At 37.8% G+C, this 72,089-nt stretch overlaps 2 protein-coding genes and 2 long non-coding RNA genes across 4 annotated transcripts; all 4 read right to left on the reverse strand.

The window, feature by feature from the left end:
• Positions 1-5,269: 5,269 nt before the first annotated feature.
• Positions 5,270-7,542, reverse strand: LOC107818797 (nicotine N-demethylase CYP82E4-like). Its single transcript, XM_016644847.2, has 2 exons — positions 6,568-7,542; positions 5,270-6,033 (listed from the first exon to the last, which is right to left on the reverse strand). Exons 1-2 carry the CDS (start codon positions 7,504-7,506, stop codon positions 5,419-5,421), a joined length of 1,554 nt encoding a protein of 517 aa, XP_016500333.2. The 5' UTR covers positions 7,507-7,542; the 3' UTR covers positions 5,270-5,418.
• Positions 7,543-31,146: 23,604 nt separating this feature from the next.
• On the reverse strand, positions 31,147-32,628 carry LOC107780999 (uncharacterized). Its single transcript, XR_001646938.2, has 3 exons — positions 32,446-32,628; positions 31,861-32,327; positions 31,147-31,695 (listed from the first exon to the last, which is right to left on the reverse strand). It is a non-coding gene; the product is annotated as an uncharacterized LOC107780999 (long non-coding RNA).
• Positions 32,629-47,744: 15,116 nt separating this feature from the next.
• On the reverse strand, positions 47,745-48,113 carry LOC142164121 (uncharacterized). Its single transcript, XM_075221302.1, has one exon. The coding sequence runs from the start codon at positions 48,111-48,113 to the stop codon at positions 47,745-47,747; it is 369 nt and encodes a 122-aa protein (XP_075077403.1).
• Positions 48,114-55,934: 7,821 nt separating this feature from the next.
• LOC142164394 (uncharacterized) lies at positions 55,935-57,505 on the reverse strand. The gene is made up of 3 exons (XR_012695168.1): positions 57,345-57,505; positions 56,350-56,444; positions 55,935-56,141 (listed from the first exon to the last, which is right to left on the reverse strand). It is a non-coding gene; the product is annotated as an uncharacterized LOC142164394 (long non-coding RNA).
• Positions 57,506-72,089: the final 14,584 nt, after the last annotated feature.

Below are 72,089 nucleotides of genomic sequence, written 5' to 3' on the forward strand. Positions count from 1 at the left end.
TATCTCTCATTTTTATTAAACTATTACTTCTTATTTATGCATAAATTAAAAAAAATCAACTATTTCAAATCTTTAAAAGAGAAGATCGTTAGTTCACGGTTGGCTTTCCTAGGGGTAACGCTGGGCGCCATCACGGCCAATAGGAGAAAATTGGGTTTTGTTGGTTCACGTAGGTCTCACAAGTTATGATCAAGCTTAATAGAGTCTTTTGAATCGGTGCGGAGATGTCTGTACTTATCTTCGAGAGGCTATAGGGTGTTAGGAAGCTACTCTATCTTCATCTCCTATCGTGCAGTTGATGGTATACTAAGTGCCTTTCTCTTATTCTCTCTCATGTCATGAGGTATTAAAAGTGAAGCCATACACTGTTGTCTATACTAAAGAACGTGATGAAGACGAATAAAGTGTGGGTTCTTCGTATCATGTCACTGCACAAGGCGAGCACGGTGTTTCATCTCTAATGGAGGATGACGAGAAATTAGAGGATATTTCACTGTGTTATCACATATCCTATAATGATGGGGACCCTCAAGAAGATGAAGATGAGAAAGATGCTCTCCCGAAACTTGAAGAAGGGGTGAAGGCAACGAACGATGCCTTAAAAGAAGTTAACCTTGGGACAGATGAAAAGTCAAGGCCCACATACCTAAGTGCTTTACTAGCAATCGATGAGAATGGTGTTTGAGTTGCTCCGGAGGTACCAACTTAGGATGAATCCATTGAAATGTGCCTTTGGAGTTACTTCTGGAAAGTTCCTTGGTTACATTGTCCGACATCAAGGGATCGAAATTGATCAAGACAAAGTAGATGCCATTTTGAAGATGCATGAGCCTCGCGATATTCATGAATTAAAAAGTCTGCAAAGAAAGCTAGCATATCTTAGGAGATTCATCTCAAACCTAGCTGGGAGGTGCCAATCATTCAGTCGCCTCATGAAGAAAGGCGTTCCTTTTAAGTGGGACCAAACTTGTAGCAATGCCTTTGAAAGCATCAAAACTTACTTGATGAAGCCTCCGATTTTGGGCCCCTATACCTGGAAAGTCGTTGATACTATATTTCAGCACAAGATAGGTTTGTTGGAGCACTGTTGGCCCAAGAAAATAGTGAGGGGAAAGAAAACTCTCTTTACTACTTGAGCAAGATGATGACACCAAACGAGCTGAATTATTCGCCAATTGAAAAGTTGTGTTTGGCGCTAGTCTTCTCAATTCAAAAGTTGAAGCACTACTTTCAAGATCAGGTTGTTCGTCTTGTTTCTAAATCAAATCCCATCAAATTCGTGATGTTAAAACCTGTTCTTAGTGATCGACTAGCGAGATAGTATGTCACAACCCAAAATCCTAACCTATCGTGATGGCACCTATCTCAATACTAGCTAGGCAAGCCGATAACCTCACTAAATCACAATAATCTCTTAAGTTTGAAAATATAATATTTGAATTCCATGGAAAACCTCACAATTTCAGATACAAAACACTCCCAAAACTCGGTGTCACTGAGTATATGAGCATCTAAATAATAACAAAGTCTAACAGATAAGAACACTATATGAAATATAGAACAATACAATAACTGAAAGAAAAGAGAGTGAAGGTCTGCGGACGCCAAGCAACTACCTTGATAGTCTCCAACAGATAAATTCTCAAATATGGAAACCGACGTATTCGGAAATACTTGGATCTGCACACGAGGAGCAAAGTGCAGTATGAGTACAACCAACTCAATAAGTAACAAGACTAGCCTCTTGGCTGAAAGTAGTGACGAGCTCAACAGGTACAGTTTGGTACAAATATATTAGTACAGAAATATAAGCATGCTTTCCAGTTCAACAGTTAAACTAAGTACAGGAAAAATAGATAAAATCTGCATGATATGAGGAATATGACATCACTATATCTACATGCCAAGATATATGTTGTATGTGATGTACCACAATGGAAACCTCGTGTACTCACACTCCCAGAATACTCAATCACTCAGTACTATATATGGACAATCAATCCCAAGGAAGATCAATCCCAAATATATATGTATATCCATCAACTGATAATTAATCATTCAGTACTGTATAAGGCTAATCCAGACTAGAGGAAGATTCATCCCCAAATATCAAGGATTCAGACAAGATCCATGTCTAGAAAAAATCCATCCCTCAATATAAATGCTTCCGGCAATATCCATGCCCAGGAAAAATCCATACCTCTATATAAATGCTTCGGGCAAGATCCATGCCTAGAGAAAATCCATCCCTCAATATAAATTCTTCGGGCTATATCCATGCCCAGGGAAGATCCATCTCTCAATATATATATATATATGGTAAGATCCATGCTCAGGGAAGATCCATCCCAGATATATATATATCAACTGCGCTCATTGTGGGGGGTGCAGACTCCAGAGGGGCTCCTTCAGCCCAAGTGCTATAATAGCCAGATCCAAGCATAAATAAATAAACATGTTGTGGCGCGCAACCCGATCCCATAAATATCACTCACAATCTCCAGTCGCTCGGGCACTCAATAACAAGAAAAAAATCAACCCGGCATGATGATATGATGTATCAATGAATGACAACAGAGACTGAGATATGATATGCAAGACATATGTGACTTAGTACAAAATTATAAATTTAAACAAATAATTCAACAACAATACGACCCATGTAGGTCCATTTAAAGTAGATTTAGGTATTGAATCGTATATTGGATTGTTATAATTCAAAGAACAACTTTCTGTTTCTGGGCAATTTGCAGTTCAGGCCTATTTGGCCTTAAGTGCATAAAAACGTTGGTTGCAGTTCAGACCTGTTGGCCTTAAGTGCAGTTGAAGTGCAATTTTACACTTCAGACTTATTGGCCTTAGCAAAACGTTTGTTGCACTTCAGACCTTTTAGCCTTAAGTGCATCTGAAGTCACTTCTAGAAATCCGCTAAACACCGACCAAAACAACTGACCAAAGTTAGTCGGTTATAGTTAATTACCGACCAAAACGCGACCATTTATGTGTGGACGGTATTTTGACGGTTGGAAAGGCATACCGACCAAAGTTGGTCAAAAATTACCAACCAACGTTGGTCGGTCAATTAAATTCAAAAAAACAAATATTGCAAAAAATAACCGACCAAAGTTGGTCGGTTTTTAATTGTGTAATCAAAAGATTTACCATCTGGGAATTGAACCGGGGTTTGTACTGTGGCAGAATACTATTCTACCACTAGACTATTGGTACATTTTATTTTCAGGCTGTCTTTTATTTGATTTATACTCTTTAATTATATTTTTGCACGAAAAAAATAGATCAAAATTGGTCGATTTTTTAAAATGACTAGCCGAATTACCCGACCAATTTTGGTCGATTTTTTAAATATTTATTTTTATTTATTTTAATTGAAAAACTAACCAAAGTTGGTCGGTTTCTTGAAAAATAAATTTTGCGGGACTCAAAAATAGTTTCCCGCATTTTTGCTCCAAAGAAAAACGATCAAAGTTGGCCGGTTTCGTAAAATATAATTAAAAAATAAAATATTTTGAAAAACCGACCAACTTTGGTCGTTTTTTGGCCGGTTTTTTGACCGACCAAAGTTGGCCGGTCGACCTTGGTCGGTTTTTGCCGAATTTCTTGTAGTGAGCGCAATTTTTCACTTCAAGATTTATTGGTCTTAAGTGTAGCAAAACGTTTGTTGCACTTCAGACCTTTTGGCCTTAAGTGCATCTAAAGTGCAATTTTTCACTTGAGACTTATTGGCCTTAAGTGCATGAAATCATTGGTTACACTTCAGACCTATTTGGCCTTAGGTGCATCTGAAGTGCAAATTTTCACTTCATACTTATTGGCCTTAAGTGAATGAAAATGTTTGTTGCACTTCAGATCGTTTAGTCTTAAGTGCATGAAACCATTGGTTACACTTCACACATATTTAGCCTTAAGTGCATCTGAAGTGTAAATTTTCACTTTAGACTTATTGGCCTTAAGTGAATGAAAACGTTTGTTGCACTTCAGACTTTTTGACCTTAAGTGCATCTGAAGTGCAAATTTTCACTTCAGACTTATTGGTCTTAAGTGCATCTGAAGTGTAATTTTTTTACTTCAGACTATTTTTTTTAACTTCAGGCCCGATAAGTTTGAAGTTGATCGTAAAGTGGGTTCGCTTGCAAACGTTTTTGCAAAGTGGGTATAGGTTCAATTGTGACCCCAAAATCGGGTATAGATACAAAAGCCTCAAGTTCATTGGGCTTCAAGTGATGAACTCACTTCTTTAGGCCCAATATGTCATCTTCCTAGACGTCCAGTTTGGTGCCATGCGATAAATGACGTGTCACGCCAAGTTAAACGGAAGAGCCTATAGGATCATGGCACATGTCAAAATGATGTGGAAACTTTTTCTTAAAATTAATATTTAAAAAATAACAAGATACCCATAAAAGCCAATATTTTGGTCCACCTTTTATGTACGGTAGACAAGCCAATTTAGTCACATAGTGCTAGCTCTCTGATATTATTTGTGGTCCATTTTATGTACAGTAGACATACTAATTTAGTTGCAGAGTGTTATCTGGTACGGTATTTTTTGTGGTACATTTTTATGTACAGTAGGCACGTCAATAGCACTTTTCATGCACATGCATGGTGTTATCTGTTTCTTATTACAAATGAAAAGCCCTTTACTATACAGTATAGTCTATACTAGGCCTGATAGCATATGGGTTGTAGACAACTTTTGGCGTTTGTTTTCAAAAAGTGTAGAAAATTACTTTGAAAATCTTATTCAAATTTTCCGAAAGACTATTTTGTATCAAACGTTATTAGCAAAAAGTTTAATTTAAATAGGGGCGGAACTCCTCGTAGAGTTAGAAAGCGTTAGTACTCTAAGCAAGGTTTAGTCAGATTGATCGGGCTCCCTCCAAATCTCAACCCTGACCGATGCCAGTAGTTCTTTTCTGAAAGGTTTTGTTAGGTTCTTATAGCAATCAACGACAAATTTCTTTTACTTTACATAGCATTTCGTCTAGTTGATAGATGTGTTCCCCTATCCCAACGTACGCAATTTCCATCACATTTCATTCTCTTATTGGTAAAATGACCAGCATTTTAATTCCAACTTTGCAAAAGTTCCTATATCATTGAAGGAACGTCCAGAATTGGTGATTATTTATGGAATAATACAATGATATTAGGCAAATTTCAAACACATAATAAGTTGTGGATCAAGTAGATAATTAACACTTAAATTAATGATTGTGGTACAATCAGTCAATTATCTTCTGCAAATCTTTATATATTAGCACAATCATTCTTTACTTATTGTTACAAACGTACCAAATTAGAAAAACGTGTACCGACAATTAATTGAAAAAAGGTAAATGAATACCCATCTAGGAGTATTAAACAATGATCAATCAAGATGAAACATCCTAGGTTTTAATAAAGCTCAGGTGCCAGGCGAGGCATAATTATCACTTCCACGGGATTTACCTTACGTATAGTTATACCTGCACCTTCCTTCATATCCAAGGGCTCGTCATTTGGAGTGCTGTAATTGAAACCCTGGATCAAATGTGCCATTGTTAAGTGTTCCACTTGCAATGCATAAGTCATCCCCGGACAAGATCGTCTTCCAGAACCAAACGGGATATACTCATAATGCTGACCACGAAAGTCAATACCTGCAGCGACAAATCTCTCTGGATCGAAATTATCAGGATTTGGCCAGAGTTTAGGATCGCGCTGCAGTTTCATAACATTTGCGAATAGTCTAGTCCCTTTAGAAATGTAATATCCACTAACAACACAATCCTCTATATTTTCATGTGGTACTAACAAAGGTCCCGGTGGATATAATCGTAACACTTCTTTAACAATAGCTTGGAGGTACACCAAATCCTTAATATCACTCTCTTCTACCCATCTATCCTTGCCAACTATTGTGTCTATCTCTTCTTGTGCTTTCTTCAAGGCATTTTGATTGTTGATCAGTAATGCCATACCCCAATTTATGTGAAGAGCAACTGTGTCCGCAGCATCCAAGACCAAACTCTGTGGACAAAATAGAATACAGTTAAATACAAATGATAATTCAATATAAAAGTAGGTTAGCGTCATTATCTGCCGAACCTTGTTCTAGTTAGTATAGTAGTTGTCAAGTATGCACACCTCATTATACTAATGAATTTGTTTTTTTTTCTCAAAAGTCACGAGGCACGCAACCTGATTCAAGCACCATTATTATTAGAAATAGAAAAAGAAAAACATGAATGTATATTCAACAAGCAATCAAAGATTTTTTTCCTAAAAAAGAGAAGAAGTCCCTTTGCTTTCATTTTCGTTATGCTCAATGGGAGTAAAAAGGTTTTGTTCTATATATCAACGTGGTTGGGCAATTATAAGAGGTTAGATCTCATCTTTTACCATCAAAAGTTATATAATGATGAATATTCTTCTATCCCAAAGCCCGAGAAATCCTACTATATTTTTGCTATATATAATCATCCTTAATATTTAGATAGTCTAATAAAAAGGCAACTCGGTGTCTGCATTCAAGCAGAATTCGGGAGTGACAGATGAACTTACAAAAACTGTTGCTTTTATGACAGTATCACGAGAGTAACCTTCACCAAGATATTCATTACTCATTTTTGAAAGCACCACATCAATGAAATCTTGTTCATTCCCTTCTGCATTAACCTCCATTTTTTCTCTTTTGTTAATATGTTCCTCTAACCAATTCTGAAAAACAGAATCTATATCCTTAAATGTCCTTTTCATAGCCTTAACATGCCCTTGAAAATCCACCCATTTAAATAATGGAATTGGAAATGCATCCCATAACACAAACTCCATTGATATAATCATAAAATCCTTAAACGCTTTCTTAAATCTCTCCACTTGTTCATCTCCTTTACCGGATTCATAATTTTTCCCAGCTATCATCTTCACGATGAGACCAAAATTCAATTCTTCTAACCAATCAGTTAAATTTATCGTACTCGAATTTCTATCAATTCGAGTGTATAAATTCTTAATGCTCGTTTGAATTCTGGCGAATCTCACGTGTTTGAATTTTTTGAGACGACTAGCTGAGAGAACTTCCTGAATAACTAATTTACGATTTTTTCGCCAGTAAGGTCCGTAATTTGCCAAAAATAGCATGGCATTATTGTAGCCAAGGTATTCGCCGTAAAGAAAAGCTGGACGATTAGAGAAAATGGCATCATTTGTAGAGAAACAGTCTTTTATAGCTTCGTAACTGCTTACAACTAACACAAGGGGAAGGCCTAGCCGAAAAGTGAAAACGGGGCCGTATTTGTCAGCTAAGTCTCCGAGTTTTCGAGCTAATGGACGGTCGTTGCCGTCGTCATTGAAGTGGAAAAGATGGCCAATTACCGGCCATCCTCCGGGGATTTTCGGTGGTAAGGGTTTTGAAGGTTTTTGAGATTTTTTTGTCCATAGGAAGTAGAAGAGAAATGTGAAGGTTACTAGTCCTACAATGGCTTCTATGGGAAAAACCATTATGGATTTTTAGAAAAGAACTTGGGAATCAAGCTATCACCAACTTCCTTTTTATATATAATTGTAAGGTGGTTAATACAATTATCGTACCCGAAATAAAAAATATTGATATTTTATATTCAGTTTTTTGGTTTTGACAGGGTAACTGGTTTAAGTTTTTAAAAGGCCAAATAAATAGACAAACCCTTAAAGTTGATATCAAAATTTATTTAGACACCTTAACTTTAACCTCAACTCCTTAAAGTTGATACCAAAATTCATTTAGATACCTCAGCTCACCTTGCACCCATCAGACACTTCAACATCACTCAAGTATACCTATTAAACACTTGAGTCACAATTTTTGTCAAAAAGGAGAGCGTGTTTTTATTATATGCTGATGTGAAAAGGGACCAATTAATGGGTGACACATGTAAAATACAAAAGAATAAAATAAAACTTAAAAGGAAAAGCAAAAGACTTTAAGCCAAAAAAAGAAAAAACTTCCTTTCTGATTATCCCCTTTCCTTCCTTCATGTCCGACGTCGTTCCTTTCTGATTATCCCCTTTTCTTCTCCATTGTTTCTCTCTTTTTTTTGTTGCTTTTCTGTTGTTTTTTCTTCTTCTTCATCTAAACTCTAAAGAAAGACGAACATATTCAAGTTAGCAAGGGATATGAGCCATTTGGCTAGTGTTCTTGTTTTGCTTTTCAGACCAAATTATGCTAGAATTCATCATTTTCAGACCAAATTATGCTAGAATTCATATTATACAACCAAGTTCTTATTTTGCCACGCCTAAACAAATGACAACTATAATAGTGCCTCGACAAAATGAAGGAAACCAGCGATAAAAATCGATACCGATGACTCCTTGGATTCCTCCCGTAACAAAGCTTATCGTCTCAACTTGCTTTCCAATAAATTTATTGTTCCAAATCAAACACCAAACTCCTTGAAGACAAGAAAATTAAAGAAAATAACGCTTGATTTGAAGTGGGTTGTGTTGAATTTTAAAACTTAATTGGGTCAATTGACATTTTTTAAATATGTTGCACTTAGTTTTGGACTTAATTAGAAATAGTCCAACATTTTCGCTTCTGAGTTCTTGCCATATGAGTTCTTGCCGGATGGAGCAAACATTGATGAAATTTTTGGTGAGGGTGGAGTGAGGAAGAAGCAAGGGTGGTTGGTGGTGGCGGAGAGAGTGATGTTGTTATCAATTTCAAGATATTATTTTTGATTGTGTGTAATTTTGAGTTGTGTAAATTTTATAATTTTTGTGAAGAACAATGTTATCAAGAAGATTTAAGAAGAAAAATGGTGAGAAGCTTGAAAATATGAAGATGACTGATTCAGGCGACCAAGGAGAGTGAAGAAAAACAAAGATAATAAATAAAATTATATTTTAGTTATTCATTCACGCGCGGGACCTGAAGTGAAACTCACTCTTTGTGCCACATGTGCATGAAGGGTTCAATAGGTACACTTCAGTGAGTGTTTGAGTGTCTAATAGGTACAAGAGTTAGTTGAGGTATTTAAATGGATTTTGCTGCCAACATTAAGTGATTTTCTATGTATTTGGCTAATTAAAATCCTTCGTGCTAAGTGTGTTAGTTCATTAGTTTTTATAATAATATCGAAATATATATTAGCTCACTTGATAAGTTCCCTGTCTTCCATTTCAGAAATAGCAGCGCCACAATCCCTTTTCAACCACAGCGGTAACTGTTTTTTTCTGTTTAAAGTCATCTTTTTTTCAATCATTTTCATTTTGATGGTCATGTTAGAACTGTTTTTATCATGAATTTGCTGGGCGTTAAAACAGTAAATCTGTTTTTTTGTGACTTAGGTTACGGATTCAAATCGTGGAACCACCCAAGACTCAATTATAATTGTTATTATGGTAGATTCCCATAAATTCATAGGTTACATTGTAAACCCGTCACTGATCTAAGATGTACAAACTCTTTATGTGTGGTGCCGCACCTATATCGACACAATACGTGCACTAGCATAAGTGTGAGATAAGTACCGGATCCGGTCAATCACAGACAGGATAGAAAGTAGAGATAAGATTTTGCATTTTGAATTATCAAGACAAAAGCGACAGAAAATTTATGTCTACATACAACTTGAGAATAAAATATTGAGTTACTCTTTAAGCTACGTGTAAATCTTGATTCTTAGGAAATGTCATTCTAAAATTAACACCATAGCAAAAAAAAAAAAAAAAAAAAAAAAAATTAATGGAAGTAAAGTCTAATTAATAGATTTATCAGATAACAGAGCCTTCACATGGCCGGCCATTTTTAAGGGCACAGGACACGAGATGGAGATAATGTTCTAAACAGAGAGGAGATTTTTTACCGTTTAAAGATAATAGGGACATATTGAAGGTTGAAGTTATAACTTGTTTGGCTTGTTTCACTAATTAATTTGAAAATCACTTATGGGCAATAATTAGTATTTGATCAAATTTTTAAAAATTGGTTCTAAGTATATTTTTCTCAAAAGTACTTTTGGAGAGAAACTATTTTTTTCTTCTTCTCCAAAACTGCTTCTGCTTCTCTTCAAAACACTTTTTTTACTCCAAAAGTTTGGCCAAACAATTCAACTTTAAATTTTTATTTTTTTTTTGAAAAACACTTCTACGATTGGAGAAACTTGGCAAACAGGCTATTAGTGTCCATAAATTGCACTTGAATTCAGTTATAGTATGATTGAATTGTGACTTGTTTGGATATAATATGTTTTCTCACGCATTAAAAGGTCGTAAAAACTATTAAAAGCCTGTTTGGATGAGCTGATTGTAAATAGTTGATAAGCTTGAAGTGCGAAAAAATATTTTTAAGTGCTGAAACTGATTTTTTAAATAAGTATTTACGTATTTGGATATGTGTGCTGAAACTGATAATAAGTAGTTGATGTATTTGGTAGAAAAATACTTATAAGCTGTTCTTTTGTTAAAATGACAAAAATATCCTTAAAGATATAGAAAAGATTATAAATTAAAAGATTCTTTGTAAAGAAAAGGATGAACATCGAATATGGAATGAAAAGAAAGTTAGAAAATTTATTTTGGGAAAAATATTTTGTGAATTAAAATATATTATTAAGGATAAACTAGTAAAAACTTTGGTCAAACTAAAAGTATTTATAAGCTAAAAAATCATAAGTTGGGGGTGACCAACTTATTACTTATGATTGATTTTAACTTATAAGCACTTGACTTATAAGCATTTTGGGTATTTACCAAACGTGCAGATAAGCCAATTTGACTAGCTTATAAGCTTAGCCAAACACCCTCTAACTAATGTTTGGATATAATATGTTTTATGAGGCCATATGCAAATGGGTTGAGATAAGTTGGGTTAAGATGGACTGAGTTCAATAAATGGGCGGATCAATAACTAGCCCAACCTTGGGCGGGTCATTTGGGCTTACGCCAAATTTAACAGCCCTAATATTGGAGTATTGGCAATATCAGACAAATGGGTAAAAATTGCATGGGGTGCCCAATTTGTTCACCCCTTTTTAACTTATACCCATTTTGTTTCACCGTTTGTATCCGTACCCATTTTTTTGTTAAAAGAGTTTTAAAAAGACGAATTTGCCTTTCTTTAATAAAAGACTATTGACAAACTACAGGACATACACTTAAGCATGTTTAGGCTGAAATTTTAGCAATTAAACTAAAAAAAACTATATCTTGTTTAGATTGAAGTTTCGGATAAAACTCAGAATAAAACTGTAGACTGTGTTACAAAACTTCAGCATGTTTTGGTATGAAATTTTAGCAAATGAACTAAATAACTTCAGCATGCATGTAACGACCCGGCCGATCGTTTTGAATATTATAACCCTATTTTCCCATTTACTGCTCAATTTATGCCTTGCTATTGATTTATGACTTATCGGGTTAGTTGGTTCGGGTCCGGAAGGAATTCAGAGTGAAATGAGACACTTAGTCTCATAATTGAAAATTGAAGTTAGAAAAGTGGATCGGATATGGACCTATGTGTAAACAACCTCCGATTTAAATTTTGATGATTCCAATAGCTCCGTATGGTGATTTTGGACTTAGGAGCGTGTCCGAAAAATTAATTGGAGGTCCGTAGTGGAATTAGACTTGAAATGCCGAAAGTTAAATTTTTGGGAAGTTTGACCGGGGGTACTTTTTGATATCAGGGCCGGAATCTGATTCTGAAAATTTGAATACCTCTGTTATGCCATTTATGACTTGTGTGCAATATTTGAGGTCAATCAGATGTGATTTAATAGGTTCCGAAGTCGTTTGTAGAAATTAAAAATGTCAAAGTTCATTAGGCTTGAATTGTAGTATAATTCATGATTTTAGCATTGTTTTAGGTGATTTGAGGGTTCGACTAAGTTCGTATGATATTTTAGGACTTGTTGGTATATTTAGTTGAGGTCCCGAGGGGCTCGGGTGAGTTTCAGATGGTTAACGGGTTGGATTATGGACTTGGAACTCTGCTGGAATTTTTTTGATGCACCATTTGGTTTCCTTCATCGCGTTCGTGAGTGGAGCCTCGCGTTCGCGAAGAGGAACTGATACGCTGGCAATATTTGCTCTTCGCTTTCGCGAAGAGAAGAACGCGTTCGCAAAGGGTGGACTGGGTGTGCATCGCGAACGCGAGAATTGTTACATGTTCGTGACGAATAAAGGAAGCAGCTGAGGACCCAGGCAATTGGTCTACGCGTTCGCGTAGTGAGAGGGAACGAAGCATCGCGTTCGCGATAGGTTGAACGCGTCTGCGTAGAAGGCAATGAGGCAGAGGCATTTTGTGCTTCGCGAATGCGAGGGTGATGTCGCGTTCGCGAAGGAGGAATTTGGACGGGAATTATTTTGTGCTTTGCGAACGCGAGACACTGACAGCGTTCGCGAAAAAGAAAAGCCTGGGCAGTGAGTTTAAGTTCTGAAAATAGGACTTCGTCCAATTTTTAGTTTTTGACGGATTTGAGCTCGGGAAGAGGCGATTTTCTCGAGTTTTTTAAAGAAAATAACGGGGTAAGTGTTTCTAACTCAATATTGGTTAAATTACCCAAATCCATGGTTGTTCTTATCATTTAATTGGTGAATTAAGTTGGAAACGTTTGAAAACCCTCTTAGTTTAAATTGAAGATTTGAGGGTCGAGTTGGGGTCGGATTTTGATAAAATTGGTATGGTTAGACTCATGGTTGAATGGTCTTTCGTATTTTGTAACTTTTGTCGAGTTCCGAGATGTGCGATCTTTGAGCTAATTTTTGGATTTTTATGGAAAATTATTATTTTCTTATGGAATTAATTCCAATGAATTTTATTGACCGAAATGAATTATTTATGGCCAGATTCGACGTGTTTGGAGACCAATTCACATGGAAAGGACATTCCAGAATAAGAATTTCACGGCTTGAAGTAAGTAACCGTTATAAATCTAGTCGTGAGGGTGTGAAACCCCGGATTTTGGTATCATGTGATTATTTTAGAGGTGACACACATGCTAGGTGACGGGCGTGTGGGCGTGCACCGAGGGGATTGTGACTTGGTCCATCCCGGAAAACTGTAAAGTTGAATAATTTGTTGTTAGCTATAAAATTTGACTGTAAATCATGTTAGAAATCATGCTTAGGCTATGTGATAGTACTGTTGGAACCCACAGAGGTCGCGTACTTGTTGAATTGCCTGCTAAATGCTATATGTACTCAATCTCAGCTTTTACTTGCACATTTTATCTCAGTCTCTGTTATTATTATTGATACATTGTATCATTATTATTTGAGCTGATTTCATGATTATTAAGAGCCCGAGAGACTGCTGAGATTTATGACTGAGTGAGGCTGAGGGCCTGATTGTGAGATATTGATACTATAGCATGTGAGTTGTCCGTGCAGCACGTGAATTGGCCGTGCAGATCCTTATATTATACTATAGCACGTGAGTTGGCCGTGCGGATCCTTATATTATACTATAGCGCGTGAGTTGGCCGTGCAGATCCAGATATTTATATTATGGCACGTGAGTTGTCCGTGCAGCACGTGAGTTGTCCGTGCAACATATGAGTTATCCGTGTAGATTATAGAGCTTGGGTTGTAGGAGCCCCTCCGGAGTCTATACACTTCCAGTGAGCGCGGGTGCCCATTGAGAGTGAGTGATGAGGGCTGGGAGCCCAGGGACTGATGAGGGCTGAGAGCCCAGTAAGTGATTGTTGTCCTAAGAGGTTGTACTTGATTTTCATTTGTTGTTGCACTTAGTTGTTATTGTCATTGTTGTGAAATCTCTGAAAGATTTTGATATACGGATTACATGAACCGGAACTGTATAAAAATTGATTTGACATTAAACTGCCAGATTTAATAGCATGTCTATTATTTGCTGGAATTACTGAAAATGAACCATAACTGTGTAGCTCGTTACTATCTTCAGTTCCTTATTTATTATTGTTACTTGCTGAGTTGGTTGTACTCATGCTACTCCCTGCACTTCGTGTGCAGATCTAGGTATTCCCGGACATAGCGGGTGTTGATTCTTTCGTACAGCTGATTTTTCGGAGATTCAGAGGTAGCTGTCGTGTTTCGCAGACCTTGTCTCTCCTTCCCTATCTCTTTATTACTGTATTTTGGTCTTAGACTATTGTAGACCATACTTTTCCAGATTTGTATTAATATTAGATGCTCATGTACCCAGTGACACCAGATTTTGGGGAGTGTTTGTATTTGTATTTGGGAGATTTCGTATTGTATTTAAATATTATATTTTCAAACTTAAAATAAATTGTGGTTTAGTGACATTAACGGCTTGCCTAGTATCGAGATAGGCGCCACCACGACGGGTAAGATTTTGGGTCGTGACAAGTTGGTATTAGATCCTAGGTTACATAGGTCTCACGAGTCATGAGCAGGTTTAGTAGAGTCTTGCGGATCGGTACGAAGACGTCTGTACTTATCTTCGAGAGGTTGCAGAACCCTTAGGAAAATTTTACTTTCTTGTATTCTGTCGTGCGAATTTGTTGATTCTGGAAACTAAATTTCTACTATTCTATTCTCTCACAAATGGTGAGGACACGTACTATTGGATCGGACGGTCAGCCACCAGTGCCACCAGTTAGGGCCGCGATAGGCTGGGGCCGTGGTAGAGGCCGAGGCCGAGGTAGAGGTCAAGGTGTAGCTCGTACCACAGTTGGAACAACACCTGTAGTACCACCAATTGTTCCAGCTCAGGAGCAGATTCCATATATAGTTGAGCCGACAAGATCAGCTCAGGCACCAGCTGTGCCCATTGAGATTGCAGGCATTCAGGAGACTTTGGCCCAGATATTGGCAGCTTGCACTGGTCTTGCTCAGGTGGTTTTGGCTCAGGAAGCACCTGCCACTTCTCAGACTGGGGAAGGTACTCATATCCCCATTTCCCGTACTCCAAACCAGGTAGTACAGGGACTTCAGATACTGAGGGCACTACCAGCCCAGCCGGTTACAGCTGCTCAGGCCCCGGTAGTTCCTGTTATGGCAGATGATGAGTAGAGGAGACTTGAGAGATTTGAGAGGCTTCGACCTCCACCATTTAGCGGTACTGAGTCAGAGGATGCTCAGGATTTTCTGGATAAGTGTCAACGGATGCTTCGGACAACGGGTATTCTAGAAACCAGTGGGGTCTCATTCACTACTTTTTAGTTTTCTGGGTCTGCACTCAGATGGTGGGAGACTTACGAGAGACGTAGGCCTATTGGCGCAACACCCCTTACTTGGCATCAGTTCTCCATGGTCTCTTTGGAGAAGTTCATACCTCAATCCCGCAGAGTAGAGCTGCGCAGACAGTTTGAGAAGCTTCGCTAGGGTGATATGTCCGTGACGCGGTACGAGATGAGATTTTTTGAGTTGGCTTGTCACGCAATCTGGTTAGTTCTCACTGATAGGGAGAGGATTAAGAGGTTTATTGATGGCCTCACATATCAGTTGAGGTTACTTATGACTAGGGAGAGAGTATATGGTGCTACTTTTGATGAGGTAGTGGACATTGCTCGGCAAATAGAGATGGTTCGTAGCCAGGAATGTGGTGAGAGAGAGGCTAAGAGGCCTCGTGGTCTGGGTGATTACAGCGGTGTTCCTTCAGGGGGTCAGTTTCACCGTGGTAGGGGTCGTTCTTCCAGACACGCTCAGACGGGTCGTCCAGCTCATCGTGGTGCATCAGCTAGCCATGGTTCTTACAGTGCTCACTCAAGCCAGTCTTCATTCAGTGCACTGCCAGCGTAGAATTCTCATCATGCCTCATCCGCACAGGCTTTTGTAGGTCATCCCTCGGGTTATCAGGAGCAACAGATCCATCAAAGGAAGGGTTGCTTCGGGTGTAGAGAATTTGGTCATTTCAAGAGAGAGTGCCCTAGGCTGTTGAGTAGGGTTTCATAACACAGTTCTCGACCGACGGCACCAGCACCAGCACCAGGAGTTACACCACCCGCCCTGCCATCTCGAGGTGGGGGTCAGGCAGCTAGGGGTCGCCCAAGAGTGGGAGGCCGATCAGGAGGAGGGCAGGCTCGATTCTATGCTTTTCCTGCCAGGCCAGATGTTGTTGCCTCAGACGCAGTGATCACAGGTATTGTTTCAGTGTGCCATATAGAGGCTTCTATATTATTTGACCCTGGTTCCACTTATTCATATGTATCATCATATTTTACTCATTATCTGGATATGCCCTATGAGTCCTTAGTTTTACCTGTTTATGTATCTATACCGGTGGGCGATATTATTATGGATCGTGTGTATCGGTAGTGTGTGGTAACTATTGGAGAATTGGAGACTAGAGTTGATATCTTATTACTCGGTATGGTTGATTTTGATGTAATCATGGGTATGGATTGGTTGTCTCCATGTCATGCTATTCTGGACTGTCACGCAAAAATTGCGACGTTGACGATGCTGGGGTTGCCAAAGGTTGAATGGAGGGGTTCTCTAGATCTTGTTCCTAGCAGGGTAATTTCTTATTTGAAGGCCTAACGTATGGTTGGAAAGGGATGCTTGTCATATTTGGCCTTAGTCAGAGATGTTGATGCAGATGCTCCTATTATTGATTCAGTACCGATCATGCGAGACTTTCTGGATGTATTTCCTGCAGATCTGCCGGGTATGCCACCCGACAGAGATATTAATTTCGGTATTGACTTGGTGTAGGGCACTCAGCCTATTTCTATTCCTCCGTATCGTATGGCACCAGCTGAGTTAAAAGAATTGAAAGACAAACTTTAGGAACTCCTTGAAAAGGGATTTATTAGGCCTAGTGTGTCACCTTGGGGTGCACCGATTTTGTTTGTGAAAAAGAAAGATGGTACTATGCGGATGTGCATTGACTATAGGCAGTTGAACAAAGTTACAATAAAGAATAAATATCCATTGCCGTGTATTGATGATTTATTTGACCAACTTCAGGGAGCGATGGTGTTCTCCAAAATTGATTTGAGGTCTAGGTATCACCAATTAAAAATTCAGGATTCGGATATTCTAAAGATGGCATTCAGGACTTGTTATGGCCACTATGAATTTCTTGTGATGTCTTTTGGGCTAACCAATGCCCCAACAACATTTATGCATTTGATGAATAGTGTGTTTCAGCCATATCTTGATTTGTTTGTCGTGGTATTCATTGATGATATTCTGGTGTATTCACGTAGCCAGGAGAAGCATGCACAACACTTGGGTATTGTATTATAGAGGCTGAGAGAGGAGAAACTTTATGCCAAATTCTCTAAGTGTGAGTTCTGGCTTAGTTCGGTGGCATTCTTGGGACATATAGTGTCCAGTGAAGGTATTAAGGTTGATCCGAAGAAAATAAAGGCAGTTCAGAATTGGCCTAGGCCATCCTTAGTTACTGATATTCAGAGTTTTCTCGGCTTGGCCGGTTATTATCATCGTTTCGTGGAGGGTTTCCCGTCTATTGCATCGCCTATGACTAAATTGACCCAGAAAGGTGCTCCGTTCAGGTGATCGGATGAATCTGAAGAGAGCTTTCAGAAACTCAAGACAACTTTGACTACAACTCCAATATTGGTGTTGCCTACAGGTTCAGAGTCTTATACTGTGTATTGTGATGTGTTATAGATTGGTCTCGGCGCAGTACTTATGCAAGACGGTAGGGTGATTGCCTATGCATCCAGACAGTTAAAGGTACATGAGAAGAATTATCCAGTCCACGATCTTGAGTTAGCAGCTATTGTTCATGCCTTGAAAATTTGGCTGCATTACTTGTACGGTGTCCAGTGTCAGGTATATACCGATCATTGGAGTCTACAACATTTGTTTAAACAGAAGGATCTTAACTTGCGGCAGCGAAGGTGGTTGGAGTTTCTTAAGGATTATGATATCACCATTCTCTATCATCCCGGTAAGGCCAATGTGGTGGCCGATGCCTTGAGTCGTAAGGCAGAGAGTTTGGGCAGCTTAGCATACTTAGCGGTAGCAGAGAGGCCTTTAGCCTTTGAGGTTCAGGCCTTGGCTAATCAGTTTGTTAGATTGGATGTTTCCGAGCGAATCGAGTTTTGGCCTGTGTGGTTTCTCAGTCTTCTCTATATGATCACATCAGAGAGCGCCAGTATGATGATCCACATCTTCTTGTCCTTAAGGACACGGTTCAGCACGGTGATGCCAAGGAAGTCACTATTAGAGATGACGGTGTATTACAGATGCAGGGCAGGCTATGTGTACCTAATGTAGATGGTTTGCGTGAGCTGATTCTCCAGGAAGCTCACAGTTCGCGGTACTCTATTCATCCAGGCACCGCGAAGATGTATAAGGATTTGAGACAACACTATTGGTGGAGGCGGATGAAGAAAGATATAGTTGGATTTGTATTTCGGTGTTTAAATTATCAACAGGTAAAGTACGAGCACTAGAGATCGGGTGGATTGCTACAGAGACATGAAATTCCGGAGTGGAAATGGGAGCGTATTACCATGGAATTCGTAGTTGGACTCCCACGGACTTTGAGAAAGTTTGATGCTGTTTGGGTGATAGTAGATCGGTTGACCATGTCCGCACATTTTATTCCATTCGATACTAATTATTCTTCGGAGTGGTTGGCTGGGATTTATATTTGCGAGATTGTTCGCCTACACGGTGTGCCGGTGTCCATTATTTTAGATCGGGGTACGCAGTTTACCTCACAATTTTGGAGGGCAGTGCAGCGAGAATTGGGCACATAGGTTCAGTTGAGTACATCATTTCAACCTCAGACGGACGGATAGTCCGAGCGCACTATTCAGATATTGGAGGATATGCTACGCGCTTGTGTCATTGATTTTAGGGGTTCTTGGGATCAATTTCTTCCACTCGCAGAGTTTGCTTACAATAATAGCTACCAGTCAAGCATTCAGATGGCTCCGTATGAAGCTCTATATGGGAGACGGTGCCGGTCTCCGGTGGGTTGGTTTGAGTGTGGTGAGGTTAGACTATTGGGTACTGACTTGGTTCAGGATACTTTAGAGAAGGTCAAAGTAATTCAGGAACGGCTTCGCACGGCACAGTCTAGACAGAAGAGTTATGCCGACAGGAAGGTTCGTGATGTTGTTCACATGGTTGGGGAGAAGGTTCTGCTCAAGATTTCACCCATGAAGTGTATGTTGAGGTTCGGGAAAAAGGGCAAGTTGAGCCCTTGGAATATTGGGCCTTTTGAGATACTTAAGAAAATTAGGGAGGTGGCTTATTAACTTGATTTGCCACCTATTCTATCAGGTGTTCATCCAGTGTTCCATGCACCGAAATAATGTTAGGGATCCATCTCACATTCTGGATTTCAGTACAGTACAACTGGACGGTAATTTGACTTATGATGTGGAGCCAGTGGCTATTTTAGACCGGCAGGTATGAAAGATGAGGTCAAAGAACATAGCATTAGTGAAGGTGCAGTAGAGAGGCCAGCCATTCAGAGAAGCTTCTTGGGAGATGGAGCAGGAGATGCGAAACAAATATCCACACTTATTTGAGACTCCAGGTATTATTCTAAACCCGTTCGAGGAATGTAACGACCCGGCCGGTCGTTTTGAATATTATAACCCTATTTACCCATTTACTGCTCAATATATGCCTTGCTATTGATTTATAACTTATCGGGTTAGTTGGTTCGGGTCCGGAAGGAATTCAGAGTGAAATGAGACCCTTAGTCTCATAATTAAAAATTTAAGTTAGAAAAGTGGACCGGACATGGACCTATGTGTAAACAACATCGGATTTAAATTTTGATGATTCCAATAGCTCCGTATGGTGATTTTGGAGTTACGAGCGTGTCCGAAAAATTAATTGGAGGTCCGTAGTGGAATTAGGCTTGAAATACCGAAAGTTAAATTTTTGGAAAATTTGACCGGGAGAGGGGGGGGGAGGGGGGGTTAACTTTTGATATTGGGGTCGGAATCTGATTCTAAAATTTTGAATACCTCTGTTATGTCATTTATGATTTGTGTGCAAAATTTGAGGTCAATCGGACGTGATTTGATAGGTTCCGGAGTCATTTGTAGAAATAAGAAATTTCAAAGTTCATTAGGCTTGAATTGGGGTGTAATTCATGGTTTTAGTTTTTTTTAGGTGATTTGAGGGTTCGACTAAGTTCGTATAATATTTTAGGACTTGTTGGTATATTTGGTTGAGGTCCCGAGGAGCTCAAGTGAGTTTCGGATGGTTAACGGGTTGGATTATGGACTTGGAACTTTGCTAGAATTTTCTGATGCACCATCTGGTTTCCTTCATCGCGTTCGCGAGTGGAGCCTCGTGTTCGCGAAGAGGAACTGATAGGCTGGCAATATTTTCTCTTCGTGTTCGTGAAGAGAAGAACGCGTTCGCGAAGAAGAAAGGAAGCAGCTGAGGACCCAGGCAATTGGTCTACGCGTTCGCGTAGGTGGTGTCGCGTTCGCGTAGTGAGGGAGAACGAAGCATCGCATTCGCGATGGGTTGAACGCATTCGCGTAGAAGGCATTGAGGCAGAGGCATTTTGTGCTTCACGAATGCGAGGGTGATGTCGCATTCGCGAAGGGGGAATTTGGACGGGAATTATTTTGTGCTTAGGGAACGCGAGGCACTGACACCGTTCGCGAAGAAGAAAAATCTAGGCAGTGAGTTTAGTCCCATTTTCAATTTTTGACGGATTTGAGCTTGGGAAGAGGCGATTTTCGGGAGTTTTTCAAGGTAAATAACGGGGTAAGTGTTCTTAACTAAATATTGATTAAATTACCCGAATCCATGGTTGTTTTTATCATTTAATTGGTGAATTAAGTTGGAAATGTTTGAAAACCCTCTTAGTTTAAATTGAAGATTTGAGGGTCGAGTTGTGGTCGGATTTTGATAAAATTTGTAGGGTTAGACTCATGGTTGGATGGGCTTTCGGATTTTATAACTTTTGTCGAGTTTCGAGACGTGGGCCCCAAAGGCGATTTTTGAGCTAATTTTCGGATTTTTATGGAAAATTATTATTTTCTTATGGAATTAATTCCAATAAATATTATTGACTGAAATGAATTATTTATGGCTAGATTCGAGGCGTTTGGAGACCAATTCAAGAGGAAAAGACATTGCATAATAAGAATATCACGGCTTGAAGTAAGTAACAGTTATAAATCTAGTCTTGAGGGTATGAAACCCCGGATTTTGGTATCATGTGATTATTTTGGAGGTGACACACATGCTAGGTGGCGGGCGTGTGGGCGTGCACCGAGGGGATTGTGACTTGGTCCATCTCGGAAAACTGTAAAGTTGAATAATTTGTTGTTAGCTATATGCTCTCTATGTGTTGATAAAATTTGACTGTAAATCATGTTAGAAATCATGCTTAGGCTATGTGATAGTACTGTTGGGATCCACAGAGGTCGTGTACTTGTTGAATTGCTTGCTAAATGTTATATGTACTCAGTCTCAGCTTTTACTTGTACATTTTATCTCAGTCTCTATTATTATTATTGATACATCATATTATTGTTGTTTGGGCTGGTTTCATGATTATTAAGAGCCCGAGAGACTGGAGAGATTTATGACTGAGTGAGGCCGAGGGCGTGATTGTGAGATATTGATACTATAGCACGTGAGTTGTCCGTGCAGCGCGTGAGTTGGCCCGTGCATATCCTTATATTATACTATAGCACGTGAGTTGGCCGTGCAGATCCTTATATTACACTATAGTACGTGAGTTGGTCATGCAACATGTGAGTTGGCCGTGCAGATCCAGATATTTATTTTATGGCACGTGAGTTGTCCATGCAGATTATAGCGCTAGGGTTGTAGGAGCCCCTCCGGAGTCTGTACACCCCCAGTGAGCGCGGGTACCCATAGAGAGTGAGTGATGAGGGTTGGGAGCCCAGGGACTGATGAGGGCTGGGAGCCCAGTGAGTGATTGTTGTCCTAAGAGGTTGTACTTGATTTCCATTTGTTGTTGCATTTAGTTGCTATCTGTCATTGTTGTGAAATCTCTGAAATATTTTTTATACGGATTACATGAACATGAATTGTATAAAAATTGATTTGACATTAAATTTCCAGATTTGATAGCATGTCTATTCTTTGCTGGAATTACTGGAATGAACCATAACTGTGTAGCTCGATACTATCTTCAGTTCCTTATTTCTTATTGTTACTTGATGAGTTGGTTGTACTCATACTACACCATACACTTCGTGTGCAGATCCAAGTGTTCCCAGACATAGCGGGTGTTGATTATTCCGTACAGCTAATTTTTCAGAGATTCAGAGGTAGCTGCCGTGTTTCGCAGACCTTGTCTCTCCTTCCCTATCTCTGTATTACTGTATTTTGGTCTTAGACTATTGTAGACCATACTTTTCCAGATTTGTATTCATATTAGATGCTCATGTACTCAGTGACACCAGGTTTTGGGGAGTGTTCGTATTTATATTTGGGAGATTTTTTATTGTATTTAAATATTATATTTTCAAACTTAAAAGAAATTGTGGTTTAGTGACATTAACGGCTTGCCTAGTATCGAGATAGGCGCCATTACGACGGGTGAGATTTTGGGTCGTGACAATATATTAACAAAAACTCTTTAGAAAATTACATACTGTAAGACAAAAACTTAAACATGTTTAGTCTGAAGTTTTAGCATTTGAACTTAAAAATTTCAGCATGTTTAGTCTAAAGTTTTAGCAAATGAACTAAAAAACTTCAGCATGTTGAGTCTGAAGTTTTAGCAAATGAACTAAATAACTTCAGCATGTTTTATCCGAAGTTTTAGCAAATAAACTAAATAACTTCAACATGCATTAGCAAAAATTAGTTAGAAAATTACATACTGCAAGACAAAAACTTAAGCATGTTTAGTCCGAAGGTTTATCTAATGAACTAAAAAACTTAAGCATATTTATTCTGAATTTTTAGCAAATGAACTAAGTAACTTAAGCATGTTTAGTCTGAAATTTTAGCAAATGAACTAAATAATTTAAGCATGTTTAGTCTGAAATTTTAGCAAATAAACTAAATAACTTAAGCATGTTTAGTCTGAAGTTTTAGCAAATGAACAAAATAACTTAAGCATGTTTAGTCTGAAGTTTTAGCAAAAGAACTAAATAACTTAAGCATGTTTAGTATGAAATTTTAGCAAATGAACTAAGTAACTTAAGCATGTTTAGTTTGAAGTTTTAGCAAATGACTAAATAACTTAAGCATGTTTAGTCTGAAGTTTTAGAGAATGAACTAAATAACTTAAGCATGTTTAGTCTGAAGTTTCGAATAAAATTCATGGCAAAACTGTAGACTGCGGGATAAATAACTTCATCATGCATTAGCATGAAGTTTTAGCTTCAATGTGAGCATGAAGTTTTAGCTTCAACATGAAACAACTTTATGCTACATTATCATGAGGTTTTAGCTTCAAGGTTAAACATTTTCATGCAAGTGTGATTCTAAAGATGAATCTGGACAAGTTTATGATTTGTTTATAAAGTTGCTGGGAGGAGAGGAGGAGATCATTTTATATCTTTTGTCAGGGGTGTAATTGTCATATTATTACGGATTTTTTGTGAGGTGGCTACTAAATCAATAATTTTTAAAAATAGGGTACAATTTAAAATGTGGCACAAATATAGGGTACGACTGCAAATTCACCAACAGATGGTGTAAGAAAAAAATATCACATATGAACTTTCACAAAATCAACTGCAATACCGTATATCACCACAATAGTTCATTGAATAAGCTGGCCACAGTCACTCGTGCCTCTCGGGCATACCTCACAATCACTCTGGCCACTCGGGCATACCTCACAATCACTCATGCCTCCCAGTCACTCAACACTCGGCACTCGACACTCGCACTCAGTAGGTACCTGTGCTCACTGGGGGTGTGTACAGACTCCAGAGGGGCTCCTACAGCCCAAGCGCTATTGTCACGATCCCAAATTCCCTCCGTAGGATGTCGTGATGGCACCTAGTCTCTAAGACTAGGTAAGCCTATCAATGCGGAATAATAATAAATATATGAAATAAATAAACTACAATTCAAATAATTTCAACTCCCAAAACCCGGTAGAAATAAGTCACAAGCTTCTAAGAATTTATTCTTTATGTCTCTATACATCAGAGTCTAAAGCAAATAAGGAAGACAACATAGTAAGATAGAAGGGGACTCCAGAGTCTGCGGACGATGGCAGATATACCTCGAAGTCTCCTCGTATAGCTAGTTTACTGATGCGTGGTCTGATAAGATATACCTGGATCTGCACAAAAAGATATGCAGAAGCGGAGTATGAGTACACCACAACGGTACCCAGTAAGTGCCAAGCCTAACCTCGGTAGAGTAGTGACGAGGTCAGGTCAGGCCCTGCTGGAGAATAAATAATGGCATGGTAAAATGTTTAAACAATATTATAAGATAAAATGACAATGAAAATGAATCAAGTAGTATGTCACATTTAATTACATCAAATAATGGCAAATAAATACCTCGTTGAAACAAAACAGAATTCTTTTCAACTTTAAGAAAATCACAACAATAATCAAAGGCAACTACGGCCATAAATCAATATCAACAAGGGCACTCCCGAGGTACCGCCTCGTAGTCCCAAATCATAAATAAATTCACAATATCTCATTTTCTTATATCACCGCGGGAGCCTTCACAATTTATTTAAAGAAAACATTTTTTCCCGAAATAGCATCCCGCGTTTTAGCCACCCTTATCACACCGCATGACTTCTAGTAGTCACCCCTACTAGCCACGCGTATCAAGCCACCCTTATCTCACTGCATGCGTTTCAACACCTAGATCTTATACCACCGCATGCATATCAATATCACAATATATCATAATTTGCACCTCAAGTGCTTAAATAATTTAACTTGCCAAAATAATTCAACAACAATATTTTTCCACAATAAAGAGCTCACGGCTCATGTCAAAATAAATCATCAATAATAGTTTTCCACAATAAAGAGCTCACGGCTCATGTCAAAATAATTCATCAATAATATGTTTCCACAATAAAGAGCTCACGGCTCATGTCAAATAATTCAACAATAATATTTTTCCACAATAAAGAGCTCACGGCTCATGTCAAAATAATTCAACAATAATATTCTTCTACAATAAAGAGCTTACGGCTCCCTCACAATGAGTATAAAAATATTCAGGAGTAAATAATTTAGGAAAATAATATTTTAAAATCTTTACTACGTTGCTTCAATATCAAGTTTGAAAATATCAAATACTTCATATTAATAATATTTAATTTAAAGAAAATCAACCTTCAAATAATGCACAGAATAAAATAAACCAAGTTTCAACTAAACAGGTAAAACAATTAGTAAGAAAAGATCAAACAAATTTGAAGTATACATCTCAGATCAATGATGAAGAATATAACAAGATAAAATAATTTAATAAATGCGCAACAGTGATCTACACAATTTAAAAATATAATCTTTCGCAATTTAGCCCGTGTACACACTCGTCACCTCGTGCACACGACTTTCAATACATTTCAATAATCACATCAATACCAATCATAGGGAAAAAGTTTCCCACACAAGGTTAGACAAGTCACTTACCTCGACTTGCTCCAATTTAACTAAGTATTATATTTTTTTCTCGATTTTCCGACTCCGATCGACTCGTATCTAGTCATAATTAATTCGATATAGTCAATAAAAATTATAGTAATCAATTTCATAAGAAAATATTACATTTTCATAAAAATCCGAAATTAGCTCAAAATTTGCCCGTGGGGCCCACATCTCGGAATCCGGCGAAACTTATAAAATCCGACAACCCATTCAATTACGAGTCCACCCATACCAATTTTACCAAAATCCGATAACAACTCTACCTCCAAATCTTAAATTTTCGTTTTTGGAAGATTTTGCAAAAATCTTGATTTTTCTTCAATAAATTCACGGATTCATAATGTAAATGAGTATGGAATCATGAAATATAATCAATATAGGATAATGAACACTTACCCCAATGTTTTCCCGTAAAAATCGAACAAAAATCGCCCAAGAACCGTGCTCCAAAAATTCAAAACGAAATGAATGAAATGACCATTTTTGGTCCTTAAGTTTCTGCCAATCCGTCACTAAAAGTCCATTTTCCGTCACTAAAAGTCCATTTTTCGTCACTAAAAGTCCACCAGAAACTGCTCTACCAGCCTTCCTTCAATCGATCATAACTTTATGTACAAATGTCCAAATGATGAATGGTGTAACTTTCTGGAAACTAGAATCAAACGACTACAACTTTCATCTTTTGAAAATTTTTTGATTCCTTATGAATTTCTAGATATAAGCTTCCAAAGTCAGCTCCATACATCAGAAATTTCTGGCAAAATTGCTCTACCAGCCTTCATTCAATCCATCATAACTTTCTGTACGAATGTTCAAATGATGAATGGTTTAACTTTCTGGAAACTAGAATTAAAGTTCTACAACTCTTATGTTTTGATAATCTTCTGATTCCTTATAGATTATACGATATAAGCTTCCAAATTTGGCACTACGCACCAGAAATTCCAGCAGCCTTCTTTGTCCGAAATCCATTCCGTTTACCTTCCGAAATCCACCCGAGACCCTCGGGACCTTAACCAATTATACCAACATGTCCCAAAATACAATACAAACTTAGTCGAGGCTTCAAACTACATCAAACAACATGAAAACGACGAATCGCACCTCAAATCAAAATCTATGAACTTTGAACTTTCAAATTCTATATCTTGTGCTGAAACACATCAAATCAATTCGGAATGACTTCAAATTTTGCACACAAGTCATAAATGATATAACAGACCTATTCCAATTTCCAGAATCGGATTCCGACCTCGATATCAAAAAGTCAACCCCCGGTCAAACTTCCCAAAAATTTAACTTTTGGCATTTCAAGCCTAATTCCACTACGAACTTCCAAATAAAATTTCGATCATGCTCCTAAGTCCAAAATCACCATACGGAGCTGTTAAAATCATTAAAATTCTATTCCGGGATCGTTTGCACATAATTTGACATCCGGTCACTATTTAAACTTAAACCTTTAAGTTTTCATCAAAATTCCATATCTCGGGCTAGGGACCTCGGAATTTGATTCCGGGCATACGCCTAAGTCCCAAATCACGATACGGACCTACCAAAACTATCAAAATACTGATCCGAATCCGTTTGCTCAAAATGTTGACCAAAGTCAACTCATTTGAATTTTAAAGCTCTAATTCACATTTTAATTCATTTTTCACCTGAAAACTTTCCGGAAAATTTTACGGACTGCGCACGTAAGTCGAGGATTGATAAATAGTGCTTTTCGAGGTCTTAGAATACAAAATTAATTATTAAATTTAAAGATGACATTTTGGGTCATCACAACTATAATCCGCACGGACAACTCACATGTTGCATGGACAACTCACGTGCTATAATATCATATCAGAATCCGCATGAACAACTCATGTGCCATAATAAGCCAATAAGACCTGCTGCAGGTAGGCAACCCCTATCCATATAATAATAATAATATATATAGAGCTAAAATGGCCTGTTGCGGCGTGCAACCCGATCCCAAAATATCTTCATAATCAGGCCCTCGACCTCACTCAGTCATCGATCTCTCCAGTCTCTCTCTCATGGGCTCACAATGTCATGAGAATAGCCCAAAAATAATGATCTGATGCATCAATGAATAACAACAGAGACTGAGATATGAATTTTCAATTTAATCAAATAATTCACAACAATATGACAATTGTGGGTCCCAAAATATTGGCACACATCCTCAACATAATTTTTAATACGTTTTTCAGCTCAATTTCTTTAACACATAAAACCGCATGGAGAATGTCAAGATTATTTAACTATAAAATTCCACAGAAATAATTATGTCTCAATTTCTATAGTGCACGCCCACACCCCCGTCACCTAGCATGTGCGTCACCTCCCAACAATTCACATAATACATATATTCAGGGTTCATACCCTCAGCTCCAAGATTAGAAGAGTTACTTACCTCGAACAAGCCAAATCCAATGTCGAGCAAGCTAAGCAATGCTGCAGAAATTCCATTATGGCGTATCAACTTCCAAACGGCTCGAATCTAGTTACAATTAATTTGATTCAGCTCACAAAAATTATAGGAATTAATTCCATATCAAATTACTAATATTTTCCAAAAATTCAAAATTACGCCCCAACAATCACCCGCGGGGCCCACGTCTCAAAATCTGACGAAACTCACAAAATCCGACAACCCATCCAATTACGAGTTCAACCATACTAATTTCACTCAAATCCAACTCCGAATCGGTGTTCAAATCTCAAAAATTCATTTTATGAAGTTTCAGCAACCTTCCCCAAATTTCCACTTCAAAGTACTAATCAGGTGATGAAATCATTGATATATTCATGTATATTAACCAAATTCGAGTTAGAATCACTTACCCCGATAAATATCTTGAAAAAACGCACGAAAATCGCCACAACCGGATCTCCCTAGGTCCAAAATGTGAAAAAATATCCTAAACCCCATTTACATAGTTCACTCTCTCTTCTCCACTACGCTGACTGCGAAAATCCAGGCGCGGCCGCGAAAAAGTAGCGTTGTCCGCGCTTCTGGTGGTTGTAGTGACAGGCTTTAGTATTTTGGCCATAACCTTCTTTACAGATGTCCAAATGATGATTTCTTTATCGTTATGGAAATTAGACACGAAGGGATATAACTTTTGTTTTTTAATCATCTCTAAATTCCTAGTAGATCAAAAGATATAGGCTTCCGAAATCGGACCAGCGAATCTGCAGATCTGCCCTGGAGCACCTCCGTGACCAAATTTATGCGGTCCGCACCCCCTCCTCCGCCCTCAGCGAAATTCTGCCGCCCTCAGCGGAATTTTGCCGCCCTTAGCGGAATATTTTCCGCCATCAACAAAATTTTGCCGCCGTCCGCGACAAATTAAGCACCAAAACCATGCCTCAGTTCCGGTAATGCCCAGACTCGCTCAAAACTCACCCGAAACACACCCGAGGCTTTCAGAACCTCAACCAAATATGGCATCAAGTCCTAAAATACCATACCAACTCAATCGAGCTATCGAATCACCTCAAACAATAACAAAAACATGAATCGCACAACAATTCAAGCTTAATGGACTCGAAACCTCAAACTTTCACAACCGATGCCGAAACCAATTAAACCTCGTCCGAATGACCACAAAATGTTCCCACACGTCACAAATAAAATTATGAACCTACTCCAACTCTCGGAATTCCATTCCGACTCCGATAACAAATTTTTCCACTGCCGACCAAAATCGCCAAATTTCTAACTTTCGCCAATTCAAGCCTAATTCTACCACATACCTCTAAATTACATTCCGGACACACTCCTAAGTCTAAAATCACTCAGCGAAGCTAACCAAATTATAAAAATCCAAGTCCGAACTGGTTTACTCATAAGTCAACTTTCGGTTGACTTTTCAAACTTAGCTTTCTAACTAAGAGACTAAGTCTCTCATTTCACTCCAAAACTACTCCGAACCCAAACCTACCAACTCGATACAACTCAACACAGCTGAACAACACATAAATAAGCAGAAATGGGAAAAACGGGACTACAACTCTCGGAACAACTGACCGGGTCGTTACATCCTCCCCCTCTTAAACAAACGTTCGTCCTCGAACATGCCAAGAGTTGTTCCAAGCTATCAAATCACCATTCCATCTTACCACGCGCGTACCCGGGGGTGATCCCATGTCACCCTATTCCACATAGGACTAACAACACAATACAATTGGAAATCCTTAGTTTAGCCTTAGCCCAGAAACCATGGAATTCAATTCTCAACCTTCAGAATTTCTTTTCAAGACACGAATCTTACATTTACACAATGTCTGAGTCTAAACAAGCTGCATCGAGCTATAACTATAATCACGGATATAATCACCCAGCATATTACACAACTCGCCCGCTCGTAGCACCATTCATGATCAAAGTAACTACTCCAAACCAACCACGTACTAGTATAAAACCCTACAGTCAACAGAACCTCATTCCACAACCTTCGTACACTGCTAATGATGAAAGAAACAATCAAAAACTCATAACCACTCATCAGATCAACCAACCTTGGAGCTCTCTCGCCCCAACCAAAACCATAACCCTCTTGAATCTACCATAATCAAGCCTGATGGTACCCATTCTAGGTCCAGTGACCTTATATTATTCAACACAACTATCCCACAGACATGCCGCACTAACGTAACTCAGAGCCACAACCCGTGCAATCGGTACACCAACAAGGAATAATTCAAATATACCCAGTCATGGAAAATGAATCAAATGGGAGAACTGCCATGCCAGATTAACAAGTACCGCCACAATGAAACGCTGAAAATTCATCATACACCGTAGAACCATCACGCGATTCTAACACAAGGTTCATATCTTAACATAACTCCGCTACAATGCGTGACCCCATCAAAATGTTGGTCCATATTATATACCTCGAGCCATCCTGCTCAAAAATCAATAACCACGGTGAGGCAACTGATAAAAATGCCACATAGCAACTGCTTAAATCAGCAGTCGATCAACTAGGAAAATACCGCAATACCTATGAAATATCCATAATTCTAAACATAGTGCGCCTTCTGAAATGTACACTCTACTCACACAATACCAAATAGTTATAGCATTCATCTCAACATCGAAAACTGCTCATGTCCTCTAAGAATTTATGACCTCCCTTTCAAAGCTAAACCATGACCTTGCACACGCCAACCTTAATCCCACACAATACACTGCATCTATCATGCCATCATTTGAAAAATATGAGAACCTCATAATCATTATGAGTCATAAGTAAAAGACATATATGATCATCCAGAAGCCTTCCATTTGATCCCATCCGGTATAAAATCACTATACTCAACATGCTCCTTAGGCCGGTAGGAAAATACCCTTCTCAAATCGTGGTAGAAAACCTCGAGAATGCTTTGGAATCCAATTGCAAATAATCAGGCCATCAGAGTTGAATCTCTCTAAATCAAGCAAGCCACGATATTTAGCCACAGCTCACCCCACAAACCTAGCATAAAACCACAACGCCCTACGATGCATAAGCAACTGTATTCTTCTTAAGCACCTTCAAAAATACCACAACTGTAACACTCACTCTGAGAATACCTTATGTGAATTTGAAATTGTTCTTATTACCTTCCTTATACAAAAATGTTGAATCCATACACAAGTCCAAACCTACCAACTCGATACAACCGAACAACACATAAATAAGAAAAAATGGGAAAAACGGGGCTACAACTCGTTACAAAAAGTTTCACAAGAAGCAACTTTCCAGTGCTATATTTGAGCAACAAACTCTCACAAGCCATAATTATTCGCTCTCTCAGTTCCATATTGAAGCAAGATTCTACCAAGAGAGTGTTGTTGTACCCATTTTATACATAGTAACATGTCTCCGCCATAGCTTGCATGTTTTATGTTGCTCCACACCTAAGACTCCCAACATAAAATCTCACTCCACAATGAACAATGTTTAGTCAGAGGAGTGGATTGAGCACCAAAATAACTTGATTTCCACAAGTTCACAAGACTAGTAATTACATTGCGTGTGTCGAAATGTTAACATCTTCCTCGGGTGATAAAATGGATTCCAATTCCATCTCCTGCTGAGGCAATAACAATGAGCATGCTGCATTTTGTAGTTTCATTTGTAGCAAGATTCTCTCCGGCACATAAAACCTTACATAAAAGAACAAACTTTCAATTACTTTATGGCTACATCAGGATAAAAGAAAATCTGATGCAAATGTTGAACTACAATAAAAGGGAAGCCCGGTGAACTAAGCTCCATTTGATTGTCGTGATTCTGCATTTCAAACAACAACAATAAGTAGGAAAAAATACCATGAATCTCGTAGACTAGTTAGCAGTAATCTGCCTTTATAACATGGTGGCCTCTATTTTTTGTATACCTGTAGAATTACAAGCAGTTTGTTGAGTATTCTATCTAAGTAGGATACCAAAGTTTCTAGCTCATAATCATTGCAACATAATCATGATAAATACACAAATGAGACATCAGATTTGTACCTTTGAGCTACCTTCAGTTATCTGAGCTAGTATAATGAGAGTTGCATGGCGTTTCTCCCACTCAGGGCAACCAAGTAAGCAGACAGCTTCTCTATGGCAATAGGTGCTAAAACACAATGATTATCGAAGGGCTCTAATGGAGGAAATTTCTAGAAGCAATTGTGAGAGAGAGAAGCTGCATTTCAAACAACAACAATAAGTAGGAAAAAATACCATGAATCTCGTAGACTTGTTAGCAGTAATCTGCCTTTATAACATGGTGGCCTCTATTTTTTGTATACCTGTAGAATTACAAGCAGTTTGTTGAGTATTCTATCTAAGTAGGATACCAAAGTTTCTAGCTCATAATCATTGCAACATAATCATGATAAATACACAAATGAGACATCAGATTTGTACCTTTGAGCTACCTTCAGTTATCTGAGCTAGTACAATGAGAGTTGCGTGGCGTTTCTCCCACTCAGGGCAACCAAGTAAGCAGCAGCTTCTCTATGGCAACAGGTGCTAAAACACAATGATTATCGAAGGGCTCTAATGGAGGAAAGTTCTAGAAGCAATTGTGAGAGAGAGAGAGTCGGTGAATTGAGAAATGTTCAAGCCACAGTTACATTGAGCACTACTGTATCATTATATAAAAGAAGCTAAGAAGAAGATGATTAGTAAAAAAGTAAAAGGACTAATCTACCCCTAACTTATATTAAAAGCAATAACTACCATAAGTTGTGTAACTAACAGCCTAACTAACAAGTCACATGTGATGCTCGTGACATTACAATATTCCCCCTCAAGTTGGAGGGTGCAAAACGTTGAACACTCCAAGCTAGCCAAGCAGATGAACATGTTGAGCTTTCCCTAAAGCTTTAGTCAGCAGATCTGCATGTTGCAGCTCCATTGTATTATCATGCACTGCCTTGACTGTTCCTTCCTTGATCTTGTCTCGAATAAAATGACAGTCAATCTCTATGTGTTTGGATTTTTCGTGAAGCACAGGATTTGCTGCAAGTTGGATTGCTGATTTACTATCACTGAGAATTGTGACTGGTTGAATTATGCTTACTCCAAACTCCTTGAATAGACCAAGTAACCATTTTACCTCAGCAATGCTAACTGCCATACTCCTGTACTCTGCCTCAGCTGAACTCCTAGAGACAGTCTGTTGCTTCTTTGACTTCCAAGAGATCAATGAATCTCCAAACTTGATGACATATCCAGTAACTGATCTTCAAGTATTTAGACATGCTGTCCAGTCAGAGTCACACCAACAGGTGAGAGTATCTGCACAGTCAGATCTCATCAAGATCCCTTGTCCAAGGGTAATTTTCAAGTATCTTACAACCCTTAAGGCAGCATCCCGGTGGGACCTTTTTGGTGCTTGCATAAACTAACTCACTGCCTGTACTGCATAATTGATGTCTGGCCTAGTAATAGTAACATATAAAAGCCTTCCTACTAACCTTTGATAGGCATTAACATTCTGCAAAGGTGGATCCCCTGTGACTCCATTTGCTTGATCATACTCTATTGTTGTCAACTTGGAATTCACTTCCAATGGTGTGGTTGCAGGTTTAGCTCCACTCATCCCCATTTCTGAGATTAATTCCAGTATGTATTTCCTTTGATTCAGCAATACTCCACTTTTATACCTTAGAACCTCAATACCTAAAGAGTATTTAAGTTCTCCAAGATCCTTCACCTTAAAATTCTGATGTAATATATCCTTAGCTTTCTTCACCAGTGTTGAGCTACTTCCTGTAATGAGGAGATCATCTACATACACTAAAATGATCACTATCTCCTCTTTACTTCTCAATGTAAAGAGTGAGTAGTCGTGATGGCTCTATTAGAACCCTGCTTTAAGTAGAGCCTCAGTCATCTTGATATTCCACTGTCGAGAGGCCTGCTTAAGTCCATATAAGGACTTGAGTAATTTGCACACCTTCTTCTCTCCTTGCCTTCTGAATCCCTCAGGAAACGCCATGTACACTTCTTCATTTAAGTCTCCTTATAAGAATGCATTATAGATATCCATCTGAAATAGATTCTTACCTTTTGATGCTGCTAGTGAAATGACAAATATCATTGTGACCATCTTTGCCACTGGTGATAATGTGTCATGATAGTCCAAACCTTCCCTTTGGCTGTATCCTTTTCCTACTAACCTTGCCTTAAATCTTTTCACTTCTCCATTTTCCTTGAACTTGATCTTGTACACCCATTTGGATCCAACAATGTTCTTTCCTTCTGGTAAGTTCACTATTTCCCATGTTTTGTTATCTTCTAATGCCTTAATTTCTCGTTTCATAACTTCTATCTACATGCTGTCCTTCACTGCTTCTTTAAATGTCTATGGTTCTGTTAGTTGAGAGAACTTAGCCAAGTAGCATTAATAACTTGTACTAGTATGATCATAGGTCAGGTAGTTTGAAATATGATAGTTGCAGCTAGTTGTCTTCTTTGTTGTGACATAATCCTTCCTCCATATTGGTTCCTTAACTTGTATTGTAGACTTTCTATCTGGTCTTGAAATCTCCTCATCTTCATCTTCATCTTCATGCCTGCTGACTGAGATATCTACACCTCATTGATGTTCATCACTTTATGTATCTGCATGAACAATATCCAAATTATGCACATTCTGTAAAGTTTCCTGCATATCATCAGTATTTATCTCCTGCAGAACTAGTAGATTCTCTTGCAGATCACTCTGTTTATTATCTTGTAGACTCATATCTTCTGTTGTTGAGGTTGAAACATTTCCATCATATATGTTTCCACCTGGCTATGTGTGTAGAGGTGAGAATTGCAGTGTTCCTTGCTCCATGTACTCATGTGCATCATATGATCTGTTTCCATCTTTCTTAGAAAATGGAAACTTTGATTCTTTGAATATGATATCTTTACTTGTAAAAAACTGCTTTCTAGTTAAATCAAGCAGAATATAACCCTTTTGTGTCTCAGAATAGCCTATGAGAATGGCTTCTTTGGCCCTCTCTGCAAACTTGTCTGTCTTGACTAAATTTGTTGCATAGCACAGGCAACCTATAGTTCTCAAATGTGTAATATTAGCATTCTTGTGGTGCAACAACTCATATGGAGTTTTTCCCCTTGAACACTTGATGTAACCTATTAATCAAGTATACTGCTGTCTTAATACACATCTCCCAGTATCTGATTGGAATTGCTCCTTAAAACATCAAAGCCCTTGTAGTGTCAAGTATATACCTGTGCCTTCTTTCCACTATGCCATTCTACTGTGGAGTGTAAGGGCAGCTGCTTTGGTGAATTATACCAAGACCTATTAATAGCTCAGAACATTGCGCATTAAAGAATTTAGATCCATTATCTGATCTTATCACTTTAAAAACAATACCAAACTGGTTTTGAACCATGTCAATGAACTGCTTTATTTCCACTACTGCTTCAAATTTTAACTACAAAACGAACACCTATGTATATCTAGAGTAATCATCCACAATTGTTAAGAAATATTATTCCTTATCAAATGTAGCAATCTTATAGGGTCCCCATAGGTCTATTTGTACAAGATGAAATGCTACTTTTGTTCTAGAATTGAACAATGGAAACTTTAATGTAGTCTGCTTTGCTAGTGGACATATCAAACAATTTTCATGCGACATTTCACTGTTTTTATTATTTAAACCTACTACATGCTTCATTACTAATGCAGATGGGTGACCTAGCATGTTGTTCCATACTTCACTTGAATCTCTGCTTGCCCTGTTCACAACATTGAATGCCTTTATTCTGCTAGCCAGTCCTCTAAGCACATATAATCCTCCTCTTTCTTTACCAATCCCTTTCACCTTGCCATTCCAAAGATCCTGAAACACACAGAAATCAGGAAAGAAATTGGTATTATATTTCAGTTCCTTTGTTAACTTTGCTACTAAGAGCAAGTTAAACTTGAAATTAGGAACATAAAGCACATCCTTGATCTCTTTCTTGTCTAATAGGGTTGCACTACCAATGTGAGTAATATCAGCTTGCTCTCCAGTTAGAAGATGCACTCTATCCTTATCAGTTTTCATTGTATATTTAACATCTGATAATAATTCTAAATCAGAAGTGGTGTGATAGGTAGCACCTGAATCTACAACCCATTCCTTCTCCTGTGATTTTTGTGTAAAGTTGCTCATCAGACAATTAACCTCACCTGCTCCTGCACCTGCCATGTTTGCCATGTTTGACTCGGGATTTGATTCCTTGTTCCAGAGATACAGAATTTGATTGTATTGGTCATTTGTAAAGTAGTGATATCCCTTGTGCTCAGCAACTCCAGAGGGACCATCACCCATATCCTGCATAGAAGATGTACTTACATCTGCATTGTTAATCATAGCCATAGGTTCTATTTTTCGGCCACCTGGTTTACCAACATTGCCACCATTGCCACCTTTCTTACCGGTATTAGGATTGTTCCATCCAGATTTACCATTATTTGTCATCTTCCAAACATTTTGATTTCTAGTGCCAGGATTCTGTTGCTAATCACCTTGAGTCCTTACTCTTTCACCATATCTCCTTCTAGGGACAAAATCAGTAGGATAACTAACAATCTTATAACAATTTTCCTTAGTATGTCCTTTAAGATGACAAAACTCACACTGTAGGTATTGTCTCCTTCCTCTTCCTCGTCCTGCTTGCATAGCTAATGGCTTTATCTTATCAGACATTACATCATTCACTCCTATTTTTTGTTGACTCTCATCTTGAATAATCATGGCATAAGTTTGGTTTAGACTAGGTGCATTTGTTTTCATAAGTATTTGTCTTCTAGATTGATCATATGACTCATTCAAGCCAGATAGAAGTTGCATAACTCTTTGTTGATGCAAATTTTCTGCATGCTCTTTCGATTTCGCACAGCAATTAGGAAATAGAACCAAAACATATAAAACTCAGGATAAAACTGTAGACTGCATTACAAAAGTTCAGCATGTTTTGGTATGAAGTTTTAGCAAATGAACTAAATAACTTCTGCATGCATTAACAAAAACTCTTAAAAAAATTACATACTGCAAGACAAAAAACTTAAACATGTTTAGTCTGAAATTTTAGCAAATGAACTTAAAAACTTTAGCATGTTTAGTCTAAACTTTTAGCAAATGAATTAAAAAGCTTTAGCATGTTGAGTAGGATGTTTTAGCAAATGAACTAAATAACTTCAGCATATTTTATCCAAAGTTTTAGCAAATGAACTAAATAACTTCAACATGCATTAGCAAAAATTCGTTAGAAAATTACATATTACAAGACAAAAACTTAAGCATGTTTAGTCCGAAATTTTAGCAAATGAACTTAAAAATTTAAGCATGTTTAGTGTGAAATTTTAGCAAATGAACTAAATAACTTAACCATATTTAGTCTGAATTTTTAGCAAATGAACTAAGTAACTTAAGCATGTTTAGTCTGAAATTTTTGCAAATGAACTAAATAACTTAAGCATGTTTAGTCTGAAGTTTTAGCAAATGAACTAAATAACTTAAGCATGTTTAGTCTGGAGTTTTAGCAAATGAACTAAATAACTTAAGCATGTTTAGTATGAAGTTTTAGCAAATGAACTAAGTAACTTAAGCATGTTTAGTTTGAAGTTTTAGCAAATGACTAAATAACTTAAGCATGTTTAGTCTGAAGTTTTAGAAAATGAACTAAATAACTTAAGCATGTTTAGTCTGAAGTTTTAGCAAATGAACTAAATAACTTCAACATGTTTAGACTGAAGTTTCGGATACAATTCATGGCAAAACTGTAGACTGCAGGATAAATAACTTCAGCATGCATTAGCATGAAGCTTTAGCTTCAATGTGAAACAACTTCATGCTATACTAACATGAAGTTTTAGCTTCAACATGAAACAACTTCATGCTACATTAACATGAAGTTTTAGCTTCAAGGTGAAATAATTTCATGCAAGTGTGATTCTGAAGATGAATCTAGACAAGTTTATGATTTATTTTATAAAGTTGCTGAGAGGAGAGGAGGAGATCGTTTTGTATCTTTTGTCACGGGTGTAATTGTCATATTATTATGGATTTTTTGTGAGATGGCTACCAAATCAATAATTTTTAAAAATATGGTACAGTTTAAAAGGTGGCACAAATATAGGGTACGACTGCAAATCCCCCGACAGAGGGTGGCAGGAAATATATCACACATGAATTTTCACAAAATCAACTACAATACCGTATATCACCACAATAGTTCATTGAATAAGCTGACTAGCTAGACCAAACGTCTCGCAAGAAGCAACTTTCCAGTGCTATATTTGAGCAACAAACTCTCACAAGCTATAATTACCTGCTCTCTGAGTTTCATAATGCAACAAGAGTCTACCAAGAGAGTGTTGTTGTACACATTTTATACATAGTAACATGTCTCCGCCATAGCTTGCATGTTTTATGTTTCTCCACACCTAAGCCTGCCAACATAAAATCTCACTCCACAATGAACACTGTTTAATCAGAGGAGTGGACTGAGCACCAAAATGAATTGATTTCCACAAGTTCACAAGACTAGTAGTTACATTGCGTGTGCCAAAATGTTAACATCTTACTCGGGGTGATAAAATGGATTCCAATTCCATCTCATGCTGAGGTAATAACAATGAGCATGCTGCATTTTGTAGTTTTATTTGTAGCAAGATTCTCTCCAGCACATAAAACCTTACATAAAAGAACTAACTTTCAATTACTTTATGGCTACATCAGCATAAAAGAAAATCTGATGCAAATGTTGAACTACAATAAAAGGGAAGCCCAGTGAACTAAGCTCCATTTGATTGTCGTGATTCTGCATTTCAAACAACAACAATAAGTAGGAAAAAACACCATGAATCTCGTAGACTAGTTAGCAGTAATCTGCCTTTATAACATGGTGGCCTCTATTTTTATATACTTGTAGAATTACAAGCAGTTTGTTGAGTATTCTATCTAATAATGGTACCAAAGTTTCTAGCTCATAATCATTGCAACATAATCATAATAAATACACAAATGAGACATCAGATTTGTACCTTTGAGCTACCTTCAGTTATCTAAGCGAGTACAATGAGAGCTGCATGGCGTTTCTTCCACTCAGGGCAACCAAGTAAGCAGACAGCTTCTCTATGGCAATAGGTGCTAAAACACAGTGATTATAGAAGGGCTCTAATGGAGGAAAGTTCTAGAAGCTATTGTGTGAGAGAGAGTCAGTGAATTGAGAAATGTTCAAGACACAGTTACATTGAGCACTACTGTATCATTATATACAAGAAGCTAAGAAGAAGATGATTAGTAAAAAAGTAAAAGGACTAATCTACCCCTAACTTATATTAAAAGCAATAACTACCATAAGTTGTGTAACTAACAGCCTAACTAACAAGTCACATGTGATGCTCGTGACATTACAATATGCCCCCTCAAGTTGGAGGGTGTAAAACGTTGAACACTCCAAGCTTGCCAAGCAGATGAACATGTTGAGCTATCCCTAAAGCTTTAGTCAGCAGATCTACTTGTTTCTCCTTGGTATTGACATACACTGCCTTGACTGTTCCTTCCTTGATCTTTTCTCGAATAAAATGACAGTCAATCTCTATGTGTTTGGTTCTTTCGTGAAGCACAGGATTTGATGCAAGTTGGATTGCTGATTTACTATCACTGAGAATTGTGACTGGTTGTATTATTCTTACACCCAACTCCTTGAATAGACCAAGTAACCATGTTACCTCATCAATGCTTCCTGCCATACTCCTGTACTCTGCCTCAACTGAACTCCTAGAGACAGTCTGTTGCTTCTTTGACTTCCAAGAGATCAATGAATCTCCAAACTTGATGACATATCCAGTAACTAATCTTCTTGTATTCAGACATGCAGCCTAGTCAGAGTCACACCATCAGGTGAGAGTCTCTGCATAGTCAGACCTCATCAAGATCCCTTGTCCAAGGACAATTTTCAAGTATCTTACAACCCTTAAGGCAGCATCCCGATGGGACCTTTTTGGTGCTTGCATAAACTAACTCACTGCCTGCACTGCATAATTGATGTCTGGCCTAGTAATAGTAACATATAAAAGCCTTCCTACTAACCTTTGATAGGCACTAACATTCTGCAAAGGTGGATCCTATGTGACTCCATTTTCTTGATCATACTCTATTGTTGTCAACGTGGAATTCACTTCCAATGGTGTGCTTGCAGGTTTAGCTCCACTCAGCCCCATTTATGAGATTAATTCCAGTATGTATTTCCTTTGATTCAGCAATACTCCACCTTTAGACCTCAAAACCTCAATACCTAAGTAGTATTTAAGTTCTCCCAGATCCTTCACCTTAAAATTCTGATGTAATATATCCTTAGCTTTCTTCACCAGTGTTGAGCTACTTCCTGTAATGAGGAGATCATCTACATACACTAAAATGATCACTATCCCCTCTTGACTTCTCAATGTAAAGAGTGAGTAGTCGTGATGGCTCTGTTGGAACCCTGCTCTAAGTAGAGCCTCAGTCAGCTTGATATTCCACTGTCGAGAGGCCTGCTTAAGTCCATATAAGGACTTGAGCAATTTGCACACATTATTCTCTCCTTGACTTCTTACTCCCTCAGGCAACTCCATGTACACTTCTTCATTTAGGTCTCCTTGTAAGAATGCATTATAGACATCCATCTGAAATAGATTCCAACCTTATGATGCTGCTAGTGAAATGATAGATATCACTGTGACCATCTTTGCCACTGGTGAGAATGTGTCATGATAGTCCAAACATTTCCTTTGGCTGTATCCTTTTGCTACTAACCTTGCCTTAAATCATTCCACTTCTCCATTTGCCATGAACTTGATCTAGTACACCCATTTGAATCCTACAGTGTTCTTGCCTTCTAGCAAGTTCACTATTTCCCATATTTTGTTATATTCTAATGCCTTAACTTATTGTTTCATAGCTTCCATCCATCGGTTGTCCTTCACTGCTTCTTTGAATGTCTGTGGTTCTGTTAGTTGAGAGAACTTAGCCAAGTAGCATTGGTAACTTGTACTGGTATGATCATAGGTCAGGTAGTTTAAAATATGATAGTTGCAGCTAGTTGTATTCTTTGTTGTGACATAATCCTTCATCCATATTGGTTCTTTAACGTGTCTTGTAGACTTTCTACCTGGTCTTTAAATCTCCCCATCTTCATCTTCATGCCTACTGACTGAGATCTATACACCTCCTTGATGTTCATCACTTTGGGTATCTGCATGAACAATATCAAAATTATGCACATTCTGTAAAGTTTCCTGAATATCATCAGTATTTATCTCCTGCAGAACTAGTAGATTCTCTTGCAGACCACTCTGTCTATTGTCTTGTAGACTCATATCTTCTGTTGTTGAGGTTGATACATTTCCACCATATATGTTGCCACCTAGCTGTGTGTGTAGAGGTGAGAATTGCAGTGTGCTTTGCTCCATGTACTCATGTACATCATATGATCTGTTTCCATCTTTCTTAGAAAATGAAAACTTTGATTCTTTGAATATGACATCTCTACTTGTAAAAAACTGCTTTGTGGTTAAATCAAGCAGAATATAACCCTTTTGTGTCTCAGAATAGCCCATGAGAATGGCTGCTTTGGCCCTCTATGCAAACTTGTCTGTCTTGACTAAATTTGTTTCATAGCACAAGCAACCTACAGCTCTCAAATGTGTAATATTAGCATTCTTGTGGTGCAACAACTCATACGGAGTTTTGCCCCTAAAACAATTGATGGCAACCTATTAATCAGGTATACTGCTGTCTTAACACACATCTCCCAATATCTTATTGGAATTGCTCCTTGAAACTTCAAAGCTCTTGTAGTGTCAAGTATATACCTGTGCATTCTTTCCACTATGCCATTCTTCTGTAGAGTGTAAGGGCAGTTGCTTTGGTGAATTATACCAAGACCTGTTAATAGATCAGAACATTGTGCATTAACGAATTCAGATACATTATCTGATCTTATCACTTTAATCACAATACCAAATGGGTTTGAACCATGGAAATGAACCGCTTTATTGCCACTACTGCTTCAAATTTTAACTGCAAAAAGAACACCCATGTATATCTAGAGTAATCATCCACAATTGTTAAGAAATTTTATTTCTTATCAAATGTAAAAATCTTATAGGGTCCCCATAGGTCCATGTGTACAAGATGAAATGCTACTTTTGTTTTGGAATTTCTCAATGGAAAATTTAATCTAGTCTACTTTGCTAGTGGACATATCAAACAATTTTCATGCAAAATTTCACTGTTTTTATTATTTAAACCTACTACATGCTTCATTACTGATGCAGATGGGTGACCTAGCCTGTTGTGCCATACTTCACTTGAATCTCTGATTTCCCTGTTCACAGCATTGAATGCCTTTATTCTGCTAGCCAGTCCTCTAAGCACATATAATCCTCCTCTTTATTTACCAATCCCCTTCACCTTGCCATTCCAAAGATCCCGAAACACACAGAAATCAGGAAAGAAATTGGCATTACATTTCAGTTCCTTTGTTAACTTTGCTACTTAGAGCAAGTTAAACTTGAAATTAGGAGCATAAAGCACATCCTTGATCTCTCTCTTGTCTAATAGGGTTGCACTACCAATGTGAGTAATATTAGCTTGCTCTCCAGTTGGAAGATGCACTCTATCCCTATCAGTTTTTATTATACATTTAACATCTGATAATAATTCTAAAATAGAAGTGATGTGATGGGTAGCACCTGAATCTACAACCCATTCCTTCTCCTGTGATTTTTGTGTAAAGTTGCTCATCAGACAATTAGCCTCACCTGCTCCTGCACCTTCCATGTTTGCCATGTTTGACTCAGGATTTGATTCCTTGTTCAAGAGATTCAGAATTTGATTGTATTGGACATTTGTGAAGTAGTGATGTAATGACCCAACCGGTCATTTTAACTTTTAGAACCCCGTTCCCTAAAATAAAACTTTCCATAGGTGCTTATAATGATTTATGACTTGCGGGGATGGTTGGTTTGGGATTTGGAAGTGTTTGGGGTGAAACCAGACTATTTGGTTCCTTAAGTTGGCCTTAAAGTGCTAAGTTTGACTTCGGTCAATATTTTTAGAAAACGACCCCGGAATAGAATTTAGATGATTCCAACATCTCCGTATGGTGATTTTGGACTTAGGAGCATGATCGAAATTTTATTTGAAAGTCCGTAGTGAAATTAGGCTTGAAATGGCTAAAATAGGAATTTAAAGTTTGGAAGTTTGACCGATGAGTTGACTTTTTGATACCGGAGTCGGAATCCAGTTCCGAAAATTTTCATAGCTCCGATGTAATTTATGACTTGTGTGTAAAATTTGAGGTCAATCGGAGTTGATTTGATAGGTTCCGACATTAAATGTAGAAGTTGAAAACTCTTAGTTTCATTAAACTTGAATTGGGGTATAATTCATGGTTTTAGCATTGTTTGATGTGATTTAGAGGTTCGACTAAGTTCGTATGATGTTTTAGGACTTGTTGGTATATTTGGTTGAGGTCCCGAGGGCCTCGGGTGAGTTTCGGATGGTTAATGGATCAAAAATATGAGTTAAAAGGCTGCTGCAATTTTTCCTCTTATGTTGGACATTCTGGGCTGTGATCGAGCCCAGATATCGAGCCAGATATCGAGCCCAGGTATCGAGCCCAGGGTTGACGAAGTATAGGCTCGAGCTAGTGTATCGAAGCCATGATCGAAGGTCCAACTCGAGGGCCATGATCGAAGGTCCAGCTCGAGGGCCAGGATCGAGACCCAAGATCGAGGGTCACGATAAAAGGCTCAAGCTCGATGCCATGATTGAGGCTATGATCGAAGGCCCAACCTCGATACCCTGATCGAGGCCATGACCGAGGTCCAGGCTCGAGCCTATGATCGAAGCCGCGATCGAAGGCAAGGCTCGAGGGCATGATCGAAGGTATGGCTCGAGGGCTAGGATCGAGACCCAAGCTCGATGCCCTGATCGAAGGCACATGTTCGATGCCGCGATCGAGGCCCAGTTCGAGGACCAGTTCCGAAGGCTGCTGGGCAGTTTTATAAAAAGAGGGCATTCATCCCATTTGCCATTTTTGACGAACTTGAGCTTGAGCAGAGACGACTTTTGGCAGATTTTCAAGGGAAAAACATTGGGGTAAGTGATTCTAACTCGGATTTGGTCTACATATATAAGTGTATCATTGTTTTTCACAATTTAATTAGTGTTTTGAGATTTGAGATTTGGAAAAGTTTAGAAATCTCATAGAAACAAAATTTTGAGATTTCGGTATCGATTCGGAGTCAGAATTGAGTGAAACTGGTATGGTTGGACTCGTAATTGAATGGGTTGTCGAATTTTATAAATTTTTCTGGATTTCGAGATGTGGGCCCCGCGGGCGAATTTTTAATTAATTTCGGGATTTTTATTTAAAATGTGATATTTCTTTATAGAATTTATTTCCTATAATTTTTAGTGATTGTATCGAATTATTTTGGCTAGATTCGAGCCAGACAGAGTTGGATAATCGTGAAAAAGGCATAATTGTGGATTAAATTGGAGAAAGACGAGGTAAGTCTCTTGTCTAATCTTGTGAGGGGAAAATTACCTCATAGGTGATTAAGATTAAATAATTGTTGCTAAATTGTGGGGGCTACGTACGCACGAGGTGACGAGAGTCCGTACGTAGCTACTATTAATGCTAAAGTCCGGATAGTTTAGGACTCAAAGCATGCCTAACTTGTGTAAATTGTATTTTGTTATTAATTAATATTAATTGATATATATGAATATGTTGTTTATTGTTAGATAAAGATATTAAAGGATGGAAATCTCATATGCTTAATTTTTGTTTAAATCAATTAATTGTTAAAAGAAATTATTCTCCTCCCAAATTTATCTTATAATAAACATACTCTCCTTCCGGAGGTACATAAGAAAATGTCCTCCTTTCTTGTGGAGCGGGCCGAACGCCTCGGCAGGATAGATGCATCTATGGATCGCGCCGCACGTCCCTCGGCAGTGTACACGACACTCTGGATCGGGTCGTACGTCCTCGGCAGAAATCGTGCTTAATAATAATAATTACACGATACTTTAATAATTTATTTCAGCTTGTGAAGCTAATTAATAAATTGGAAAATTCTTGGAATTTAATGAATTATTATTCTTGCTTGTTTAGGAATTAATTGTTACTCATGTAAATGAGATTTAATTGATAAATTAGAATTTATTCGAATTGAAGGAATTTAATTAATATATTGAGAATTGTTACATTTGAAGGAATTTGATTATTTTCGCTGATTAAATAAATTATTGTAAATTCTGTAAATCATGCTGATTTAAATATCCTAGTTTTATTTCAATTATTATTGACCTATAGTGAGTGTCAAAGTTGGCCATCTCGTCTCTACCACTTCGAGATTAGGCTTGATACTTACTGGGTACACGTTATTTACGTACTCATACTATATTTGCTGCACTTTTTGTGCAGGATCTGAGACAGGTACTAGTGGAGGACCTATCATCATATACCCACATCATCCCGAGGCATAGTGATGAGCTGCCTTTCTGAGCCGTTCTGCAGCTACCAGTGTCTCTTCTTATATTTATATTCTGTCTATTTCATTTCAAACAGTATTTGGAGTTTTGTATAATCTACTAGATGCTCATGCACTTGTGACACCGGGTCTTGGCACACACATTGGTAGAAATTTGTATTTTATTATCTTCTTGGAATAAAAGTTTAACCAATGTATGTTTGACTTATTAGTTGGCTTGCCTAGCTGTAGTGTTGGGCGCCATCACGACCTATAGGTGAAATTGGGTCGTGACAAGTGATATCCCTTGTGCTCAACAACTCTAGAGGGACCATCACCTATATCCTACATAGAATATGTACTTACATCCGCATTGTTAATCATAGCCATACGTTCTCTTCTCCAGCCACCTGGTTTACCAACATTGCCACTATTGCCACCTTGCTTACCGGTATTAGGATTGTTCCATCCAGATTTACCATTATTTGTCCCATTCCAAATATTTTGATTTCTAGTGCGAGGATTCTGTTGCCAATTACCTTGAGTCCTTACTCCTTCACCATATCTCCTTCTAGGGAAAAAATCAGCAGGATAACTAACAATCTTATAATAATTTTCCTTAGTATGTCCCTTAAGATGACAAAACTCACATTGTAGGTATTGTCTCCTTCCTCTTCCTCGTCCTTCTTGTATAGCTAATGGCTCTATCTTATTAGACATTACAGCATTCACTCTTATTTTCTGTTGACTCTCATCTTGAATAATCATGGCATAAGTTTGGTTTAGACTAGGTGCATTTGTTTTCATAAGGATTTGTCTTCTAACTTGATCATATGACTCATTCAAACCAGATAGAAACTGCATAACTCTTTGTTGATGCAAATTTTCTACATGCTCTTTCAATTTCTCACAACAGTTAGGAAATGGAACCAAAACATCATATTCATGCCATAATCCCTTTAATATTGAAAAATATACTGAAACAGAACTAGTTCCTTGAGATAGTGTGGCAATTTCATGGTGCAATTGAAATATCCTAACACGATTTACCTTGTTGAACCTTTCTCGCAAATCTTCCCCCACTAGATATGCATCAGATGCATATACAACTCCACCTAGAAGTTCTGGTGCCATATTGTTCATAATCCATGAGAGAACAATGGCATTGCATGTCTCCCACTACTCCAACAGCTCCTGCTACATCTACCAGTGATAAAACCTAATATTTTCTTCCCCAAAAGTGCTATTCTCATCGATCTACTCCATAGCCCATAATTCTCGGAGCCTGTAAGCTTCACAGGTATAACGACTGAACTAGGAGTATCAGAAGGTCCAATGTACAGTGGATGATTGTGATCAATTATCGCCATCTCCGACATTGACGAATCAAACTTTGTCATGGATGAAATTTGGCCAGCTTCAACAAATCTCGATTAATCGGTGATAAGAACAAAAAAAGAGAAGAATTCAGAGATCTAGCGTGATGTAATCCAGTTACGCTGCTCTGATACCATGCTAAAACACAGTGATTATCGAAGGTCTCTAATGAAGGAAAGTTCTAGAAGCAATTGTGAGAGAGAGAGTCGGTGAATTGAGAAATATTCAAGCCACAGCTACATTGAGCACTACTGTATCGTTATATACAAGAAGCTAAGAAGAAGATGATTAGTAAAAAAGTAAAAGGACTAATCTACCCTTAACTTATATTAACATCCATAACTACCATAAGCTGCCTAACTAACAGCCTAACTAACAAGTCACATGTGATGCTCGTGACATTACAATAATATGGGCGATAGTCCTACCACCTAATGCTTTATAAACCCGGTCTAAATACGACTGCTCCAAAAATGAAGTTGTTACCTGGTCATTCCAGATCTCCGAACTATGCCAACTAGGTTCATCCTTAATATCCAGTAACAAATTCAACAATACTGCAAAACAAGTGGTAGTAAACAAAGACAACTTCTTCATCATACCAGGGGCCTTCTCCCTAGCCTCAACCAAAGCTAACACGAACTCAATTGCCAAGTGCCTATGTCCTTCCATTCAAACTCTTATCCTCTGCTATGTCAAACATGGTACCCACTACATCTACTAGCTACCTCCTCAAGAACCTAGGTCCATTCTTCGCCAGCTTTATTATAATAAATGACAGCATGTGCTGTGCTAAAACCTATACCAGCTTTGAAACGGTTCTAAGGAGCTCTTGGCTAATGAATTCTGAATCTTCATGGTTCATACGATCAAGGATCATACATTTGATTGTGGACTGAGTGGAGACGCTTAGATTAAGCCAAGTGTATAAGTCTTCATCATTAAGCAACTCGCTAAGGAGTTCATCAGAACACACTTGACGAGTATAAATGTCGTAGAAAGGGCCAAGATGATCAACAAACTTAAGAGCAAGGGACTCTGGATTAGTTTGCTTCATCATGTTGAACATTGACTTAGCCCCCGACTTTGTTTCCTCGGAGTTGTAGGTGTAGTGATAGGAAATAAAGGTTTGAAATGCCTCTGAGTCACACCCCAAAATTGCCTCCATCTTAATCAGAGTCAGCTCGTTATTCACAACTGCATCATTAGCTATTTCCCCAAATATAAATAAAACCGAATACATATATATATTATAGACACCTCCTCCAACAATGTAAATATTAAGGTTAACTCCCTTTTTTGCTTCAAAATTGTTTTAAAAAGGTCACCTACCCCTGGCATTTAACTTAAACCCCTTATGTATATATATCAACAACCAATACAATATTAAAGGTCAACTCCCCTCTTCCCGCTTCCAAAAAGTCTACATTTATCTAATTTTGGTGGTTGCTCTCCACATTTGCATAAATCTAGGAGATATTGCAATTTTCAGATTATGTTACTCTCTTTGAAAGAGATATCAAAGTTGACTACTTATACGTATATTTAACAAAGGGGGAAAATACGTGAGTTGCACTCTAAACTTGTTTGGAAAAGCTAGTTACACACCTTAATCTGAGAAGAATTAACCTAAATAGTCATCTACTCAACCGCTTAAACTAAAAATATTTGTTAAATGTATAATATATATATATATATATATATATATATATATATATAAAAATCCAAAAAGTGTGTATAATTCGTATAACAGGAAAAATAAACAGTAAATTCAACCGACTATTTATGTAAAGACCCCTTAATTTTGTAAGGGACCTCTACCCATGTCCTTATTCAAAGTGGAAGTCCAAAACCAATTACAAATTAATCAGAAAACTTTTAAAGTTCTATTTTTTTCATATCATTTCCCTACTCACCCCCCCCCCCCCCAACAACAACCTAACTCTTTAACATCATTTCCAAAATCAAAAGTTACAGAGAAAACAAAACTAATCTGCATCTGTAACGACCCGACCGGTCGTTTTGATTATTACAGCCCCATTTACTGCTCAACTTATGCTTTACAGTTATTTTATGACTTATCGTATTATTTGGTTCGGATCCGGAAAGATTTCGGATTGAAATGAGACACTTAGTCTCATAATTAAAAACTTAAGTTGGAAAGAGTTGACCGGATACTGACTTATGCATAAATGACCTCGGATTTAAATTTTGATGATTCCAATAGCTCCGTATGGTAATTTTGGACTTAGGAGGGTGTCCGGAAAATTATTTGGAGGTCCGTAGTGGAATTAAGCTTGAAATGGTGAAAGCTGAATTTTGAAAAAGTTTGACTGAGGGAGTGACTTTTTGATATCGGGGTCGGAATCAGATTCTGGAAATTGGAATAGGTCTATAATGTGAAATATGACTTGTGTACAAAATTTGAATTCATTCCGGATTGATTTGATGTGTTTCGGCACAAGATATAGAATTTAAAAGTTCAAAGTTCATAGATTTTGATTTGAGGTGCGATTCATCGTTTTAATATTGTTTGATGTGATTTGAGGCCTCGAGTATGCCCGTGGTATGTTTTAGGACTAATTAATATATTTGGTTGAAATACTGGGGGCCTCGAGTGAGTTTCGGATGGTTAACGGATCAAATTCGGACTTAAAACCACTGTTGAAAATTTTGCTTCTGGTATTTTCACACCTGCGGAGGTCTGACCGCATGTGCGAGGCCGCATGTGCGCGCAACCAGTCGCAGAAGCGGCCAAGATTGTGCGGCCGTATGTGCGCGCAACCAGTCGTAGAAGCGGCCAAGATTGTGCGGCCGCATGTGCCCGCAACCAGGTGCGAGAAATTTGCCCGCATCTGCGAGGCTGCAGGTGCGAACGAGTGGGCGTAGAAGCGGAAAATGGTGAGCGGGGCAGCACAGGTGCGAAATATTTCCGTAGAAGCGAGGGTCACAGGTGCGACCCCTTGTCCGCAGATGCAGAAGTCGCTGGGGCAGTATTTAAAACGAGAGTTTCCGGTATTTTCTCATTTTGGACATTTTGTAGCTTGGCTTGGGCGATTTTGGAGAGGAATATTGCCACACAACTTGGGGTATGTGTTCTTGATTCCCTTGTGATTATATTTCATGAATTAATCTTCATTTTCGGCGTGAATATTGATTTTTCGAGAGAAATCAGAGGAATTTTCTACAATTTTATAAAATAAATTTTCGAGATTTGAACACCGATTCGGAGTCGGATTTGAGTCAAATTAGTATGGTTGAACTTGTATTTAGTTGGGTTGTCAAATTTTGTGAGTTTCATCTGATTACGAGACGTACGATTTTTGGAAGGTAATTTTAGATTTTGTGGAAAATATTAGAATTTTGATATGGGATTAATTCCTATAAATTGTGTGGACTGAATCAAATTTATTGTGGCTAGATTCGAGTCGTTCATGAGTTGATACGCACAGAATGGGATTTCTGGAGCATTGTTTAGCCTGCTCTGCATTGGATTTGTCTTGTTCGAGGTAAGTAACTCTTCTAATGTTAGAGCTGAGGGTATGAACCCTGATTATACGTGTTATGTATTTGGTATTGAGGTGACGAACATGCTAGGTGACGGGCATGTGAGCGTGGACCATGTGATAAAGTAATTGAGTTATCAATCATGCTAGATGTCATGTTTAGGCTTTGTGACGATACTGTTAGGACCCATAGTGGTCGTTTCTTGCTGTCATTTCACTGATTTCATTGATATTTCATACTCAGTCATATTCATGCATTCATATCGTATTTCAGTCTCAGTTGTTATTTATTGATACATCATATCATTGTTATCGGGCTAGTTTCATGGCATTGTGAGCCCGTGAGTGAGACTGGAGAGATTGATGACTAAGTGAGGCCGAGGGCATGTTTGTGAGGATATTGATACTATAGCACGTGAGTTATCCGTACAGCGCGTGAGTTTTCCATACGAATCCAGATATTGATATTATGACACGTGAGTTGTCCGTGCGGTTTATAGCGCTTGAGCTGAAGGGGCCCCTCCGGAGTCTATAACATACCCCTAGTGAGCGCAGATGATACTATTGAGGGATGGATTTCCCTGGACATGGATTTGTCCGAAGTACTTACTACCTGGAGATGGATTTCTCCACAGGGTTGGATTGCCCTTTTTCCTCAGTACTGGGTGACTTATAGTCAGTGTTGTATATGTTCCGGGATGGATTTTCTTGGGCCGTATGGGCCATATACACTACCTAAGTGGTTGAGCATGACGAGTGGAAAGAGAGAAGAAGTGACATTGAGTACTCTGAGAGTGTGAGTACATGAGTTCATCTCTGAGATACATTGCATTGACATGCACACATGACATACAGGCATAAAGATGTATTTTCCTCATGCTGTACGGTATCACATCATTCATGATTTCTCACACATGTTGGCCGATAGCCATAGTGATGCATTTGTTTTACACTGGTTATCTCGAAAGAAAAAGAAACATCTTATTTATTATTGAAAGGATTTTGGAAAAATTCATATTTTCAACAAACTTATTCATATTTTTGGCAACTCCGGTAAACGATTTGGGTTTTCATTGATGTACTTGAAAGGTAGAACTATTTTCAGAAATCATGTTTTATTGAGCATTTGATTGTTGAGTTACTTCTGGTATTACTTGCTTTATGTTGTTATGAACTGTTGTTAGTTATGGGAGTTGAACTCTGACCTTAGTACAAACTCGTCACTACTTTCAACCTAAGGTTAGGTTTGTTACTTATTGAGTACATGTGGTCAGTTGTACTCATACTACACTTCTGCACCTTGCGTGCAGATGTTGGCTGTTGATGTTGTTGTGTTCGTTGGGAGCTGGATCTGAAGATGTACCTGAGTTCCGATTGTAGCTGCCTCTTGTTTATGGTAGCCTTAGATTCATAAAACTCTGTTTATGTAATTTACAAACATATGGTGTATTACTTCATATCAACTTTGTATACTCTATTCTTAGAAGCTCATGATTTGTACTACCAGTTCTTGGGGAATATATAAGATTAAGATTTTTCCTTTACTTAAATTGTTGTAATAATTGTTGTTGGAATTGGATAGTTGATAATTGGCTTACCTAGCGGGTTGGGTTAGGTGCCATCATGACTAGTTGGATTTTGGGTCGTGACAACATCGGGAATTGGGTAAGACAACATATATTTGCATATAAAAAAGTTAGGTAAAATACATAACTTACCCCCTGAACTATGGACCAAATTTTTGTTATACACTTTTTACGGACGAAAATTACCTTACACACCCAACCTTTACAAAGTGTGCCTAAGACACACCACCTTTTTTTTACGAGATTTTTCAAAACATGTGCAATGTCACGCACTAATAAAGTCATGACATGTGTCATTATTTTTATTAAAAAAATAAATCACATAAAATTATAATTACACCCCTTAACCATCTTTTTCATTTCATCTCTTTCTCTTCTCTGCAAATTACCCCTTTCATCTCATCTCGTCGAACACCCCATAATCATGAAATTAGATATCTTCATTGCCACCCTTCTCCACATTCATCTATCTTCCATATCCTACAAGAAAATTAAAGTTACACCCTTCTTTCCATTTCTTTCTGTTCTCCTTCGCTCTCTATTGCTGCCGATAATACCGGAACCACCACCTTCCGATTTCAAACCAAAACTTAGTAGCCTAAATAGATTTAGTTTCAAATTTTTGATTTTAATTTCAAATCTAACACAAGAAAATCACGACCCCAAACTCCAAATTAAAAAAGATATTATGGCTGCCTAATTCGCCTTCAACTTCTCCGACCAGCAAACCACCAAATTCCAGATACATTATATGTTTAAACTCTATTATAGATTACTTCCAAGAGCAGTAATTAATTTATTATTGAAGTAAAACTCAAATCTTAGTTAAAGTTAAAAAATGTAGTTGTTATGTCAGTCGAATATGAAACTTAATCTGATGTCGAAATAGAGATGAGATACTAAGAAGTTATTCTGTGATGTCCCAAAGGGGACATCGTGAGTAAATTTTATGTGTAAAAGATGTTGAAAAAGGGGGACAATGTATGAGGAAGAAGAAGAGAAGCGAGTGGGTGGGATTCTGGGGGCCAAATAATTTAAGAAATAAAGAAAATAATTAAAATTTTGACATGTGGCACTTAAACAAGGATTGAAATTTTTGTTTTTAAGTGTTCATGCTCTTTATTTCTTTGGTTATGCACGCATATGCCACATAGTAAAAGTGTGTGAGATCATCTTACACACTCTAGAATGATTGAGTGTGTAAAATAATTTTCGTCCATAAAAAGTGTGTAACAGAAATTTGGTCCATAGTTCAGGGGTAAGTTATGTATTTTACCAAAAAAAGTTACATGTTAACATCAAATAATTTAAAGTAATTCTTACAAAAAAAATTTAAATAATGAAGGCAAACGTAATATTACAAACTACAAGGAAGGTTAATATTATGAAGCTAATTAAAGCTGGATGAAATGTGAAATAATCTCAAATATTTATCCCTATAACCTTTTAGCCATTTAAATTGGTTAACCGAACTTTTTCATAAGCAAAATTCATAATTATAACAATAACACTCTTTTTTATAAATTAACTGAGAAGTCCCAACGACCAGTTGGCACACTATTTGGAATTCGATGGAAAATATGCCCATCCTTTAATTAACCTTCTCCATTTAATAATAGGTAGAGTTCAAACTCGTGATATGCGCGTACATCACATATTGCATCAAAATGCCACCACTAGGGGTATTTATGGTTCAATTTGGATTGGTTTTTTCCTTTAAAAAAATCAAACCAAGTAAGTCATTTTTTTATCGATTCGGTTTATGTGGTTTTTCGGCTATTTATCTATTTTTTCTTAAATATGATATACACTACCAAATGCATATGCCGACGACTATATTTTCAACGTAACATCAAACAAATTGCTCTTTGAGAATCTATCATTTAGCAAGATACGTTGATGATAATTGAATCATATAGTGATGAATAATTTAATGACTCAATTAAAAATAGATTATTTCTAACATAAAATAAATTTTTGTACTTAGCAAAAGAAAACTACCAATCAAGCTAGAATGTAAAGGCAAAGAATTAGATTATTATAATAGCAAAGAACTAGTTTAAAAGTGCAAACGGTTAACATATACCATAATTTTTTAGAAACTTTGTATAAAATTATATATACATATAAGCGTAATAATAAATTTAAATAGCTATTTCTATAGTCGGTTTGATTCGTTTTTTGGGTTATTTTTTTATTAAAACCAAAATCAAATCAAATTTGAATAGTTTTTAGAATTAAAAACCAAAACCAAACCAAACCAAAAAAAAGTATCAATTTTGTTGATCGGTTTGGTTTGATTTTTTATTTGGTTTAGTTTGGTTTTTCCGGCATTTATGATCACCCCTAGCCACCACAAACTTTTACCAATGGGATTATTTTAAAATCTAACAACTAATTAAAATAGAATGTATGAACTGGCCAGCCAACCCATTGATCTTTCTTCTCTTATCTAATTTTAGTGATTGATCTCCACGATTTGCATAAATCTAGGAGATGTTGCAACTTTTAAATTATGTTATTCTCTTTGAAAGAGATATCAAGGTTGACTACCACTTATATATAACAAAGTCAATATATTTAATCTAGTGTCTTGTATATTAGTGTGCAGTTGCTTAATTTTACTATTAAAAAGCAAAGAAAAGGAAAGCCTCTATAGTAATCTGGGTTTCTTAAAGAATTGGTGCATAATAGTATGAGGTATTGATGTTGGGCATATTTTTATGTTTTAATCGGTTTTGGGTACTATTTGGTGTTAAAAATGCCCAATATGTGTTAATTATTGGTTTTACGACTAATTAAGATGTGTGTGATGGTTTAGTATATTTGGAGTACACAAATATGAAGAAAACAATGTTCCAGCTATAGAAGAAGAGGGTGGATGCGTCGCATCCAACCTAGGAAAAAAAGTTATTTGAAGTACCCTTAGCAGTGAAGTCTCAAGAAGGCATCCACCTTAGCATCCACTCCTGGGCGCAGCAAGGCTTGAGGGAATATATGGTGGACGCGAAACATCCACCCTAGCATCCGATGCTGAGAAGTTCAAGTTGAGGCATTCGTGAAGCATCCAACTCAGCATCAATCTCTGAAACTAATTCGGAAAAGGAAAAGGAAAATCTTGGCCCACGACTATTATACGCAATATATAAGTCAAAAACGTCTCTTTAGATCATCGAACACACTTGGAAGCAGAGAAAAGCCATCATAGAGTTTGAAAACCACGAAATTCGTCTTGAGTTCTTACTTTTCCCTTCTTTTATTGAATTTTATGTATTCTAGGGAGTTAGTTGAGATTGCTACCATGACTATGCGTGGCTAAACTCGTTTATTCTGGGGTTATGGTTTTACATGAATGTTGATATTTGATAATTGATTTGCCGAGTTAATTTGTCATATTGGATTGTTTATTCATATCTTGAGCCTTATTATTTTACTGCCCATCAAACAAATTCCTCTTAGGTTTAAATGGTTTAGAGGCAGCAATAATATTTGGTGCTAAATCATGACTCGTAGAAAGTCTTCTAAGCTTAATACCAAAGCAAATTCTTTTTTTAATGGAAGTGAAGGCTACTAGCTTGATTACAAAAAACAGCCTTAATATGGCCGAACAAATGTAAATGATGATTGGAAAAACTGAAGGCAGGCTAAGGGTTCATTTGGTACCAAGTCAGCGCCTCGGCGAACTGAGTTGGAGAGAGCATTACACCATTTTTTACCATCAAAAAATTTGATCCAACAAAAATTAGTGGTATGATTGAATTGGTTAAAAGTTAGCATCTTTCTTGGGTGATAGAATGGATTTCAATTCCATCACCTGCCGAGGCAAAAGATAAGACCATGCTGATTCCCACATGGCTGGTGGTAGTGTTTTCTGAAGATACCTCAACAAACGAGTAATACAGAAAAATGTAATTTGTAAAATGTCAAAAGGTTTTAATGTTCTTCTTACAAGAATAGATAAAAGAATCATAGTTGAGAAATCTTTATGTCAATCTCAATATGAACAGCTCATAAAATAGTTATGATTTCAAACCAACCTCTGCAAAAACTGAAATAATCTTTGGAAGGCCCTGATAGTTGGGACCAATAGGTTGTCTGTCTAACCTGCAAGTGACAAATTTTGGTAAAACTCTGAAGAACAGAAAGGCATTAATATATGAGCTAGCATTCGAAAATTATAAAACAAAAGAATCTATATTGTAATCTTTCTTCCTAGCTTTACTGAATAAAGTATATGAATCAAATTATAATGAAGATTTGAAATACTAATGTGAAGACCCGATAAGGATGAAAACTGGAGCAAACTAATTACCTTTCAACCATTGAACATAGTAGTAGGTCATGAACATATTTGGCTTCATACACGTCACCCTTTATAGGCAGACAATTCAACCAAACTGGAATAATCTACAAAAGGATATTCAGAATAACAATTGTGAAGAAATTATAACAATATTACCTAGTACATCGGAGGAACATCACTTTATCTACGAATAACAAAATCTATATGTTTGCTTTTATCATATTTCAACATGCACAATGAAATTTTGATGGGTGCAAGTGGAACGTTTATCTCTGACGATTTCTCATCAGTTCAATATCGTTCTTGACATCTGAAGGTAACAACTGATATCAAATTAATGATCACAAGTGAATAAGCAATCTAAGGATAAAAATTATACTATTCTAACACTAATACTTTAAATTTAAGCAGTTTTCCAGCAAAAAAAAGCACATCTGAAATGCTACGAGTTGAAACAATATATATCCATTTTCATTTGAACTCGGTACGCACTGAATGAAGGTGATCACAGATCTTGTGGTCTGTGGCGGCAATCCTCATGTAGATATCGAGGGTATCATCACTCAGTACATTAAGGAATATTGGGGGCAAATCTTTTACGCAAGGGACTGTTGTTTCGCCTATGTCCTTAGCTAGTGTAGTAAATATCGCGCAAGCTTCCCCTTTTAAGTATTGGGTTGAACTGGAATCAGCGACGCATTGGTACAAGGATGGCAATAATTTAGGCCAGGCGTTATCTGGTAGAAGTGAATCAACCAGCTTCCAAACGGTTTTAAGGAGCTGATGGATGATGAACTCTGATTCTTGATTGAGGGATATATGATCAAGAATCATACACTTGATGCTTGATTGAGTGGCGACACTTTAGATTGCGCCAAGTACACAAGTCATCATCATCAGTAAGCAACTTGCAAAGGAGATAAGCACACTTTTCACGAATATGAAGGTCGTGGTGAGGGCGAAGAAAGTTAGAAAGCTTAATAGCAAAGGAGTCAGGATCGTACTTCTTCATCATGTTGAACATTGACTCATCCTCGGATTCTTTCTCCGAATCCTTTTCCTCGAAGCTCCACTGGTGATCGAAAACAAAGGTTCCAAATGGCTCTGAATCAGGCCCAAGAATAGCCTCCATCCGAGCCATCTGGAACTGAGTCAACTTGCAATCAATTATTCCATATAATCATATCATCGTGTCATATCAATTATTATATTATATTTTATACTAAAAGTGGGAACCTCCACAAACTTGAATTACCTAATTACCTATTAAAACTTGAGTGTCAATTTTTGCCCTTTTCTAAAACACTATTCCTATTATAGTTTTGTACCAAAAAGTAAATTACCTTCAACGAATCATAAATGTGTACTACAGTCTACAATAAACCAAGTAAATGAAAAGACAATTCCGTAAAGATAGGTACAATGAACTGAGTAAATCATTATAAAGTTGCAACTGCTGCACCTTTTTAATTCCTTGATAAAGTTGTACTATTAGTCTTTCATTTCCTTAGAATTTCTTCCATGCAATCTCTCTAAAATCAGGTACTATTTCTTTCCTGTTACTTTTAGGAGTGTTTTGCTAATGCCATACCTTTTTTCTTTCATTCATTCGTTCTTTCCAGCCATTTTTTAATACATGATAGTTTGGATAATGTTTTGTGCTAATTGTCTAATCTGGATAACATTTCTTGATTTTTTTTAAGTAAATTGAATATATTTGTTTATGAAGATTTTTTGCTATGATAGAATCTTTCATTTAATTATATGATTCTTAACCTTTGTTGCTGAAGTTTTAATGCCCTCTTTGTTATTATTTTCGGATGATTATATAAAATGATACTTTTCCTAAGAGCAAGTTTGATACTTGTGATATTAATTAGAAGAAACTATTTGAATTGCATTACAGAACTGGCACTACTAGAATAATGGCAAAACTCGTCCACAAAATACCAACCGAAATCGGTCGGAAAATAAGTAATTGGTCTTAAAAGTCAAATAAACTATTTCTAACAACGAAAATAGTGGTCCCACAACAAAGATATAAAAATTCCGACCGATATCGGTCAGAAATTGATCAATATTTGACCAAGACCTGGTCATACTTGTATATTATCTACCAAAATAGTTTTTAATTAAAATATTTCAAATATATCGAATTTGGTAGGTATTTTAATTTTAATTTTTTAAATTATTAATTTAATGAAAATATCGATCGAGGTCTGTCGGTTTTACTCAATTTATATAAATAGCTTTTAAATATAATTTAATGTGTGTAGTTTTTTAAATTACTTTTATATGGACACTATATCCTATCTTTGTATGTATATATACATATATGTACATAATATTTAATTGACTTAACATCCTAAATTGTAATATTCAATATTTAATTAATTTTGTATTTATATACATACACACACACATATATATATATAATTTTGTATAATTAATTATATATTTATATACATGCGCACACACATAATCTTGAATGTTTTATTATCGATTACCTTATTAGTACTTTGCTCGGATACTTTATCAGTGGATCAATTGAAAATTCAATTATATTCGATTAAAACTTACTATAACACATTTAAAAATAAAGTTTATAGTTCTATAAGATGTAGTGCTATACTAATACTTAAGTTGTAGGAACAACAACATATATATACTTATATTAATATAATTTTAATATAGCATATATTAATATATATATATATATATATATATATATATATATATATATATATATATATATATATATATATATATATATATAAAGATGTAATGCTATATTAATACTTAAGTTGTAGCAACAACATATGAATATAGCATATGTCCATATTCAATCAATCAGACCGATGTTCTAAAGATCGAACAAAAATGAGCCTATATATATATAAGATGTAATGCTATATTAATACTTAAGTTGTAGCAACAACATATGAATATAGCATATGTCCATATTCAATCAATCAGACCGATGTTCTAAAGATCGAACAAAAATGAGCCTAAGTAGTATGGAGTACAAATCAACTTCAAATCATGTGTTGCTAAATTATCCGAAAGTTCAACTCTTTCTTAAGTAAGTGTTGATGTAAGATTAATTTATATGGACTACTATTTAATTTGGTTGATGCAACTAACAAAATTTTCAATGTGTCGCTCAGTGACTTCGTGAGTCAATTTGGCCATGATGTTGTATATTCTACATTTGAGACATGGTTTAAAGAGTGTGTAAGTGCATCTTACAGACTTTCTCACATGTGAATATACATACTTAGTCACTTGTGAATATACTTGCTCACTTGTGATTTATTTAACATTACATGTAGGTCAATAATCCAAACAACAGTGTTAATCAATTTTTGAAAGACATATCTTGGGGACCTACACCTACGGTTACAACTATGTCTAAGTATTTTGTGAATGGTTACAAATTTTACACCGAGAAATGCTCCAAGTATAAAAAAAAGTAATAACAATGTGGTGTGTATCAAAGGTGGTGAAGGCAACCGGGATGGGAAAAATGATTATTATGGTGTGATCAAAGAGATTCTACAATTATCATATTCAGGTTAGCCAAATAAGAAGATCATAGTTTTTTGATGTAGGTGGTTTGACCCAACACCTAGAAGAGGTACAAATGTACACTCACAGTACAACATAATTGAGGTTAATAAAAAGAGAGAGTATGATCGCTATGATCCTTTTATAATTGCAGAAAACGTTAGGCAAGTATATTATGCTCCATATCTATTGCAGAGGGATAAGGCTGATTTGTTGGTTGTAATCAAAACTAAGTCTGTTGGTAGGGTGGATGTAGAGAATGTGCTAGATGTTGATTACCAAAACGATACCTCAAGTGTTAACCAAATGGTGGATGATCAGTTAGAAAATGACTTGCAGTATCCTCAACGCATATTAGAAGAAGTTGATATGGAGGATATAACAATCATAGAAAATGAGGATGAAGAATCACCTAATGAAAATGAAATAAGTGAAGAGGAAGAATTTTTGGACGAGGAAGGATACTTCGAAGACGACTAGCATGTTAGTTTTTCAAGCGCTCTTAACTTATATAGATTTATATTCTCAATTCTAATATGTTCTTTATTTTATGCTGATGACCGGTATGGGTCGAGGTAGATCTAGGAAGGATAAAAGGACTATTGATCATGATGATGGTGCTACACCCTTGCTTCTTTCCACTCCACACTTGCATCCCTCCGATGCTGATGGCCGGCAACAATCTTCTAGGCGCACATATATTCCACCATATCCATCTACTCATCAGACTACCTACCATTCGCCCGGCCATCAATATTCTTACCATTCTCCGCCACAGGGTTATACCTCGCTTCCTCCACATGATCCTGCATATAGTTACATGGGTCCATTGAGTCAGCAGTCACAGGGCCATATGGTGATACTCCCGTCATCTGCTCCATTTGCTTCATCACCAGCTAGATCACATCCATCCTGATTTAAGCCAGCCGGATCGCAACATTGTTCTGGATCGCAGCAAGGGTCTAGATCGCTGCAGGGGTGTGGATCCCAACCATCTTCATCAGCGACCCTGTCTCCCTCTCCACTGAATTCGTCTCCTAGCATTTCTAGACTTCGCCTTAGGGATAGTAGCGCTGAGCCAGATGCCCCCTTTCTACACACACTTCAGATTCATTGGAGGATGATGATCTAGAGGAAGTGCGGTATGATCGTTATCATAGGATGATCATCAGGCCTGTGGGCAATGGGTAAGATTTATTTACTACTTCTTTATTTTTGATGAATTATAATAGCTACTCTTGTTTATTTAATACAATTTCTATGTTGTAGGTACATACCTAATTATCGAACTACAAAGATAATCACTTAAGCTCTTGGCCGGTTGTATGATGCACCCTATGCGACTTAGAGTGAATTTCCACCGGAGCTCGTGGAGCAAAATTTCAACCAGTTTAAGGTTTTAATACAATTCTTATCTATTTAAGCATTATATTAACAATATTTTCATCTAACGTTACACACTTCATTTGCAGACTAAGTGTTCCTGGGAGGACCGGCATAACAGTGAAATTCTTGAAAGTTTTGTGTTCAAATGCCGTAAGAGACTATCTGATTCCTTCAGCTCTACTTGAAAGAAGAGCAAGAAGCCTTCATGGGTTCTACCACATATATGGGAGGATCTGCTGAGGCAGTGGACCACCGAAAAATTTGAGAAGAGGAGTGAACAGGGAAAGAAGGCCCGAGCATTTGAGAAGGGTGGCTCCTTGCACTGTCTGGGTATAAGGAGCATGGGGGGACTGTGAGGACACTATTGGTAATTCTTTAAAATATTTACATCTATTTTTATCGAACTATATTTATATATTTTAACTTAGTTAACATGTTTTATTATATTTGTAGGAAAAAACAATATGGGAGGAAGATGACTCATGATAAGTTCTTCACGAAGACTCACATTCGGAAGAAGAAGGCACCGACAGATCCAAGTAGATGGGTCGAGAACCGGGAGGATACTATATATGTAAGTTTCACAACTACTATAACTTGAATTAATATTTATAATATTATATAGTTAATAATTTTCTATCTTCTAAATAAAGGGTCGCTACAAAACTAATGTGGAGGAGTACACTCAGAGCTTGCCACCGAATGAGGAAGGCGAGCGACCACCCATTTCAGACGAAGAAGCGCAGAAGATATGGTTGGATATTGTCGGTGGTCCTAAAATGGGGATAGCATATGACCTTCTAGAGAGATCATTTCGGCACTACAGGGCTGGATTTTAAGGTATAGGGACTTCCATTGTCACGACCCAAAATTTGCACCTTCGGGACCGTGATGATGCCTAACATTTCACTTGCTAGGCAAGCCAACGTTAGAATAATATTAGCCATTTAAAAATAATTTTAAACTAATTAATAACAAAGAAACAAATATGGAAATAATGTCTGAAATAATCCATAATAATCGCGATATCTAAATACCACCCCAGAAGTGGAGTCACAAGTGCACAAACTTCTAGAATAATACAAATAAAGGTCTGAATAAAATTTAAGTTGTTTGAAATATAATACACATCTGAGATAATATAGAAGGGTACTTCAGAACTGCGAACGATGTGCAGTTATACCCTAAGTCTCCACTGGTAGTTGTATCCGGGCAAATCTAATGTACGTCGTTGGGACCAACTCCAAAGTCTGCACAAGAAGTGCAGAGTGCAATATCAGTACAACCGACCCCATGTACTGGTAAGTATCGAACCTAACCTCGACGAAGTAGTGACGAGTCTATGACAAGACATGTACATAAAAAAAATTTACACACATATATACAAATACGAAGTAACAATAATACAATAAATAACAATTTATAAATAGGGAGGGAACATGCGAAGGGGAAGGATATAATAATTTCAGCAGGAGGAGTGTCACTTAGCAGCCAATTAATTTATCAAAAATAAAATGAGAAAATGATAATATAAAAATGGCACGGCATCACCCTTCGTGCTTTTATACTCACAAATGGCACGGCAACACCCTTCATGCTCTTACACTCACAGATGGCACGGTACCACCCTTCATTCTCTTACACTCACAAATGGCACGACAACACCCTTCATGCTTTTACACTCACAAATGGCACGGCAACACCCTTCGTATTGTTACACTCACAAATGGCACGGCAACACCCTTCGTGTTTTTACACTCTTCCTTACCATGAAATTAATAATATAAATTCGGAAGAGTATTTAAGTGCGGGGATATACACTTATCAATCAATTCAATACCAAAATACTGACTTTACCATCCAAAATATTCATCAATAATTAAATGAATAATAATTTCACGAATAATGATCAAATAAGCATGTGACAATTATTATAGGAATTCAAGAATTAATATTTGACAAGGACTATGAGTGAAACAATTAATATAATAATTAATTCATGATTTAAAATGATTTAAGATTTTTCAAGTAATTATGCAAACAATTAATTTGACGAAGTCCCATTTTCAGAACTTAAAATCTCTGCCCAGTTATTTGCTCTACGTGATCGCGAACATTCCCACACGATCGCGAAGAACAGTTTTCCACAGCCCAGCTTTAACCCTACACGATCGCGGACTTTCCCACGCGATCGCGATGCAAAACATCACAGACCTACACGATCGCGAACTCGTCCGCGCGATCGCGAAGCACAAACGTGTGACTTCTACATCCTCTCCACTTACTCTACGCAAACGCGACATTCTTCACGCGTTCGCGAGTCACAAAATCTCAAAGCTACGTGATCGCATTCTGGTTCACGCGATTTCGAAGCACAAAACTCAACAACCCTTAATTAACCTTACGCGATCACGGATATCCATACGCGATCGCGGAGAACAAGACCTCTATTGACCAACTAAGCCTACGCGATCGCGTATAAGGAAATTCGATACAAATATCAGAAAATTGCAGCAGCTGTTTAAGTTTAAATTTTGATCTGTTAACCATTCGAAACTCACCCGATCCCCTCGGAACCTTAACCAATTATACCAACAACTCCTAAAACATCATACGAACCTAGTCGAACCCTGAAATCACCTTAAACAACACTAAAACCACGAATCATACCCCAATTCAAGCCTAATGAACTTTGAAATTTTAAGTTTCTACAAACGAGTCCGGAACGTATCAAATCACGTCCGATTGACCTCAAAATTTGCACACAAGTCATAAATGACATAATGGAAGTATTCAAATTTTCAGAATCGCATTCCGACTCCGATATCAAAAAAGTCAACACCCGGGTCAAACTTTCCAAAAATTCAACTTTTGGCATTTCAAGTCTAAATCCACTACGGACCTCCAAATAATTTTCCGGACACGCTCCTAAGTTCAAAATCACCATACAGAGCTATTGGAATAATCAAAACTCTATTCCGGGGTCATTTACACATAAGTCACCATCCGGTCAACTATTTCAACTTAAGCTTCCAACATGAAATTTTATTCTTCCAAGCTAACTCCGAAATACCTTAAAATCAAAACCGACAATTTACATAAGTCATAATACCTTGTAGGAAATTATTCAAGACTTCAAATAGTTGAAAGGAGCGTAAATCTCAAAATGACCGGTCAGGTAGTTATAATTTCCCCCACCTAAATATGCGTTCGTCCTCGAACATGCCAAGAGTTGTTCCTAAGCCTTTAAATCACTGTTTCTCCTTACCATGCACATACCTGGGGTGATCCCACGTCACCCTATTCTATATAGGCCTGACAACATAACACAACTGAAAAATCATTAATTTAACCTTAGCCCAAAACTTGGAACCCAATTTCTAACACCCAGAACTTTGTCCAAGATCTAAATCTTACACACCGTATTAGTCTGAACAATCTATATCAAGCCATAGCCATAACCCCAGATATACTCACATTACATATTACACAACTCACATGCTCGCAGAACCATTCCCGATCACAATCACAGTAATTACTCCAAACCGATCAAGTACAAGTATTAAAACATCGCATTCAACAGAACCTCATTCCAAAACCTACGCACACTGCCAATGATGAAAAAAATAATCAAAAACTCATAACCACTCATCAGATCAACTAGCCATAGAGCTCTCTTGCCCCAACCATAACCATGATCCTCTCGAATATACCATAATCAAGCCTGATAGTACCCATTCTAGATCCAATGACCTTATATTATCAAACACAACTATCCCACATACACGCCACATCAATATAAATCCACCACTACGCAATACTTGTACCCAAATATGGGAGATGTCTCAAGGAAGAGAACCATATTGCAAGTTCAACAAGCATCACTAGAACTGTAATGCTATAAGTTCATTATATATAGTAGAACCAAGACACACAAATTTAATAACAGTAACCAGCTCTTCTAGAGCTCACATTAACATCACTCGCACAGACAACTCACATGCTATTCTCCACCTCTAAAACAACCGTTCGTCCTCGAACGGACATAGAAAAGTACCTGAGCTGGTGAAAAGGTGGGGATATCTACTCCCCATATCGGACTCTGACTCCCAAGTAGTTGCCTCAAAAGGTTGACCTCTCCACTACACTCGAACTGAAGGGTAACTCTTTGATCCCAACTGGCGAACTTGCCGGGCTAGAATAGCCACCGGCTCCTCTTCGTAAGTCAAATCCTTGTCCAACTGGACAGAACTGAAATTTAACACATGAGACGGATCGTCGTGATATTTTTTAAGACATTTTTACTTTCCAATAGTTTTTCTCAAACAAAGGCTCAATGCAAAGGTGAGCAAAAATGATGAAATCATGAACAGCCCCTTGGGCAAACCTCACAATCACTCTTGCCACTCGGGCATACTTCACAATCACTCTTGCCACTCGGGCATACCTCACAATCACTCTTTCCACTCGGGCATACCTCACAATCAATCAGCACTCGGCACTCGCACTCAGTAGGTACCTGCGCTCACTGGGGGTGTGTACAGACTCCGGAGGGGATCCTTCATCCCAAGTGCTATAATCTGCATGGACAACTCACATGCGATAATAATAAAGTATGCTGCAGCCGGGCAGTCCCGATCCACACTCATACTCACAAATCAGGCCCTCGACCATACTCAGTCATAAATATTTCAAGCCACTCGGGCATTTAAGTAAAATAGGGCATTCGGCCCAAAACATTTATATGCATAAAATAGAGTCATAAAATTGAGTTATGCGGTAAACAAGGATAAACATGACTGAGCATAGATTTTCAATCGAAAACGGTGAGAGGATGATAAGAAACAGCCACTGAGGGTCCAAACAGCATTGGCGCAAGGCCCAAACATGGCATTCAGCCCAATTTACATATATTCTTTCTAAAACATATAAATATCAAATGGTTTCAACAAAGTATGCAACTTGACAGTTGCCACGGGACGGACCAAGTCACTAATCCCCAACAGTGCACGCCCACATGCCCGTCACCTTGCATGTGTGTTACTTCAAAATAATAGAATGATACAAAATCTGGGGTTTCATACCCTCAGGACTAGATTTACAATCGTTACTTACCTCAAACCAGTCAAATCTCTACCTCGCAATGTTCTTGCCTCTGGATTCGGCCTCCAAATTCTCCAAATCTATTCACAATCAGTATAATACCATCAATATACGCTAATGGAATGAATTCCACAAGAAAAGCTTCAAAATTAGACCAAAACCCGAAATTGGCTCAAAATTGCCTGTGGGGCCCACGTCTCGGAACCCGACAAAAGTTATGAAATCTGAAAGCCCTTTCAACCACGAGTCTACCCATACCAATTTTACCAAAATTCGACCTCAACTCGACCCTCAAATGTATAAATCTTATTTCCAAATTTCTAAGTTTAAATCTCTGATTTACACCTCAAAATCATGTAATCTAGCTGGATTATTTGATGATAATTCAATATTTTAGAGTAGAAATGATAACAAGGGACTTGCCTCAAGTTTTCCTTGAAAATATACCAAAAACCGGCTCTTCTCAAGCTCCAATTTGCCAAAAATGGCGAATGGGACGAAGTCCCTATTTTTATAATTCTGCCCAGACATCCTTGGTCTTCGATCGAGGTCCTCGATCCTGGCCCTCGATCTTGGCCCTCGATCTTGGCCCTCGATCCTGGGCCTCGATCCTGGGCCTCGATCCTGGCCCTCGATCATGTGCCTTCGATCCTGATTCTCGGTCCTAGGCCTTCGATCATGCCTCCGATCCTGGCCTTCGACCGTGACCCTCGACCCTGGGCTCGATCATATCTTCGATCGTGGCCCTCGATTCTGGGCTCGATCATGTCTTCGATCATGCCCCTCGATTCTGGGCTCGATTGTGTCTCCGATCGTGGCCCTCGATTCCAGGCTCGATCGCTGGGAGATTGCTAGGCTCGATCGCTGGGTTCGATCACTGGGCAGAAGCAATTTCCAACAGAAGGAAATTGCAGCAGCTGTTCTAGTTCAACTTTTGATCCGTTAACCATCCGAAACTCACCCGAGGCCCTCGGGACCTCAACCAAACATACCAATAAATCCTAAAACATCATACGAACTTAGTTGAATCCTCAAATCACCTCAAACAACGCTAAAACCATGAATTACACCCCAATTCAAGCCTAATGAACTTTAAAATTTCTAATTTCTACAAACAACTCCGGAACCTATCAAATCATGTCCGATTGACCTCAAATTTTGCACACAAGTCATAAATGACATGACAGAGGTATTTCAATTTTCAGAATCAGATTCCGACTCCGATATCAAAAAGTCAACCCCCGGTCAAACTTCTCAAAATAAAACTTTCTGCATTTCAAGCCTAATTCCTCTACGAACTTCTAAATAATATTCCAAACATGCTCCTAAGCCCAAAATCATCATATGGAGCTATTGAAATCATCAAAATTCAAATCTGAGGTCATTTACATATAGGTCTATATCCGGTCCATTTTTCTAACTTAAAATTTCAATTATAAGACTAAGTGTCTCATTTCACCCCGAGTTCCTTCCGGACTCGAACCAACTAACCTGATATAACATAATATAGCTGAATGATAGAATAAGATGACGTGGGATCGCCCCAGGTATGTGCATGGTAAGGAGGAACAGTGATTTAAAGGCTTAGGAACAACTCTTGGCAAGTTTGAGTACGAACGTATGTTTAAGTGGGGGAGATTGTAACGACCCGACCGGTCGTTTTGAGCATTTACGCTCCTTTAAACTATTTGAAGTCTTGAATAACTTCCTACGAGGTATTATGACTTGTGTGAATTGTCGGTTTTGATTTTAAGGTATTTCAGAGTTAGCTTGGAAGAATAAAATTTCATGTTGGAAGCTTAAGTTGAAATAATTGACCGGATTGTGACTTATGTATAAACGACCATGGAATAGAGTTTTTCTGATTCTAATAGCTCCGTATGGTGATTTTGGACTTAGTAGCATGTCCAAAAAATTATTTGGAGGTCCGTAGTGGAATTAGGCTTGAAATGCTGAAAGTTAAATTTTTTTAAAGTTTGACCGGGGGTTGAGTTTTTTGATATCGGGGTCGGAATACAATTTTGAAAATTTGAATACTTCCGTTATGTCATTTATAACTTCTGTGTAAAATATGAGGCTAATCAGATGTGATTTGATAGGTTCCGGAGTCGTTTGTACAAACTTAAAATTTCAAAGTTCATTAGGCTTGAATTGGGGTATGATTCGTTGTTTTAGGGTTGTTTGAGGTGATTTCATGGTTCGAGTAGGTTCGTATGATGTTTTAGGAGTTTTTTGTATATTTGGTTAAGGTTCTGAGGGGATCATGTGAGTTTCGAATGGTTAACGGATTAAATTTAGACTTAAACAACTGCTAGAATTTTCTGATATTTGTATATGTTTCCTTATACACGATCGCGTGAATGCGTATGCGATTGCGTATGCTTAGTTGGTTAGTAGAGGTCTTGTGCTTCGCAATCACGTGATCGCATAAGGTTAATTGAGGGCTGTTGAGTTTTGTGCTTCGTGATTGCGCGAACCGGGATACGATCGTGTAGCTTTGAGATTTTGTGACTCGCGAACGGGTGAAGAAAGTCGCGTTCGCGTAAAGTAAGTGGAGCGGAGGTAGAAGTCACGACTTTGTGCTTCGCGATCGCATGGATTTGTGCTTCGCGATCGCGTGAAGAGGGATACGATCGCGTAGCTTTCAGATTTTGTGACTCGCGAACGCGTGAAGAAGGTCGCGTTCGCGTAGAGTAAGTGGAGCGGAGGTAGAAGTCACGCGTTTTATGCTTCGGGATCGCATGGACAAGTCTGCGATCACGTAGTTCTGTGATGTTGTGCATCGTGATCTCATGGGAAAGTCAGTGATCGCGTAGGGTTAAATCTGGGCTGTGGAAAACTGTTCTTCGCGAACGCGTAGAGCAATTGACTAGGCATAGAGTTTAAGTTCTGAAAATGGGACTTCGTCCCATTTTCCATTTTTAACAATTTGTATCTCGTATTGAGGTGATTTTTGGGAGATTCTTAGAGGAAACAACAGGGTAAGTGTTCTTAACTCAATATTGGTTAAATTACCCGAATCCATGGTTATTTTTATCATTTAATTGGTGAATTAATTTGAAAAAGTTTGAAAACCCTCTTGGATAAATTTGAAGATTTGAGGGCCGAATTGTTATCAGAATTTAGTAATTTTGGTATGGTTAGACTCGTGGTTGAATGGGCATTCATATTTTATAACTTTTGTCGGGTTCCGAGATGTGGGCCCCATGGGCGATTTTTGAGCTAAATTTTTGAGTTTTATAGAAAATTAGCATTTTATTATGGAATTAATTCCAATAAATTTTATGGGCTGAATCTAATTATTTGTGGCTCGATTCGAGGCATTTGGAGGCTAATTCACGAGGCAAAGGCATACCAGAGTAAAGAATTACACGGTTTGAGGTAAGTAACACTTCTAAACTTGGTTCTGAGGGTATGAATCCCCGAATTTGGTATGATATAAATTCTTTGGAGGTGACACACACGATAGGTGACGAGCATGTGGACGTGCACCATATAAATTGTGTCTTGAATAAATCCTGTGCAGTTGTAAGATTAATGAATCATGTTATTATCTAAACATTCTCCACGTGTTAGAGAAATTGAGTTGAGGCTCCTATTAAAGATCATGTATAGGCTGCGTGCCAATATTTTGGGACCCATGGAGTTGTGTTGTTGTTGAATTAATTGTTCAAAGATATACATTTGACACTCAGTAATATTTGTCCATTGTGAGGATATTTATGGGATTGAGTTGTGCGCCTGCAGCAGGCCTTATTGGCTTTATTATTAAATGGATTGGGGATGCGTGCCTGCAGCAGGCCTTATTGGCTTTATTATTATACGGATCGGGAATGCCCGCATGCAATAGGCCATATCGGCTTTATACTACGCTTGGGCTAAAGGAGCCCTTCCGGAGTCTGTACACCCCCCAGTGAGCGTAAATGATTATATATATTCGGGATGGACTTCCCAAGGCATGGATTTGTCTTACTTACGATGAAGCATTTATATATTCGGGATGGATTTCCGAGGGCATGGACTTGCCTTACTTATTTGTTTTGTAATGAGTTTACCTGGACATGAATCTTGTCCGTATCAGTTATATTTGGGGATGAAATTATCTAAGGGTTGGATTGGCCTTATACGGTACTGGGTGACTGACTGTCAGTCGATGTGTATATATATTTGGGTTGGAATACCCCTGGGCTGAAATGGCCATAAACAGTACCGAGTGACCGGATAATTTGTGACTGATATTTACATGAGGTCTTTCTACTGAGATGTCATATTCCTCATATCATGCAGTATTGATCTATTTCACTTGTACTGAGTTTAACTATTAAACTTGAAAGCATGCCTACATTTCTGTACTATTAGTTATACTGGATTGTACCTGCGGAGCTCATCATTTCTTTCAGCCCAGAGGTTAGTCGTGTTACTAATTGAGTTGGTCGTACTCATACTACACTCTGCACCTCGTGTGCAGATCCAGGTACTTTCAGACACGGAGATTGTTAGATTTCAGAGTACTATCAGTTGGAGACTATCAAGGTAGCTGCTTGGCATCCGCTGACCTTCTCTCTCTTTCCTTCAGTTATTGTACTGTTCTATACTTTCAGACAGTGGTTTTTATCAGTCAAACATTGTATTCATATTAGATGCTCATGTACTCAGTGACACCAGGTTTTGGGAGTGTTATATTTGAAATTGTGAGTTTCTTTCGCTGAATTTAATTATTAGTTTTTCAAATTTAAAAGATACGGTGGTTTATTGAGATTTTTGGGTTGCCGAGTATTGAGATAGGCGCCATCACGACAGGTGAGATTTTGGTTCGTGACAAGTTGGTAACAGAGTCTAGGTTACATAGGTCTCACGAGTCAGGATCAGGTTTAGTAAAGTCTTGTGGATCGGTACGGAGACGGCTGTACTTATCTTCGAGATGTTGCAGAACCCTTAGGAAAACTTTTTTGTATTATATCGTGCAAAAGTGTTGATTCAGAAAACTAAATTTCTGTTATTCTATTCTCTCACAGATGGTGAGGACCCGTACTACTGGATCAGACGGTTATCCACTAGTGCCACCAGTAAGGGCCGCGAGAGGCCGGGGCCGAGGTAGAGGTCAAGGTGTAGCTCGCACCACAGTTGGGACAATACCTATAATACCACCAGTTGCTCCAACTCAGGAGCAGATTCCAGATATAACTGAGCTGACAGGACTAGCTCAGGCACCAGCTTGCCTATTGAGATTCCAGTCCTTTAGGAGACTTTATCCCAGATATTGGTAGCTTGCACTGGTCTTGCTCAGGTGGTTTCAACTCAGGCCGCACCTGCCACTTCTCAGGTTGGGGGAGGTACTCATATCCCTATTTGCCGTATGCCAGACCAGGTAGTACAGGGACTTCAGATACCGGGAGCACTACCAGCCCAGCCAGCTGCAGTTGCTCAGGCCCCGATAGTTCATGTTATGGAAGATGATGAGAAGAGGAGACTTGAGAGATTTGAGAGGATTCGACCTCCACCATTTAGCTAGGCCAACTTAAGGAACCAAGTGTTCCGGTTTCACCTCAAACACTTTCAAATCCCGAACCAACCATCCCCACAAGTCATAAATCATTTAAAGAACATACTGAAAGTTTTATTTAGGGGAAGGGGGTTCAAAAAGTCAAAACGACCGGTTGGATCGTTACATAGGAACTCGACAAAAGTTACAA

Source organism: Nicotiana tabacum, chromosome 9 (assembly GCF_000715075.1).
Source record: "Nicotiana tabacum cultivar K326 chromosome 9, ASM71507v2, whole genome shotgun sequence".
NCBI classification, from domain to species: Eukaryota; Viridiplantae; Streptophyta; class Magnoliopsida; order Solanales; family Solanaceae; genus Nicotiana; species Nicotiana tabacum.

What these genes read in the sequence shown, in the direction of transcription:
- LOC142164121 (XM_075221302.1), bottom strand. Translation starts at nt 48,113, where the DNA reads ATGGAGGCAATTTTGGGGTGTGACTCAGAGGCATTTCAAACCTTTATT.
- LOC107818797 (XM_016644847.2), bottom strand. Translation starts at nt 7,506, where the DNA reads ATGGTTTTTCCCATAGAAGCCATTGTAGGACTAGTAACCTTCACATTT. An exon ending in TCATAAAAGCAACAGTTTTT is followed by an intron (nt 6,034 to 6,567) that starts GTAAGTTCATCT and finishes TTTTGTCCACAG; the next exon opens with AGTTTGGTCTTGGATGCTGC.